Source organism: Euleptes europaea, chromosome 2 (genome assembly GCF_029931775.1).
Source record: "Euleptes europaea isolate rEulEur1 chromosome 2, rEulEur1.hap1, whole genome shotgun sequence".
NCBI lineage: Eukaryota > Metazoa > Chordata > Lepidosauria > Squamata > Sphaerodactylidae > Euleptes > Euleptes europaea.
In genome coordinates this window covers 96,000,973-96,073,061 of record NC_079313.1, presented here as the reverse complement: position 1 = coordinate 96,073,061, position 72,089 = coordinate 96,000,973, and the positions used below count along the sequence as shown (strand labels likewise).

General features: G+C 45.0%; 1 protein-coding gene across 2 annotated transcripts; it reads left to right on the top strand.

The window, feature by feature from the left end:
- The first annotated feature begins 19,210 nt into the window (after positions 1-19,210).
- Positions 19,211-56,999, top strand: INKA2 (inka box actin regulator 2). 2 transcript variants are annotated; one of them, XM_056844455.1, is made up of 2 exons: positions 19,211-19,313; positions 55,889-56,999. In XM_056844455.1, exons 1-2 carry the CDS (start codon positions 19,245-19,247, stop codon positions 56,927-56,929), a joined length of 1,110 nt encoding a protein of 369 aa, XP_056700433.1. In that variant the 5' UTR covers positions 19,211-19,244; the 3' UTR covers positions 56,930-56,999. The 2 variants fall into 2 exon arrangements, with proteins under 2 accessions (XP_056700433.1, XP_056700434.1); XM_056844456.1 differs by lacking the exon at positions 19,211-19,313 and adding an exon at positions 53,955-54,021.
- Positions 57,000-72,089: the final 15,090 nt, after the last annotated feature.

The following is a 72,089-nucleotide window of genomic DNA, read 5'->3' as shown; positions in this document are numbered from 1 at the left end:
GGGGAAAAGGGGAATTTAATCTGGAGCAGAAAAAAGGGAGAAGACAACCATTGAGAAAATAGTTTTACACATCAAACACAGCTATGTCTGTGTATGGATTTGTGTGTGCAGTGGAAATAGTGAGCCACTGATAAAAACTGGCAAGCAGAGCGAGCATTGGGAAAAGATAATCATCCCACACTGACATGTGATATTATAGTTAATTTAGTAGCTGTGATATTCGGTTGGAGGTGTCACTGATGTCAGCCTGGCACCCTTGCAAACTTCCTGGAAGGGGTTGTTCACATAATTGCTTCATCTTTAAACAGGGTACACCAAACCCCCAGCCCCTCAAAATCAGTTGGAATCATTTGCATAATATACGGACCAAGTGTCCTAATCATGTAAATTATCTGTACAAAATTAATCTGTCTAATCTGCATAATTTACTCGATATCCTTCCTTTCATTTCCTTCATACACTGCAAGCCAAAAGGAAAGCAGTGGTGGAAGTCGTTTGGGCCTGAATGGGTTTTTTTTCACTTGCCAGTGAAAAATATGCTCATAGGAGTCTTGACTATTGTAGGGCATTCCTTGCAAACAGGAGTCCACCAGCTGCAGCTGCAGCAATGCCAGGAACAGACCAGTTTTTGTTTGATGAGAAACCATGGCTCGGTGGTAGAGGAAGTCCTTTGCCTTGCAGAGAGGCCCTGGTTCAAATCCCAGAATTCTCAGTTAAAGGATCTCAGGTAGTAGGTATTAAGAAAGCCTTTTCTGAGATGCTGGAGGTAGGGTTGCCAACTGCCAGGTAGTAGCAGGAGATCTCCTGCTAATACAACTGATCTCCAGCCGATATACATCAGATCACCTGGAGAAAAATGGCCGCTTTGGCAATTGAACTCTATGGCATTGAAGTCCTTCCCCTCCCCAAACCCCGCCCTCCTCAGGCTCCGCCCCAAAAATCTCCCGCTGGTGGCGAAGAGGGACCTGGCAACCCTAGCTGGAGGGCTACTGCCCATCAGCGTAGACAATACTGAAGACAATATTGGTATAAAGCAGTTCCCACTTTGAGTTTATTTTAAATAGAAATATCCTAACTAAATAAAATCTATATATTTGTCTGGGCTTGTGCTCAGTCATTGTCAATATCATGGCTTTTCCATGTGCCGCTGACTTCATTGGCTAGAGCATGGTCACCAGAAAGAGAACGTTTCAGCCAGCATAGTGTAGTGATTAAGAGCATGGTTATCCATGGCCCCTCCCCATAAATTCCACCCCACCCTATGAAGAGCCAGCATGGTGTAGTGGTTAGGTGTGGGACTAGGACCTGGGAAACCCAGGTTCAAGAGCCAGCATGGTGTAATGGTTAAGAGCGGCGGACTCCAATCTGGAGAACCGGGTTTGTTTCACTACTCCTCCGCATGCAGTTTGCTGGCTGACCTTGGGCCAGTCACAGTTCTCTCAGAACTCTCTCAGCCTCAAACTACCTCACAGGGTGCCTGTTGTGAGGAGGGAAGGTGATTGTAAGCTGCTTTGAGACCCCTTATGGTAGAGAAAAGTGGGTTATAAAAACCAACTTTTCTTCTTCGATGACAGTTACAGAATTCCCTTCCATTAAAATTTTAACCCGCAACATCTGTGTTTATCCACTTTATTTATTTCAAACATTTAAATAAGGCCTCTTAGGTGCCAGATGGCATCTGTCCTGTTCTCCCAATGTTTTAAAACCAAAACTTGGCAAGACATTTCATCCTTGTTTTAGAACATCTTTCACTGCTAATTCTGCTTTATTTGTATATTGTTTTCAACTGATCTGGTGTATTGATTGTGTCGTATTTGTACCCTGCCCTGCATAACAGCAGGGTTAAATGAAGAAAAAGAAGAGTTGGTTTTTATATGCTGACTTTCTCTACCTTTTCAGGAGGATCAAACCGGCTTAGAATCACCTTCCCTTCCTCTCCCCACAACAGATACCATGCAAACATAAGAACACAGCACTGCTGGTTATTCTTCACATTAGGGGTGCTAACACGTGGCTATCACTAAACTCTTTATCAAGTAACATGAGTATAAAGAACATTAAAAGGTTCCATGTTTGAGAACTATGTGTCTCTTGCTTATTTCTTCCTTGGATTTCTCCTTTCCAGCCTCTCCAATGTAACGATCTATGGGCCAAACCAGACAAGTTGTTAGGGAATAACTGAATCTGCTGTCTTGTTAATCTTCTGTAATGAGCAAGTTTAGGTACCAGTTTGGATGGAAATGTGGTGCTGGATAAGGGGTATACCAATATTTGCCCCATTGGGGAAAACATATGCTTCATAATTGTAATTCAAAATATCTAATAAATCAAGATGAAATCCCTGATGCCAGTGTAACTAACTCATTTAAGTTTCTTTGCAAATACCAATTAGAAGTGTTGTAAAAATTCTGTTCCTGTGCTGATATTATAAGAACTTTTTTGAGTCATCACCAGAGGTTAATTTTTGTTTTCAGTTATTTTGGGTTGATCCCAAAGGGAAAGCAAGAGGCCAACTGAGAGATAATTATCTGTGTGTAATGCAAGTATTAACAGAGACAAAAAGATCTCTTAACTTATCTACATTGTAAATAATTTGATTAAATAAAATCCCTTGTAACGATTTTAAATGAACCCAATGTGAACTAAAGGAAAATTGAAGAATGGTGGGAAATGTGGATAATATCTAGAAGAGGTATGGAAAAGAGATGATAAACCATCCCCGTATATAACCACAGCATACAGCTCTACTTTTTAATATTTCCTGTATTGTGTTTTTTTTACATCAAATCTAAAACTGTTACCTAATGAATGGAAATCCTAATGAATGAAACAGGTCTTGCAGCTCCATCCTGCACAAGTAAATCGCAGTAACTTTAGCTGATTAGGATTTTCTCCTAATCAGTATGCCTAGCTTTACAGCCTTGCGGTATCGTCTTATGTTTACTCAGCAATAAGTCCCTTATAGTCTCAGACACTTAGAACTTCTGAAGAGTTGGAGGGGGGGGAGTGGTCCTGATAGGATGGTCTGCCCCAGAATGCCAATGGATCCAGAGGGTTTCTTGGTGTCTCTTGGGAGTTTTCTGGTCAGTGAGGTTGGTGTTCCTCTTACAGCCCTGGTTGACTAGTGGAATGCAGAGATGACCCAGGTAGTGGACATGATTGCTCCCGAGTGCCCTCTTCCTGCCTGTGGAGTCCAAATGCCTTTGGGTTTACTGAAGAGCTTGGGAAGTAGAAATGGCCAGACAGGTGAGAGCGCATTGTCTGTTGTGGCGATGGCAGTGTAGCGAGCTCATTTCTCTATCATTTGCATCTGCACAATGCCATCCAGCCAAGTTGTTCTGTGTTGTGAGGGGGCTCTTATCCTGAGGATTTTTACCCATAAAACATACAGACTTGCTGTGACTCTTGGAGCAGTGGGCTCTGATCTGGAGAACCAGGTTTGATTCCCCACTCCTACACACGAAGCCAGCTGGGCGGCCTTGGGCAAGTTACAGCTCTGTTAGAGCTCTCTCAGCCCCACCTACCTCACAGGGTGTCTGTTGTGGGGAGGGGAAGGGAAGGTGATTGTAAGCCAGTTTGAGTCTCCCTTAAGTGGTAGAGCAAGTTGGCATTTAAAAACCTCAAGATTCTGTCAGGATGCACTCTGTTTCTAGCGTCATGAATGCATTTCAATTTGTGAGTCTGATGAAGTTGACAAGCTGCTTAGAAGTGCGCAGCTCACCTCATCCAGGCTTGACCCCTGTAGCTGATATTATCAAGCTGGGCTGGGTTAGTTGAGTGGGTCCAGGAGGTAATAAACACATCTCTGAGGGAATGTTTACTTCCACCTACTTTGAAAAAAGTAGTCATGAAGCCCCAGAAGGCATCCCTCAACCCAAAATGATCTAAATAGCTATCACCCAATTGCAATATCTGTTGGTATCTAAATATGGCCCTTTGGCATTAAGTGCCTCAGAGTCCCCCTTGCTCATGGAAACTTTAATTGAATCAGTGCAGAAATAAAACCTATACTATATGTTTATAAACACATAGAGGCTAAGACAAGGCCAGAGATTCATAAGGAAATGAAGATGTGAGGCAATGGCAGCCACTAGACATGGAAAGAAGAGACAACAATGGCCAAGCCAACAGTTTGCTAGATGGAATCAATAGCTGCTGCTGTGAGGCAAAGAATGTATGGGGAATTCATCCTTACCCATGGGCAGCACCAGTCAACACCATGCAAATGAACAGTTGTTAGGTGACTGATAGCCCCGCTGATGCCAACGGCCTGTGACAGCACTGGGGAAGGTAGCCACTCAGCAAACACACATTTGCAAGGTGCTTACTGAAGTCTCCCTCACTGCCATCCATTGCTCTGCATTGCCCTCCATTGCTCTGCAGCAGAAGCTGGAGGTTCCACATAGCAAACCACTGCTTGGGCTACTGCTGGGAGGGGAAGGAAAGCAAGCACGGGGAGTCTCCAGAATCATGGGCCAGCTTATGAAGATCACAGCCTTAGCCTCTTGTACTGAAATTCCACCTCCCCCAGTATTCGCTGCTGGCCACCAAGATACCCAGACTGCCAAAGTTATCCACTGCTGCCATCTTTTTTTTTATTAAAAAATTAATATCTTACCTAGGGTAGCCAGGTCCCTCTTCACAACCAGCGGGAGGTTTTTGGGCGGAGCTTAAGGAATGCGGGGTTTAGGGAGGGGAGGGACTTCAATGCCATAGAGTCCAATTGCCAAAGCAGCCATTTTCTCCAGGGGAACGGATCCCTATTGGCCGAAGATCAGTTGTAATAGCAGGACATCTCCAGCTACTACCTGGAGGTTGGCAACCCTAACCTTACCTCCTGGAGCAATGTGAGTTTGTCTTTCCCCCAGCCTGGGATTCACAAAGTAATTCCCACTTGTGTTTGTAGAACCATAATCCTTAAGAGCAGGTGTGTCGAACTCCATTGTTACAAGGGCCAGGAATGTCACGTCATTTGGTCGGGAGATGGGCCGTGCCTCGCCAGCCCAGATCAAGTGTTGGGGGTGGTTGGCTCCCAAGCCAAATAAGAGCTCTGAAGGGGCTGGATCTGGCCCACGGGCCTTATGTTTGGCACCCCTGCTTTAGAGGAACCCTTTGCTTTCAAATACATTAAAATAATATTTAAAATAGATACTCAAAACAGTTAAAGAGAAGGGCAAACCCCTGGCTCTTCACTGCTGTTCCTCACTCATTTACTCATCTAGTATTAGCTGAGAATACATAACTTCAAAGATACACCCTTTTTGTATCTGAGTTGACAGGCTATGACTTCAGTTTACTGGATAACAATATACATTTTAAAGTGTGAGAGTCTGGTCTTCCTCTTCCCGCTCCCCTGAATGTTAGTGTGAAGCTACTGAATCTACTTCTGCACATAAGATTCATTCGCAGGGCAGCAGTATTTACATGAGTTTTTATGTCACCATGGTAACTATTTTCACTCTCTGGAACCTACACACCAGAATGAATAGAGGCCATTGACTCCAGCACAAACACTAGCTCCATATTCATCATCAAAATGAGTCTCCCAGAGAATCTCTTGCATCCATTTTCCTTATGAGAAAGACACTGTAATTTGCCCATCACTGACAAGGTTTTAGGGCAGCACTTAACATCCCAGTTGCTCCGATAATTGGCAAAGCATCTCATTTTTCCCAGCAGGACTGAAATAAGGATCTGCTAGAAGATGGAATAAATAGGGTCCAGTGCCCCCATTTACTATGTGCGTCTTCCACCGATATCAACAAATGATACACTTTATTCTGTCATAATGTACGAGCTGTCTTTCCAGATAATGACTCTGCCCAAGACTCTTCATAGGAAAAAACATTTATTATATTTATCTGATCCAGCAAAGGAGTCACATGTGTATAATAAGGCTTCTTCTCCCAGCCAATGTGAAAGTCCATTCTCATCCACATCACAATGCCCATCTGGTCTCACTGGGTTAGTTGCTTACATCGTTTGATGCAGATACTGTGCATGACGGGTTGCATGCAAACAGAGCTGGATCAAAGCCATAGATTCCTGACTGGCCCATATCAACATTTCTCAGTGTGATCAATGCGAAAAATGAATTCATTAGGAGAACTAATATATAACATTTTTTGTAAGACAGATTTCTGCTAAAAACAATTCTGAAAGATGTAACATGTTGATTCTCTCTCTTAATTTTCAAAATATTAAAGGATGCTAGTTTTTTACACAGCCATTATTTCAAAGCTGTTATTTTAACACCTTGATCTATTTGTGACATGGCTGGGAATTTATGGTAGAGACAATTTTACCACTTCGGTTGTTTTGATAATTTATTTTCACCCTTTGCTTTCCAAAATAGAGCAAAAAGTATCACATATAGAAACATACAAACATTGAAAATGAGAGAAATTACACTGGAAGGGAAATCTAGGTACATAGAAGGGGTAACAACAAGCAAAAATGCATATTGGCCAGATCACCCCTCTGCAAACAGGGATAAGCTCATAAAAACCTATACGAAAATGCATATATGAATTGCAATGAATTACTCAGTTAAGTGAATCACTAGTTAGATTGTGAGAGCTAAGCCAGACAATGAGGCCCACTAATACACTACAGGAATTATGATGAGTGATGTTTTGTCATCTTTGACTACTCTTCTCAGCTGAATTATCATAAGGCAACTCCACCCTTTATGTGGCAAATACCATTGCTGCGTGCTATGCTGGTAATTTCTACGTTAAACATATGAAAAGCCTATCCTTTTCTTTAACTTACAAAGTGTTGGGGGATCCCAGGTGTACATGGAGGTTCAAGGAAGCCAGTACAGCATTCACACAGTATGTGATTGCTGCAGAAAACACAGCAATTATAGTGCCCGTTTGTCTTTCTATGAAGCCGAATACTATTTAAGTTATTCATCACAGCCCCAAATGTCTCATCTGTAGTTGCTTTTAGTTTTTACATATACTTTGTAAAGTGTTGTCAGTTGCCTTAGATGTCAATGTTAGTAGAGAAGTGGGACATAAATGCTTGAAATTAATAATAATAATAATAATAATAATAATAATAATAATAATAATAATAATAATAATCCCTGCTCCAGAAAGCATACTGAATGGTTTGGTCAGGAGATGCGGACCTTGTTTCTCCCCACCCCTCGCCCGCCTTCACATTCACGCATCACCACACACATATACACAAGCATCCATCCACTAAGGGTAGTTTAACAACGAACTAACAAATGAGAGCCTTAAGAAACCTGGGCAATGAACCGAAAGACAAGTAGTATAGAGAAGAGACTTTTAGCAGCAGAGGGATGCATCTATTCCGATGGAGAGGAGTCAGTCTAAGTGAAAGGAACACTTTGGAAATAATGCAACGGTATCCCGAGAGCAGTCATTCTCACAAGCTTTCAAATGAAGATGGATACACTGAGAGAAGTATTATATAATCAGTGCTGAACTGACAAATATGTCAAGCATAGGGTTGCCAGGTCCCTCTTCGCCACCAGTGGAAGGTTTTGGGGGCGGACCCTGAGGGAGGGAGGGGTTTGGGGAGGGACTTCAATGCCATAGAGTCCAATTGCCATTTTCTCCAGGTGAACTGATCTCTATCGGCTGGAGATCAGTTGTCATAGCAGGAGATCTAACTATTACCTGGAGGTTGGCAACCGTAGTCAAGCATCTACTGGGGGGCAAAAAATACCAGCAACTCCTTCAAAAGTATGGAAGCACAAATGAGGCTATGAGAGAGGATATCAGATGGCCTAAAAGGGTGCTAGAAAGAACTGAAATAATTTAGGAGTGGGAAAAGACAGCTATATGAACTTTACAGGGGTATACTTTCCTCTGGGCATTTCCAGAGGCACAATCAATGGGTCCATCTGGGTTGAATTGTAGAGGAGCACCAATCGGCCTCTCTGTCTCTGTGGCCCAAATTAACAGCAGTAAATGGAATGAAAGCAAAGGACAAAAAAGTGTTCCCTGTTCGCAGATCACACAGCTCACTGGTTCTGCAAATTATGTATGAGAGCTACAGAACGATGCTCTTGCCAGCTACCATGTAAAGATGAAGCCATTCCCTGTGGGTATTTGTATATGCTGGACAATTTAATATTTGTTTAACCCAGTTTTTAATGTGCGGAAGTACCACATGTACCTTTTTAACATCTGAATTTTTTAAAACACTGAAGCAAGAGTGCTTTAAAAGCAAATTTGTCTTCATATGAGAAGTTCTAGTTTAGAAAGAAACTTATTCTACACTGTCAGGCATTTTGAAATTTTCGGACCCTATCCCTGGGTGGAAGAAACACAGAATAGGTTGTTGCCATCTTGAGTTATGATGTAGTGATGTCAAGTGAGGGCAGAAAAATTGAGGGGCATCTGTGTTTTATAAAGATGAAAAATGGGGCAAGGGAACAGTTTATGAATTATTTTCTTGTTCATTTAACAAAAAATTGTCATACTTTAAACACTAAAAACTTAATTGTCACCTACATTTTTGTTGGACACAATCTACTTTATCAGACGCATGAGGGGAAATCTTAATTTGCACACACACACACAATTCTCAACATGTCCAGATCTGTGGATACTTAAATCTGTAGACTGCAACCATGAACAGATGAGACAGATCTTTCTACAAACCTGAAAAAACCTCCATGTGCAGATAAATCTCAAATCACAACAATTTTGCCAGCTTTCCAGCCCTGGTTTCCATCAGTAAAAGGTGGGTGGGAGGGGTAGAGCCCTTTCCGGGGCTGTTTGGGCCTTTGAAAGAGACTCATTGAGGCAGCAACCACCAGGTGTCTTACTACCACCCATATTGCATGACTCACCCAGGACTGGCTGCATGTTTAACAGCAACCTCCCAAGAAAAGTCAATGTGGTGTAGTGGTTAGCATTTCAGACTAGGAACAGGGAGACACAGATTTGAATCCCCATCCGTCATATAAGCTCACTGGGTATCCTTGGGCCAGTCACACACATTCAGCATAATCCACTTCACAGAAACATTGTGAGGATAAAGTGGAGGCTAGGGGAATGATGTAAGCTGCTTTCTGTCCTCATTGTGGGAAAAGGCAGAGTATAAATGAAATAATAAATATAGTTTAGGATGGGGGAAGATAAAAGGTAGGTTGGTGCCTGGGTGGGAAGAAAAGCAGGGAAAGGTGACAATATTGGGGCTGCCAGAAGGAGAAAAAGAAGTAATAATGTGGGAAAGGGGTACAGGAAAAGGCAAGGTGTTCCCTGCAAGTCCTCGTGAGTTCCTCACTGCGCAATTGGACCTGGCCAAGCAGCTGGCACTGCACAACTGGACCATAGTTTTCCTATGCAAAGGCTGTCAGAATACACATACAATCGATGGGACTCACAATAAGGTTGCCATCCTGCAGGTACTAGCTGGAGATCTCCTGCTATTACAACTGATCTCCAGCCGATAGAGATCAGTTCTCTATCCTGGAGAAAATGGCCGCTTTGGCAATTGGACTCTATGGCACTGAAATCCCTCCTCAAACCCTGTCCTCCTCAGGCTCCGCCCCAAAAACCTCCCACTGGTGGTGAAGAGGGACCAACAAGCAGGGGAGGGATGGAAGGAAAACTGAATATGGGGGGGGGGAGATAAAGTAGGTTGGCTGGTGGGTGGGAAGTAGAGAAGGAAGCTGGGAAAGAGGAGAGGCTATGGAGGCTTGCAGGGAAGGGAAAGAAGAAGTAGTGGGGGAGGGGCAATTGAGATGCCCTGCCAGTCTCTGTGAGACCCCCCCCCCCCTTGTGTGTATTCTGCAGACATTACATTGGTGTTCTGTTCACGGGAGGGGCATCAGCCATGCAATTTGGGAACATGATTGCATGAATTACAGTCCCAACATGTATGGCCAGTAGGCTTTCCCTTTGTATCAATGGTACATCTGCGTAATGTCTGCAGTGGGCTAGAGAGTGAGCAGTTGTGAACAGTGAGATTAAAAGCCATGAAATGCCAGAGGTAGAATCTTCACAGAACTCAAATATATCCCAGGCAAGCACAGTGGTCATTTAGAACAGCTGTGAATGAGCTGAGCACGGTTGTAAATCTGTCATGTGTAGTTTATTCTCAGTCTCCACTCCTCAAATGACTGAAGTTCAATACTATAGCGGGGAGGAAAGTCTCTGCCCCCAGGTGATTCTTACCCTACAAGGGGAAATATATATATGGGGTGTGTGGAAACACAACAGGAAACCTCAGCCTGTTTCAAGTATAAATAAAGTATATCACAGTGTGGGAAATGCACAACAGGAAACCTCTTCCTCCCCCTAACTGGTTTACCACTTTACTTTACAACCTCTGTAGCTGTATTTTGGGAAACAATTGAGAAATTAATCAACATGCAACTGAACATGCAGTTTAATCAGCCCGAGGTACAATTTCAAGTCTGAACTCACTGAAATGAACATATGCCAATAACCCCTTCCCTCCACCTCCCGGAGAGTTTTGATAGCCTGCAGGAACTCTCACCTTCAGGCCTGTGAAACAATTATTACTGAAACAATAGTAAGCACAGCAAGTGCTTACTGCATGGGATCGAAGGTGTTATGTGTCTGTGTGTGTGTATAATACACACCAACACACAAATACATAGCAATACATTAGCAGAATTGGTGTTCAGTCTTCTTAAAGGTCTTTGTTTCAGCGATGGAGCACAAACATGGGAAACGAGGTCATCTCTTGTACCGTTAATAATTGCCAGAAAACAGACTTTTCATCTCATCCACTTAAAATAATGCCATTCTGTGTCTCTCTTCTTAAAGTGAGTAGCTATTCAAAGCTGTCATATGATATTTGATATTCGTGCAAAGCTGGGAAAATATATACCCTAATCTGAATAGTCTATAGGGAGAGTCCATCTGGCTAAGAGAAGCAGACAGATTTCACGATCAAATGTGTAGTGAGAGGCCATGCCTTCTTGGCTTTGATTTTAGACAACAGTTTAAATTGGCAAATCTCCCATTTGCAAGGTGGAAAGAAACCCCCCCCCCCAATGGAAAGCCTTTTAATAAGGCTCTTTCTATGTTATGTGAAACTTGCAACCTAGAGTAATACGAAGTCTTGTGCAATAAAGAGATTTGGTTTCCTGCTTTCTTTTTAATGCATTAGATATTGGAAATCCAGATATGGAAAAAAGACAGTCCTATCACACTTGCAATGCAAGTGTAACTACAATAAATAAGATAAAAGGTGTGTTTGTGAAAAGATTAGTGATGAAATTAAATAGGGAACACTTAAAACAGCATTGCAATTAAAATTAATATCAAAAGTGAATTTTATTGTAAGTAGGTCCCACTTAATTTATTTTGATGTGTCTTCCAGATTATAGCAGGAATCTTATAATATTATATCTTATAGGAAATTTATGAACTGCTGGAATTCCCCCTTCTGCCTGTACTGTTCAATCCTCTGCCCCTGACTGTGCCAATGGTCAAATGAGAGGCACAGGCTGAAATCACATACATTTATCACTCTGGAATCTTTCTCCATTGCAATTCACATGTATTACCACAAATATTTATTATATTTGTGTGTGTAAAGTGCCGTCAAGTCGCAGCCGACTTATGGCGACCCCTTTTGGGGTTTTCATGGCAAGAGACTAACAGAAGTGATTTGCCAGTGCCTTCCTCTGCACAGCAACCCTGGACTTCCTTGGTGGTCTCCCATCCAAATACTAACCAAGGCTGACCCTGCTTAGCTTCTGAGATCTGACAAGTTCAGGCTAGCCTGGGCCATCCAGGTCGGGCTTTATTATATTTACAGAGTTTTATTGTGTTTTCTATTACAAACAAGTAAAATCAACAATAGCATTTCACACTAAAAATCAACAAAGTACCAGCATATAGACATTCTAACAAAATCTATCTAACAAGAAAATGGAGCTCAACTTCCACTGATGAAAACCTGATGGGAAAGGAAAGTCTTCACATTTCCTAAAGGAGGTAAATGAGGAACATGTTCCAGCCTGCAAACAGGATGAGTTCCAAAATGCTGGGGCAAATACTAAAAAGATGCAGCTGCCAAATGTGATGGTACCACTGATAGCTTCCAAGGGTCAAAACAAACACCTTGAATTGGGTCCAGAAACAAATTGTGAGTACCTGAAGTTGCTTCAGAAGGGTGTTAAGTTCTCTTCTGCCTATACCTATTAAAAGACAAATGGCTGCCTTTTTGACCAGGGCAGTTTTCAAGGAAGACCCCAGAAGAAAGCATATTACTGTAGTCAAAACTGTAAGTTACCATGCATGACAGTAGTTCAGTCTCTGTTCCAGTAGTGGGTGAAGCTGATAAATCAGCCAAAACTAATAAAAAGTGTCCCAGTTGCTCTCAGAGGTTCCAGAAGTGGATCCAAGAGCCCCCTCAAGCTTTGAACCGGATCGTTCAAGGACAGCATACATCCAGAACAGGAATTTTCCCAGTTCACAACTGACAAAATATCAGAAAACATTCAAATTATATCCTGGATGCTCAGTGTCTAGGATCTGATGTATTGTTGTGACTGGAAACAACCTGTTTCCAAGTGTAACTTTTATATTGCAAGGGAAGATAATTATCAGGAAGAGAGAATGCATCACCTTCAGAAGGTAGGTCAGAAAACAAAGAATAAGATTTCCTGATATAGTTTTTTTTTTAACAAGACAATAACAAAAGTCAATTGGAGCCTGATTTTATTTTTATATAGATAAGTGCTAAAAACATTGTGGGAGATTCTTTCAGCATCAGTATAAATAAGAGAAGGTTTATTGGGAGATTATGGCTAATGTTATTTGAGGAGGCTAATGTTATTTTGTTGTTCTTTCATGTTTGCCCTTCTGCAACAGGTGATCACATGCTGAAATTTCTAAATTTCTACTCGTTTCTGTGCAACATCCAAAAGACTTACCAAAATCAAAAATACTGACAGATAAGACCTCAAAAATGGCCTGCTAATATAGCCCATTTAACAAAGCTGCCTCACTTGAGGTTGGCATGTGCTCTGTTAGAAAAGCATGGAATGCTGTGTCTAATGGCTTTTAGTTCATATTAAAGTTCCGCAGCTGTTCACCATTTCATTGCTAGGTGAGCAATCATCAGACACCAGCTGTATGCTCCCAAACTGATCAATTCCTTTGAATATTATACCTGTGCTTGTACATTCCTTTGAATATTATACCTGTGCTTGTACATTACCCGTTTTCAAAAACAGAAAGACTCAAAGTATTCCTTTGAAAGCATGCATAGGCTAACACACTCGGCTGTCCATGTATGAATTCCCCCAACATATATTTAAATATATATTATATAGAGATCTTGAAAACACTATTAGATAAACTATCTTTAGAATATTTCTTTCAGCACTAGGGCTGTGTATATCAATAAACCCAGAATTAGCCATTTCAGCAATATTAGGGTTTTATTTTGGCCGAATACCAAAACCTGGGGATCTACTCGAAGCCGTAGAGGCGATTCCCGAAAAGCCAAATAGATATTCAGCTTTTTCGGGTTTTGGCTATTCGCCTTTGCTCAGAAAGGCTCTGTGCTTGCTCCCATTTTTCTATCTTTGACTACTTTTGTTAGGACCTCATGGTTGGGGCCCTTTTGAGGTAGGGGTTGTGTAATCGGAGCCAACTTGGTCAGAACAAAATATCTGTCACCCTTCAGTGGATTAATCTGGATGACAGAAGGGTCATTTTAAAAGACAGGGCTCACCCAGTCCCGTCCAGAGGGATATACCCTCCAACTAAAAAGCAACAATTTCAACAGCTGCTGATCCAGCTTCTGAAGAAGCCCCCTCACCCACAAGGGTGAGCAACCGCCTTCACAAGTGCCGCCTTGATCATGACTTCGGCTGGCTCTGATATCACTCCCCCCCCCCTGAAAACCTGCTCTCAAACTGAAGGTCGCCCTAAGTAGTGGTTTCATTTCCTCACACTGTGACCATCTCTTGAAATCAGATTTTTGACGACTATATTAAAGGACAGTTCATAGGAAGCCTTGTTTTTCTTGCATTTAAGACTTTTCCCTCAGTTTGGAAGCTAATTTGCACGGACATCATGCAAAGCGACCCAGATACAAACGGGGCCCCCAGACTCTTAGGTGCCAGCCTGCCAGTCAGCTCTTTCCACCAGTCCTCGGCAACACTGGCCTTCTGAACCTGAAAACCAATTGACAGCTTGGCTTGCAAATGCCTGGAGGATGGGGTGACCCCTTTGTGGGCCCATAAACCTGGCCCCCCTACCCCAAACTTTGGTGTCCATCTAAGGAGAGTCCCTTGCTGCTATGCTGCAAATTTGGTGACTCTACCTCCAAAAATGCCCCCACAGGAGCTTCGGGGGGAAATCCCCATAGACTATAACGGACCCATTTTTTTTCGGTAAACACGGAAATAAAGCCGAAAGACCCATTTACTGGTACGGGTATTTGGCTTATTTCAGGTTTACTGGGGGGGGGGGGGGAATCGCGCCCAATAACCCCAAACCTAAAATTTCCGGGTTTTTGTTTTTTTGCACATCCCTATTCAGCACAAGTTGGCTACTTGGGTAAACAAACTGTTATAGCAGTCATATAAAAGCTCACTATACCCCCCAAAAAGGGAAAGTCTCTTTGTGTTTCAGTGTTTGATCATATCCTTCTGTAAACTACTGGGAGCTTCAAACAGCAGAAGCATTCTGTGATATTAACAGATATTTTGTGGAACGAAGACAGTGAATTCAAAGAGCTTCTGCAAACCAAACCAGGTTTGAGAATTCTCAGAGGCCAGTGTTCAGTCTTGTTCACCCTCTACACGAGGTGTCAAACTCATTTGTTACAAGGGCTGGATATGACATAAATGTCATAGATCGGGACTGGGAGGCTGGCTGCCTCAGCTGGCTCGTGGGCCGTATAAGAGCTCTCAAGGGGCCGCATCTGGCCCCTGGGCCATATGTTTGACACCCCTGCTCTACAGCCTAGGCTAAACAACCCTGTCAAGCCTAGGCAGTTGCCTGGAGTGGCATGCATAAAGACCAATCAATTAATGCCCAATTCCAGGCTCTTACCCCGCCTATCTCATACTTAGCACCCTCCTCGAAATCCTCCAGCAGTAACATTGGCTTCAATGGGTGAACCCTCCTTTAACACAGCACACGGGGATTCTTAACTCTGACACATCACGGAGAGCAAAGGTCCACAAGATGACCCATCTTCTCACACGCACATCTATGCTCTGTTCCTGCCCCAAACTAGATTATTTCAAAGGCTGCCTGTGCCATCGAAAGAGAATGGTGGGCCAGCAGATGGGAGGTTGGGAGGCACAGTTGCATAAGCAGGGGGAAGGCCCAGGATGAAGGCAAGACTCCAGCCAACAATGCAGCAAGGACCTTCGGAGTGAGGGGAAGCCCTAGGCAAGGGGCTTGAACAGAGGAAGGGTCCAATGGGTGACCCGGGAGGGAGCCAGCAGAGAGCACACTGTACTTGCTTAGGAGGAGGACAGCACACAGGAGGGCCCTGGGTAAAGGAGTAAAGGAGTCGACAGTGGCATAAGAACCTGTAAGGGAAATAGAGGCGAACGTGTGAAGAAATCTCCACCAGGGACAAGGAGGAACTGGGGAAACCTGCCCTAAGCTGAGGGGCCTGGGGCCCAGTCTGAAGTGAAATCACATTCTCCCCACTGCCACCACCAGTCACTCTCCCCTCACTGGTTATGCCTCCCTTTCCCACTTTTCCTGCCCCAACCTTGCAGCTGCTTCCAAACCACTGGCTCCAACTCCCACTTCCCCTCAATGCCCTTTCCAATTCCAGCTCCCCTCCATCTCTACCTTTGTCAGCCCTTGCTTACATCTCCCCTCCCCATCCTTTTGGCTCTGCTTCCTTCCTTCCCATCTTCCCCTTCCTGTCCTGTTGCTGGTTGCTAGTTCCCCCCCACACCTGAACTTATTCCCCCTCAAGACCTTTCCTCCCCTTTCCCTGCTCACACATTCCCTGCCCCCAGTCACCTCACTACAGCAACCAAAAATGCTACCCAAAGATAGGTGGCTTTTTTTGGTTGATGTCCTTGCATGCATAGATGGTGCTGTTTCCATGCCTGTGTGTTCCCTGGGGTTTGAAGAACCTAAACCATAATCATGGGTGGTCCTGGGGAGCAGATACTTTTATCCACATGGAGGGCATATTGGAAAACCATGTTGATTTTCAAAAGTGGCATTTTGATGTTGCTTCCGAACTTTTAAGACTTTAACAAAATTCTTTTAAGACTAACAAAACTGAGATCTGTAGTGATTTACAAAACTGCAGTCTACTCATCTTGTTATGAATGCCTTTTTTCAAGCTTAGAAAAAGGTTTACGGAATACACAAAAACAAATACCTTTCACAGATCCTACAAAAATACTGCTCAGCGGTGTCTACAATTCCTGCAGGTTATGTTGTATTGTAGTATATATGTTGTACTTTAGATTTAAGAGAAAAGACCAGTCAAATAGGCAGGGTTTTTTTTTTTCATTACCAGGGCGGGCAGGCTTTTACTCAGCCTATTCATGTTTGAAAGCTTGCTATTTTTTTAAGGCCTGTTGGGAGTATTGGAGGATCTTACTTTCCTTCTCTGTATCAGATTATAAAAAGATTTCTCAAAGCATGGCTCCTGCCTGAGGGGGGGGAAGTATATCTGGATAAAAGGGAGTTAGCAAATGAAAAGGGCAATTCCCAGAGCAATTTCTTGTAGAATTAAGCAACCAAGGACAATGTCTTGGTCAGATAATAATCTGGGTTGTTGTGTGACCGGTCATCATAGACCAAACAATAGAAACGATAGAACTGCCATATCAGCTCATGTCACCTCAAAAAGGATAAAAAAAGAGCCAGTCAAAGGCAACAGATAAATCCAGCAGGAGCAAGAGGGGAGGCCTTAATTTTGTCTATATTTAGAGGGAGATCGACAGCTAAAACCCAGCAGAGCCGTCTCCATCCCATAGCCTGGTCTGAAACCAGACTGAAAGGAGTCTGGAGCAGATGCGTTATCCAAGAAGACCTAGACCTGGTCTGCTACTGCTCTCTCAATCACTTTGCCTAGGCAGGGCAGATTAGAGACAGGGCGGTAACTGGTGATATCATTTTTCTGTACGGGTGGTTTTTTCAGTAGCGGACGGATAACAAAATTAGGCGGGGGGGGGAGAATGAAATAAAAATAGTATAATACAACAAAAAATAATATAATACAACACAGAGAAAAAAGCCACCTGCTTAAGTCTTGCAGTAGTTAAAACTACAATCCTATTCCATTTATAAAAAGAGTCTTCTACCACACAAATGCTCTGGGTGGGATGCTAAAAAAACATACATCTGCACAGAGGCTATCTTAACATTTCCTTAACATTTTCTCCTGCCATGTTGCCAGAAGCCAAACATCTGAGCTAGTTGTTATGCTAGCGCACAACACACAAGGATCCCCAATCCAAGCTAATGTTGGTCATGACTAAATCCCACTGAAAGCAACGGTATGAATTAATCGTGCCTATTTTAAGTCTCCGTGCTGTCAACATCACTTTGCGATGATCTCCTTTGGTCAGGACCACAGACTCCCCTCCCCCAAAAGGCACAGGCGCTGAAAAGCGAACACCGATCCTCATTCACACGTGCATGCTTGGCAACGAAGCACGCCACCCGCCTCCACGGGCGTACAGGCAACGCAACAATGCAGCGCAAAAGAAGAGTTGGTTTTTAGATGCTGACTTTCTTTACCACTTAAGAGAGACTCAAACCGGCTTACAGTCACCTTCCCCTCCCCTCCCCTCCCCTCCCAACCCCACCCCACAACAGACACCCTGTGAAGTAGGTGGAGCTGAGAGAGCTGTGACTAGCCCAAGGTCACCCAACTGGCTTCATGAGGAGGAGTGAGGAACCTTACGTGGTTCACCAGATTAGCCTCCACCTAGGGTTGCCAGGTCCCTCTTCGCCCCCGGCAGGAGGTTTTTGGGGCAGAGCCTGAGGAGGGCAGGGTTTAGGGAGGGACTTCAATGCCATAGAGTCCAATTGCCAAAGCAGCCATTTTCTCCAGGTGAACCGATCTCTATCGGCTGGAGATCCGTTGTAATAGCAGGAGATCTCCAGCCACCACCTGGAGGTTGGAACAAACCAAAACAGCACTCAGTAACAAATATAGGAAAAGTGTAAATTTTATAAAAATGAATATGGTCAAAAAAAGTGGTAAATATACAAAATAATACAAAATTATATACAAAAATGGAGTACAACAAGATACAAAAAAATGGAGTACAACAAGATACAAAAAAGTGGTAAATATACAAAATAATACAAAATTATATACAAAAATGGAGTACAACAAGAAATAAATATCAACATTTACAATATATGAGAATGACCAAGAGAAGGATATCATCAATCCTAAATCAACAGGTAAGTCAAATAAATAGTTGTTCATTGAGGTCTTTCTTCTATGGTGTGAGTATATTTGTAGTTCAAAATGCCATCATTCCAAGCGACTGGAGGCAAGACAACAAACGCGAAGCCGCGAGGAGGCCATCCCACCCCCGCCGCTCATGTGCAGGAGTGGGGACACCAACCCGGTTCACCAGCTTAGCCTCCACCGCTCAGGTGGAGGCGTGGGGGGATCCAATCGGCTTCTCCAGATCAGATCCCACCGCTCGTAACCACCGCGCCACGCGGGCTCGCAGGAAACCCAAACAAGCGCAGCCAACTCGCACTCGCCGCGGAGGCCGCCAGCCACGAGGCGCCGGCGCCCCCCAAGACCCGCCCCCGGAGGGGCCGGCATCCCCCTGCCGGCGTGCAGGAGCTGGCAGCGGCGTCCGCCCGAGGCCCTTCCTCTGCCACCACGTGCCGAGGCAGCTGCGACCTGCCGCCTCCCCAGTTTGCTGCTGCTGCTGCTGCTGCTGCTGCTTGCACAGGAGCGGGATTCTCCTGGGAGTTTGCATTGCATTGCAAGCCACAGCCGGCCGGCCGGAGAGGAACACGCGTCCCCGGCCGGCTGCACCTCTCGACGGCGTCTTCTCGACACGGAATAGACTTTTTTTTTCCCCCCAAAAGAACTTTTTTCCTCGCTTTTTCCCAGCGAAGATCAGGCTTGTGGCGGTGCCTCCGTTTCTGCGGAACGAGACGAACTTTTGTTTTTAAGGAAAGGGAGGCTGGCGTGCAAATAGGCATTTCAAGGGGATGAGCAGGAAGAGCTAGAAATACCGCCTGGGTGCCAAGGGGGGAAGTGTCGTTGCCGCGGAATTCTTTTGGCGCGGCCCGATGGACTTGGGCGTGAGGATGGAGAAGAAGAACATGGACCATTACCTGCGCCGCCTGAAGCAGGAGCTGGTAAGAGACGGACGGGGGACGGGGGTGAAGTGCCGTCGAGTCGCTTCCGACTCATGGCGACCCGATGAATCAGGGTCCTCCCAAGTGTCCTGTCTTTGACAGCCTTGCTCAGATCTTGCAAACTGAGGTCCGGGGCTTCCTTCATGGAGTCCATCCACCTCTTGTTGGGTCTTCCTCTTTTCCTGCTGCCCTCCACTTTCCCGAGCGAGACTGTCTTTCCCAGTGACTCGTGTCTGTTCTGTTAGGGGTCTCCAGTAGAAATGCAAACGGCCGGCACCCTCCTCTCCGTGGGCTTGCAACAGGCCATTGATGCGTGGGGGGTTTCGCCTTGGAATTGTTGCTTTCTAGATGGACATTTTCCCCATCCAAGTTCCCAAAACTCTGCATGGCGGGGGGGGGGGGGTTATTGTTGAGTTTGGAGAATTTGGACGGGGAAAATGTGCTTCTAGAGTGCGGCAGATCCAAGGCAAAACCTCCCATGCATCAATGGCCTTAGCCTCCCGGAATGTTATTTCCCCTGCTTATTTCCCGGGCTTTGTTAGCAATGTTTCCCGCGTCCTCTTCGCCTTCCTTTGCAGCTGTGCAGCCGCTGAGTTTCCCCGCTAGGGAGTCCGCCCCGAGCCCCTGGGATGCTAAAACGAGACGCGGGAGCCAGACGGCCGCCTCCGATATCTGGAAATGCTTTTGGGGGAGACTTCTGCTTGCACGTCCTTAGGTTTCCTTCTGAGCACATGATCACATGAATCTACTGAATCAGACCCTTGGTCCATCAAAATCAGTATTGTCTACTCTGACCGGCAGCAGCTCTCCAGGGTCTCAGGCAGGGGTCTTTCACATTACCTACTTCCCTAGCCCCTTGAACTGGAGATGCCAGGGATTGAACTTGGGACCTTCTGCATGCCAAGTAGATGCTCTACCACTGAGCCACAGCCCTTCCCACTCTGTTTTTCTCTGGCGGCAATAGTGTGAGCCTTCGGAGCCCCCCTCTCCCCCCCCCCTTGCCCGTCCTGGAAAGGAATGGCTTCTGCTTAAGTGTGACAGGCGCTGCTGAACTTTGTAATCCGTTCAGATGCAGAGTGGATCACGATGTGCCCGTGTGGGATTATGCTGTGGCTCCCCAGGACAACCTGTTACTGCCTTGCCTTTCTACAGCCGTGTTCAGTTAAAGCGAAGGGCTTGCTGTGTCAAAAATCCTGCAGGGCACTCCTTCGAATCATAGAATCATACAGTTGGAAGGGACCACCAGGGTCATCTAGTTCAACCGCCTGCACAATGCAGGAATTTCACAACTGCCTCCCCCACACACACCCAGTGACCCCTACTCTATGCCCAGAAGATGGCCACGATGCCCTCCCTCTCATGAACTGCCTCTCATGGACTGCCTAAAGTCATAGAATCAGTATTGCTGACAGATGGCCATCTAGTCTCTGCTTAAAAACCTCCAGGGAAGGAGAGCTCACCACCTCCTGAGGAAGTCTGTTCCACTGAGGAACCGCTCTAACTGTTAGAAAATTCTTCCTAATGTCTAGATGGAAACTCAAACTTATCTTTCCCCTGTTGGCTTTCCCTTTCCTGACATGGACTTGGGTGGGAGGTCTGCAAGTTCTCCCATCCCCTCAGTCATTTTCTCTTTCAGCTGCCCTCATCTGACTCTTTTTCCCCCCAGAGCACAGATGTGCCAGCATAATCTCTCTAGGCTCTTCACTTAATAATATGGGTGCCGACAAACCTTTAGTACTTTGGAGGTATTGCATTCCACAAAAGGATTATTTCCTGTTAGCTTTCTCTGGTCAGCTTCTTTCTGGTATACAGCGTTGCTAACAGTCCTGCTTCAAGCAGTGTCGCTCTTATGCAAAACGGTTTCTTAGGGCCCAATTTGCTAAGAAGAAGTATATTGTAAGGAAGTTCCATATAGAATTTGCATTTATAAGTTTTGTGACATGTGGGGCTGAAATGTTTAAATCTCATTCACCTTTACACCTGTGGCAGCCGGTAGGAGTTCCATTGTATCTGTACAGATCTACACAGCATAGCCAAGAGCACTTGAACCCAGATCTCCCAGGCAATGCATTGGACTGCATTGCCGCCATTTCCCAGACACATTATTCTGGAGTATTGGCACTGACTTGTACTGAATTACTTCAGTTATGCATTGGTGTAAATCAGAGAGCTTTGCTAGGTTACTATGGCCAGAGTTTATTAACTCAGATAGATGGCTTGGAAACATTGCAGCAGTGGTGGTGGGGTGGAATCTTGCTAAAATTCCACGAAAGGGTGATGCCTAAGTGAGGAAAGAGATTTACTACCCATACCACCTAGTCCAGGGAGATCAATCATTATACCTTGGAGAGCATTCTGACCCTTTCCCCACCCCAGATCAATTCCAATCCTCTATCTGTCTTGTCAACACCATCCCCATCCATGAACATGTACTCAGATTTATGGCGCTGGAGGACGGCCAGTCAGCTAGAATGTCCCCACACCAATTTTCCCATAAGGGAAAGCATGATTTAAGAACATAAGAAAAGCCCTGCTGGATCAGACCAAGGCCCATCAAGTCCAGCAGTCTGTTCACACAGTGGCCAACCAGGTGCCTCTAGGAAGCCCCCAAACAAGATGACTGCAGCAGCACCATCCTGCCTGTGTTCCACCGCACCCAAAACAATAGGCATGCTCCTCTGATACTAGAGAGAATAGGTATGCCTCATGACTAGTATCCATTTTAACTAGTAGCCATGAATACCCCTTTCCTCCATGAACATGTCCACTCCCCTCTTAAAGGCTTCCAAGTTGGCAGCCATCACCACATTTTGGGGCAAGGAGTTCCACAATTTAATTATGCGTTGTGTGAAAAAATACTTCCTTTTATCTGTTTTGAATCTCTCACTCTCCAGCTTCAGCAGATGACCTCGCTTTCTAGTATTATGGGAGAGGGAGAAAAACTTCTCCCTGTCCACTCTCTCCAAACCATGCATAATTTTATAGACCTCTATCATGTCTCCCCTGAACTGCCTTCTTTCCAAGCTAAACAGCCCTAAACTTTTTAACTGCTCCTCATAGGGCAGTTGCTCTAGTCCCCTGATCATTTTGGTTGCTCTTTTCTGCACCTTCGCAAGCTCTGTAATATCCTTTTTTAGGTGTGGTGACCAGAACTGTACACAGTATTCCAAGTGTGGTCTCACCATAGATTTGTACAAATTTCATTTATGTACAGTCGCAACATGATTTCTCTAACATGCAAATTAGTTTACAAAACTTATTTTTAGTCTTCTTTACAACGACCTGTGAGGTAGATCATTCTTCTGTGAGGTGACGTGGAGCAACCGCAAGCCACCCAGTGAGGCAATGGGGAGGGGTGAGCTGAGGGTTAAATTCATAATTCTCAGTTACTAGATCGCAGTGCCTCAGAAGTAGACAGATATCCTAGCCGCTGCTCTCACTGTCCTGGAGACAAATGGTGATTTGGGCGAAAGCAGGCTAGTGGGATATTTAGCACCCCACGCTAGTGCTCTGCCCTTCCTTCACACCACTCTTCCGACACAAATGTTGCTTGCCATGCCGCATGCTTGAGCTTGTCCTCCACTAGCAGATGATTCTGATGCCCTCGTTTTTATTCTAATGGATTAGTTATGAAGAACCAGGATGTCTTGAATTAAAACACTTGAATTGCTCAGGCAGGAGCCCAAAGGGCTGAGGAAAAAAAATCGTATATGAATAAATAAAAGCAATTGCAGTTTGTTCTTCAGGGGAAAAAAGGGTCATGTAGGAGTCAAAATTGTAGGAAGAGCTTTGGAATACAAAAAGATTTCTTTACTGGAGAAGGATGACTACAGTCTCAGAACAAACTTCAGGTAGAACCAGACTAAATTCATTCATTCGTTCAGACTAAGTTCATTGTTGCCCTCACCTGGATGGCCCAGGCTAGCCTGATCTCGTCAGATCTCAGAAGCTAAGCAGGGTCAGCCCTGGTTAGTATTTGGATGGGAGACCACCAAGGAAGACCAGGGTTGCTGTGCAGAGGAAGGCACTGGCAAACCACCTCTGTTAGTCTCTTGCCATGAAAACCCCAAAAGGGGTCGCCATAAGTCAGCTGCGACGTGAAGGCACTTTACACACACACACGAGTTCATTGTGTGCTCAAGTGTCTAAGATCATAAGCCTCCAGGATTTAAACACCATCTGAGCCTTAAAAAGGAGTCCTCATTAAAATCAGCAGTGTTACTTGAATACCACACTTGCATTCAAGGCCTTATTACACAGTGATCCCAAATTCGGGACCCCTGAGTACCATGGCATCCCCCAATGGGTTTCCTGGCGCCCGTTTGTTTAATTGGCAAAGCAGCTCCTCCCAAAGCAAAGAGCCGCCCCTAGCTTTGCTCTACCTCGCTAAAGAAGGAGGTGCTTCAGAAGTGCCCAGGGGGAATAATAGGAGGACACTTTGCTTAGAACCGCCTCACATTTTGTGATTGGCCACAGCCCTCCTGGGGCAGTCACTGTGGGGTGGCCCCCACTGCCCATCCCCCTCAAAATTCCCAAAATGCCCACAGGCTCAACAACATTGAGGATCCCGGCCTCGTAGGACTGGTGCAGACAATACAGATCCAGATGTGCCAAATGGATGAAATCCTATTTACAGCTGAACCCCGTGTATGTTTATTCAAAGGTAAATCCCGCTGAGTCAAGTGGTATTTACTGCCAAGCAAACATGTATAGAATTGCAGCCCTTGACACTGAAATAAGGACCAGATTTCCCCAAATTTATGAGCAGTCTCAGAACAATTTATATTCTATCCCATTAGATTTCTGAATCTCTCTAGCTATTTGGCCCATAGCGACCACAAATAACCCAGCTTCCCCCAGTCCGACATCTTCCTAAGTCACACATCCGCTGTAAAGATTTGCTGACCATAAACCAATTCTATACCTATTTCTAATCACTGTGGTTTAAGTGTCACAAATCTTTCAGTATAAAATAATATTATTATTCATAGGCTGGAGGCTTCTAGATGTTTTGCTGGTCTTACTCCACTGGAGTAATCCTGCAGAGATAAAACTAGAGCAATTCCATTTATTTTAATAAAAGTACCCTGGAGTTAATGACTTGTGGTTTGCTGCTGTACTACTTAACACTAGGGGCAGTCCTTTAAATAGATGCCCAACGGACTCTTCTGATCTAAAGGGGAGAGCTACAACGCCTTTGTGCTTCTCATAATATATACAGGACAAACTTTCTGCATGGTTTGGAGGTCCCCAGTTTCGTGTCCATGGGTGTCATGGTGCCCACCAGTATCTTTTCTGGTGCCTGCCAAGGATTTTTAGGTAGTGGATGGGGCTACGTAGGGCTCTTCCCCAGCAAGGCTTCTGATTAACTATTGAAGATTTGATTGGCTGTGCACGTTTTTTAAAATGTGGTTTTGCCAGCAGCTGCCACCTCAGCATAAGGATCTACACTGTGTTACTGAAGTTAAGCTGCGGCAATCATTCTGGCTGGCTCCACCTGCGGCCACCATTTTATGACAGCCATTTTGTTGCTGCGCCCACCATGCCGAGTCAGAATTCCAAAAGTGCCCGCAGGCTCAAAAAGGTTGGGGACCCCTGTTCCAAGGTCATGAAACAATTGGAGAGAGGGGAGAGTCTTGGCTATGCCCAGTGGGACTCCCAGTTATTTTATACTTGTGTGTGTGTAAAGTGCCGTCAGCACAATATTAAATATAAGTAGCAAACTTATTTACTAGACACATGCTGTAGTGGGGTTGCCAACTCCCAAGTAAGGCCTGAAGATCTCCCAGAATTACAACTGATCCCCAGACTACAGAGATCAGTTCCTCCTGAGTGAATGGCTAGACTCTACCCCCAAATATTCAGTAATTTTCCAACCCGGAGTTGGCAAACCTATAGTGTAGTAACTTTTGTAAAATTTCCTTGGTCATGATGATGGGTAGACGTTGGCTTTTCTAAACAGAAAGCGGGAGAGCTAGTGTGATGTACTGGTTAAGAGTGTTGGACTCTAACCTGAAGAACTGTGTTTGATTCCCCACTCCTCCATATGAGTGGCAGACTCTAATCTGGTGAACCGGGTTGGTTTCCCTACTCCTACACATGAAGCCAGATGGGTGATCTTGGGTTAGTCACGGTTCTCTTTCAGCTTTCTCAGCCTCACCTACTTCACAAGGTGTCTGTTCTAGGGAGAGGAAGGGAAGGAGATTGGGAGCCAGTTTGATTCTCCTTAAAAGTTAGAGAAAATCAGCATATAAAAACCAACTCTTCTTCTTCTAATGGTTTTGCCAGAGTTGTCTCCTAGAGCTATACAACAAGAAGTATTGCAGAAGCTATGTCATAGACATTCTTGTTCTAAAATATAATCACCATACTATTTGGATAGCTAGTGCCCAGGTTGAGCTGTGGCACGCATGTTTATTCAGAATAAGCTTTCACTGTGTTTAATGGGACTGAGGTCCAAGTAAGTGTGCAGGTTCACAATTGAAAGCCAGAAAGTTGAAGAAGACCAATGTCTTCTTCCTAAGTCAGGACTTGATAACCGATGTCTTTTCCCGAAGTCAGGACTTGATAACCGATAACTCAAATAACACGAGGTTGCCATAGCAGGTTCATCCCTTGTTATTGCTCTGTACTCTGCAGCAAACAGTAAGGAGGAGAAGATGAAGACATTTTAACCAATATTTTTACATATGAATGTGCATTGGTATTCTGACAGATTATATATTTTGGCTTCTTAATAAAAGTCACCAGACTTCTCAAACACTAGAGGATGGAAGACAAAGAATGGTGGATGTGTTCGTAGTTTAGTCATTTAGATAATATCTGTTAAAGATGGAACATGTAGCCAAACCTTGTGTTTGCCGAGATAATGCAAGTGTGTTTCTGGAGTGCCATTAGGTCTGGTTCACACATGCCGGCGAATGAGGACGCAGTCAGTGGCAGAGACCTGAAGTGGGAGAATACATATCACCACTTCAGGTGGAGGATCACAGTTGGGAACGTCCCCTTGGTTAAAAACTCTTTGCAAATAGAAAACCAGCACAGCAAGCATAGAGTTTGGGTAGAACAAAGAAACATTCAAGGATGGGATCCACCGCCTGCAGTCAAAAGCCCGTTCTACTTCCTCAGTGCTCTGCTACCTCATTCTCCTGCATGTGGGAACCAGGCCTTACAGGGAGGATTGGAGGGAGGTTTGCTTACCCGTTTTATGCCTGTTAGTTCTTCTTCCAAAACACGCAGTTACTTACCTGCAGTTTTGGTGCCTAGCTTGGTTTTTTAAAAAAACCAATATAGGGGCACCTGGAGTTGAAGAGGGGGGGGGTCTCCCTCATTCGGTTTTCCCTAAGACATTGCAGTGATATTTGCATGACTGTGTAAGTAATTATGGATCACATCACGTGGTGTGTGGAAGGAAGCAAAGAGGAGATTCTTGGGAATATCTTTGCCAGCTAATAAGATCTGGGTTGAGCTTCTGTTTCCCTTCCTGTTTGCAGGTATTGAAGCCAGGGCATGGCTAGAGGCAGGAGCCTTTTGGCACAGGAGAGACTCTTGGTCTGTGGCTGGCAGCTGATGCCTGAATGAGTGGGTTTTGTGGATCCAGGAATAGCCCAGGGTGTAGTGTTTTTTCATTGATTGCAGTTTTTATTATCGCTATTGCACTTTTATTGCAATGTATTGTACTGCAGCCAAGAAATCAGAAGGAGGTTGAGACTGGGAGGGGCAGCCATAAAGGAGCTAGAAAAGATTCTGAAGTGTGAGGATGTGTCACACGCCACCAAGACTAGATTAATTCATGCCATCATATTCCCTGTTACTAAGTATGGGTGTGAAAGCTGGACATTGAAGAAAGCTGATAGGAAGAAAGTAGATTCCTTTGAAATGGGGTTGGAGGAGAGTGTTATGGATACCATGGACTGCCAAAAAAACAAATCAGTGGGTTCTAGATCAAATCAAGCCTGAACTGACCCTAGAAGCTAAAATGACTAAACTGAGGCTATCGTATTTTGGTCACATTATGAGAAGACAAGAGACACTGGAAAAGACCATCATGCTAGGAAAAGTTGAGGGCAGCAGGAAGACCCAACAAGAGATGGATTGACTCAATAAAGGAAGCCACAGCCCTCAGTTTGCAAGACCTGAGCAAGGCTGTTAAGGATAGGACACTTTGGAGGACACTGATTCATAGGGTCGCCATGAGTCGGAAGCAACTTGACGGCACTTAACACACACATACACACATTGTACTTTTTCTGTTTTAAAATTCACATAAATTTTTGGCAAGCCACTTTGGATCCCCACCGGAGAGAAAAGCTGGGCAAGAAATGCCTAAACAAATACATGTTTTAGGGTATGTTCATTCGTTGCCCTACCAAAAATAGTTGCTGAGTTTATCATTAAATAGCTTCAGATTTATCTGGAAGTTATTTATTTATTCACTAACTTCATTTATCCTCCACTTTCTCATTGAGGCTGAAGGCAGATTTCAAAATTATAAAACAATGCAGTAAAATCATTTTGCCCCTGCTTTTCTCCATAGTGACCCAGAATGGCTGACAAAAATTAAATAAAAACAGACAAAAATCCACATAAGAAATAGTTAGCAAAGCCTTTAACCACCTGTACTTAAGGCCTCTTAAGAAATTCAGCCTTACGCAACTTCTGAAACAGTACCAAAGATGAAGGTTTTTCCACATGTTCTGGAAGCCTATTCCACAGGGAAGGGGCAACCACAAGGAAGACTGGTGAATGGGAAGAGGCTAATCTAATCTAGCCCTGACCTGGATGGCCCAGGCTAGCCTGATCTAATCAGATCTCAAAAGCTAAGCAGGGTCAGCCCTGGGTTGCTGTGCAGAGGAAGGCACTGGCAAACCACCTCTGTTAGTCTCTTGCCATGAAAACCCCAAAAGGGGTCGCCATAAGTCGGCTGCAACTTGAAGGCACTTTGCACACACACAATCTAATATGCCTACATGAAGGGACCGGCACATTGAATTGAACCTAGAAACATAATGGCAGCCAGTCTAACATTATCAGCATAGGCATAAAATGTGTATTGTGGCTAACACCAACTGGCAAGTGAGTTTACCAGTTGCAGTTTCAAGACTGTTTTCAAGGGTAGCCCTATGTAGAACATGTTACAGTAGTCCAGCACTGAGGTTATGATAGCAGGGCTCAGCATGGTCAGGTCAGCTGTGTCCAAAAAGGGAACCAGTTTTCATGCAAGATGAAGCTGGTAGAAAACACTCTTAGCAACTTACCCCCTTTTTCCTACTAGGACAGCAGAATATAACAACCCCCCCCTTCTAACTTTTCAGAGGCTTAAGAAAAACTAGTTCGATCAATGGCCCTCTAAACTCATTCTGGCATGGTTTTACCTGCCAAGATAGACAGGAGTAAAGTCTACATGTGGTAGTCCTCACAGCACCCAGGACTCTGTCAACATTGATCAGGGACACCAGGATGACGCTACCGGTATCAGGACCAGATGGTGTTTTGGACACCTCTAACTACATGATCTGTTCCCAGACTGGAGTCCAAGTTGGAGTAGATCTGAGAGACACTATCGGCAAAGAATCACACAGAAGAATCACAGCTAGGCTTCTGTGTGTTCGTATATGTTGTATATGAAAAGTATGTTAAGATATAATGGCAGATGAATGGCAGTGTAACTTGGGGCCAGATGGCTGCTGCTCCGGAGTAAAAGAGTAATATAAACACAATCCCTTGGGATGCAACCTGGATGCATTTCAATCACTGTTGTGCCATGTGCCATAAATTGGCTGTGGGTTGTGAGCTTATGTGTCCAAGGCCTGCTTTCAAAGTTACTTGAGGACTTCAGAATTTGTCTCGTTGAAAATAAGCAGTGTTTTTGAAAGCGGAACTGTAACTGCTATCCACAGCTTAATCTCATAGATTTCAACGGGACTTAAACAAGATTCTAAAGTGGCAAATAAGCCCTAGCTCAGGTTTTGTCTATGCTTGTTTTAATTTTCTCTGGCTTGCCTGGGTTGGTAGTGGAAAAATGTATGCCTGTTTTAAAAGTTAAATATGCTACATTTCAAGTGTCTGCCAGTGCCACACCCAGCCCTATAGACCTGTTCGCATAATGTACACGTTGCTATGAGAGTCTGATAACGTTCAATGTTCAGGTCCACATCGTTGTTCGTATGTTTCAACACAGACCTGCAACAGTTCTCAAATTCAGATAAAATTGTAGTCTAGGACTGCTAAATCTCCTTCAAACCTTGCTGAACTGGCAACAGACATTCTCCCAGCACTGAGATGTGGTGATAGAAAATGCTGGGGGTTTTTTACCTGTTGTGCAAGTGTTAAGTGTACTAGGTACCTTGCCCCCCAAAAAAAGCTGGCAACTTTACATGAAAACTCAATCCAGAATCGTTATATTCATGGGGGCTTTGCCACTGGTTTTAATGGAAACTGGATGATACCTTGCCAGCCCAATCATAAGCACATTTTGACATTATTGATTCCTCTAGATCAGTGGTTCCCAACCTTTTTTTGACCAGGGACCACTAAGACTTTTTTGTTCGGTGCAAGGACCCCAAGGTTCAAAATATAAATTCTGAGAATTTGAAAATAAACTTTAATCATAACTGTTAGTTAAACATTAAACTTAGAATAATATTTGAATATATATATTTTATAATAGAGAACTTTTAATTGAAAATATTAATTTATTATGGGTTTTTAACTTTGTTTCGCGGACCTTAATTTAGTTCTCGCGGACCCCTGGGGGTCCATGGACCCCTGGTTGGGAACCAGTGCTCTAGATCATTATTGATTCCTCTAGATTCGCTTCCGTAGAAAACTCCAAGGTTCCAAGATTCTTTTCAAGATACCACCACCCGGCAGCAGAGGGCGTCGACGCTCTCCTCAGTCAGTGGCCCCCAGGATTGCTCCACGCCTTCCCGCCCTTGCCTATATTGCCAAAAGTACTAAGAAAGATTCGGAAAGAGCGGGCCAACGTCATTCTAGTGGCACCATTCTGGCCCCGCCGACCCTGGTTTACAACCCTGCAACAGATGTCGTGCCAGGAACCCTGGAGAATTCTATCACAGTGGGGAACTCTCCGCCAAGGTCACCTAGTCCACGCAGACCCCCAATGGTTCTGCTTGACTGCCTGGCGCTTAAGGGAAGATCCCTAATAGATAGAGGATACTCAGAGGCAGTTGTTGCTACTATCCTAGAAGCACGACGTCCTGCCGACGCATATATAATGCCTCATGCAGGGCCTTTGTCCACTGGGCTAGAAGAAAAAAGGTCGTCCCCATACAACCGGGGGTTCACAAAGTCCTCGAGTTTCTCCAGGAGGGTCTGCAGCTCAAACTCTCCGCTTCCCCATTGCGGAGACAGGTTGCTGCACTTTCCACTGTTATCCCACAATTAGAGGGGGCCCCTATGTCCAGGCATCAACACATCATTGCCTTTCTAAAAGGGGTGACTCAGACTCAGCCCCCAATCACCCATCGTTTTCCCTCTTGAAGCCTTAATCTGGTGCTCAACGCACTCACCAAACCGCCGTTTCAGCCCCTCCGAGAGGTTTCCCTAAAATACCTTCTCATGAAGGTATACCCATCACTTCAGCAAGATGTGTTTCTGAAATCAGGGCCCTGTCCATACGTAAAGGTCTCTGCGTCTTTCACAAGGACAAGGTGGTTCTGTTTCCTGACCCTACCTTCACCCCAAAGGTCAATTCTAGATTCCATAGATCACAAGAGATTAACTTACCATCCTTTTGCCCAAGACCGTCCTGTCCCAAGGAAAGATCCTGGCATACGCTTGACCTGTGTAGGGCAATCTGTATTTTTATTGACAGAACTTCTGACCTTAGGCTGTCTGATTTTATGTTCATTGGGATAAACAATCCTAACAAGGGAAAGAGGATGTCAACTGCGGCAATTAGTTGCACCCTTAGGCTCTGCATCCAAGAGGCTTATAGGGCCTCCGAGGTTCCCGCTCTTGAGGGCATCACTGCTCACTCCTTACACAGTGCAGCCACTACAGCGGCATTTGACAGACAGGCTCCGCTAGAGGAAATTTGCCGGGCTGCCACATGGGCGTCTGTCTCAACAGTTATCAAACATTACAGAGTAAATACGTGGGCCTCTGCCCAAGCTGCCTTCGGATGAAGGGTATTACAGCAGGTGGCAGAGGAGGACTCGTAACCCACCCACATGGGAGCTCTTATAGGTCCCACAGCTCAAGACGCCTTCGCCTCAAGAGAGAAGGAGCCTTCACGGTAAGTAATCAAGGCTCCATTTCTTTATCATTTCATACCCCACTTAGCAGCAAAGTAAATTTGCAAAAACAGGAGATACGTGCTAATGGAAACCATCCCATATTAAATCCCCAACGTAAAATATTTCAAATCAATACTCTCCCCTTATAGCCCGGTATTAAAATAGATAAAGGTTCATTTCTAAACACGCTAGCAATTCAACAGACAGCTGGGACTGTCTGGGCTTAATAGGGGTGGGAATTGAATCTCTTGACCCTGGTTTTTTTCCTCCACTTTCTTCATTACCAGCCAGGTCATGGCTTGAGCTGCTAATGCACCAGAACCAAAAGCAGACTTCCTATCCCCAGATAAAGACAATAAATGGCCTGTGCTAAGTTTAAGTAGGAGTTCAATTTTATGCTCCCAGCTTCAGCTGCATAAAATGCTGATTTGCATTATACATGCTCAACAAGCAATTCTTTGCTATGTCCATGGGGCAGAGTAAATGTCACATTGCAGAAAGGTCTTGTAGGGCAGCCCACTTAGAGAAGCAAATCTTATTAATGGTTGGCAATACAGGGAAAGGAATAACTAAAGGCAGCCAGAGCTTCAGGAATTTAATTGGTTTGTATGTTTTGTTTTGTTCTTCCATGTTTAGAATGTTGCAGACAGGGATGATGATAGCAAATTATTATTATTATTATTATTATTATTATTATTATTATTATTATTATTGATTTCCAGACTACATAGATCAGTTCCCGTGGAGAACATGAATGCTTTGGGAAATGGAGTCTCTGGCATTATACCCTGCTGAGGTCATCTCCTCCCCAAACCCTGTCCTCCCCAAACACCACCTCTAAATTTGAGGGTTGGCTATGGGAGTGCTTTGATTGTGGGATCCTGCATTGCGGGGGGAGGGTTGGGGTCACTGGGGATGTGGGGGGGGGAGGTAGTTGTTAATTTCCTGCATTGTGCAGGGGTTTGGACTAGATGACCCTGGTGGTCCCTTCCAACTCTATGATTCTATGAAATCTCCAGGAATTTCCCAATCCAGAGCAAGCAACCCTAATAACCCTAGACCAGGGGTGTCAAACTGGCAGCCCGCGGGTCAGATCTGGCCCCTGGAGGGCTGCTAAGTAGCGCGCAAGCCAAGCCCCCCCCCGCCACCCCCCGCACTCTCCCGGGCGCAGCCAGGCTGCTGCTTGCATGGCGGCAGACCTGGCCTCCCGACGAGAACTCCCCTCCCACCCTCACGGAGGCCAGGTCTACCCATTGGCTTGCATGGCTGTAGACCTGGCCTCCCGACTGAGACTCCCATGGAAGCCAGGTCTACCTAGTGGTTTCTATGGTGGCCCATAGAAACCAATGGGTAGACCTGGCCTCCATGGGGGGAGGGGAGCCTCCCGACGGGGACTCCCCCCCCCCACGGAGGCCACACATCTTTGGCCCGACTAAGAGACATTGATGTTATATCCGGCCCTCTTCCCAAATGCGTTCGAAACCCCTGCCCTAGACATTGGGTCATATTTTAGTCTTCACTGGCAGATAGGGTTGCCAGGTCTCTCTTCGCCACTGGTGGGAGGTTTTTGGGGCAGAGCCTGAAAAGGGCAGGGTTTGGGGAGGGGAGGGACTTCAATGCCTTAGAGTCCAATTGCCAAAGCGGCCATTTTCTCCAGGTGAACAGATCTCTATCGGCTGGAGATCAGTTGTAATAGCAGGAGATCCCCAGCTAGTACCTGGAGGTTGGCAACCCTACTGGCAGAACATATGAAACATGATTCCTCATTTTTTAAAATCTGCTTTTGATCTTGAGCTTGCTGTTGGTTTCTGTTTTCAAAGACTGCCTTCCCCCCCAGGCAACCCCCCTCCCCAAAGTATAGAATGATTATTCAGAATTTCTGACGTGTGAAAACCACCAGTTCATGTGAATGGATAGTCACTGCAGAGCTCCCGGTTTTGTTAAAAGCTGCTGGATTGGAGCACAGTGTCCCTTTAAAAATCTTTTTTATTTGGTCACTTTGTGCGGGGGGAAGCAGAGCCTGTAATCCAAATGCTGGATTGTTATCTTAGAAAATTTAAACATTCTGCAGTTGGAATGCTGGTTCACACATTCATCTCATGCTGTTCTTCTCCATTTAGCTGCTCTCAAGGATCCTCATGAGTGTGGAAGCATAGCACATGATCTGATAGTGTGCCAGTGAACTCAGTAAGCAATTTCCATGGATGTGGTGGTTCCAGAAAACTCATGATGATTGTGGAAATTGCTGCTGAATGCATTTGTGTATTGCTGGATCCTGCTTTACATTTCCTTGTGTTATCACATACCTATGGACATTCAGGAAGCAATCCTGTGGAGGCACAGCTAGCAAAATGCATGCATAAATGGGCCTGAGCTTAAACACTGGCAGTTTCTGCTTCTGAGCAATGTAATTGCTTGAACAAAGGCTGATAGAATACAAGCAGAGTTACAGTGTCTTGGGGCTTTCCTGTCAGCATCTTTTATCCATTCAGACAAACAGCCCAGGAGCTGTATACGGTCCTGCCTCCAAGTGGTAAACTCTATGTTAAATGCTACTTGCTTAAACACACCCTGAATAAAAATATGCTGAAACTGGTCTCTCAGACAAAGCCTGTCCAAATGCCCGCATGATCACAATTCCCAAAATAAATGTGATCTGAATGAACGGAATACCTTTTTTCATGTTGGGGTAGGGTGTTTCCCCTTGGAAGCTGATAACCAATGGGGTGCTCATATTTCTTTCCACTTGGCTCCCATTCAGATAACTTGAATTGTCCAAATACAAGTGCATGGAAGTTGTAATCCTCTCAGCTGGTACTTTCATTTATTAGGAAGTGCACAGCTAGCGAAATAGTAAGGCTCAGTGCATGGTAAACTTCAGATTTAGACATCGCACCATGCTCCACAATTTAACTACCGTATGTGTTGTGTGAAGAAATACTTTGAGATGCTCTGACAGAAGAAACAGGAGGGAGCGATTTCACCCCCTTCTCGTGGCTCACTGCAGCCCACTGACCTGTGTGGCTATTATTGCAGATGGGTTGTCCAACCTTAGGAATCAGCTTTCCCAGGGCTGAAAGAGGCTTCTGGGTGAGGGGAAAGTGGGGAAGATCCGCACCTACAAATGCTGAATCTAACTCATAATCTCCTGTGCATAGCCTGAGTCATTAGGAAGTAGCCTGGTTGCTCTTAAAGGCGTTTGTTTTCTCCAGATATTCCCAACGCTAGAGAGAAAGGGAGCTTCATACTGCTGCGCTCGGTGCAACTTTAGTGCACATATCTTAGTTTTTACCATCTGAGAGGTACGGAAAAAATAAATGTTGAAGAAAAGAAAACACAAATAGAAAATGTGTTAAAGCATCCATACAGTACCCAGTTCAATATCCTGACACTACCATCCTAAGAGTTACATCAGAGTTATATGTTGACTGTTTACGATGGAACAGAAAATTTCCTCTTAAATATTTCCATGTAGCAGTTTTGTGGGAAGGTGGGATGGAGAGATCCCCTTCAACAGGTGTTACTAGAACAACCCGATGGTCTGACGCATGGTAGGGCAGTCCAATAATATCTGCATATAAACCCTGTGCTATTTGCATCCCATTTTCATGGGTGCTGCTTCCTGCACAAATAGTTTTACACTAAAGTGATCCAAACACTGGAATATACCCTACCAAATCAATGTGGTGGGGATTAGAGCCGGCATACGTAAGAATCCCATGTGGCCCTAATTCAGCAACACCCAGTCCAAAAAGCCAGACATCAAATTCTGCTCATCTAATGCCTGGCTCATAAATTCTGCCATGAAATTAAAATCTCTTCGGTGGATAAATTGATCTTTATCCTTACAGAAAAAAACAAATGACAGCAAGGAAGCCAAAGGCAATATCCTTCTAATTTCCTGTCCATAAATTCAACTGAAGTGCCAAGGAGCTACATCATGACGTGCCTGGGTGTAGGATGCTCTTGTAAACCACGAAGCCAAGTGCAGCTCTTGCAGATATAAATTCTTCATGATTTTGATGTGACATGAATGGCATTAGGTGCCAGCATCCTCGCACACTTTTGAAAGTATTTTGAAACCTGAAAGTGCTGACAAAAAGATTCTGTCTCTTCATTGAAAGGGACTTACTGAAGAATTTTTTTCCAAGGGTGAAGGGTGTAGTTTTTTTTTTAACTTCTATAAAACTTTTAAAGCCACATTTCCACCCAACTTAGGACCCCCAAGTTAAAGAACAATAAAAAACATTAAAAGAAGCCTAAAATATGTTTGTGTGTATGTTTTAAGCTTGTTTTAATGACAGGGCCACCTGAAGCAGGGCCTCCAAAGATAACCGTAGTGGTTGGGCAGGTTCGTAGGCTGGTACGTAGTCCTTAAAATATACTGTCTCCAAGCTGTACCGGGCTTTAAAGGTAAATGCCAGCAGCCTGAATTGAGCCCAGAAGCAAAATGGGAGACAGTGTAGAGGGAACAGGGCTGGAATGACATGGTCCCTACAACCCTCTCCAGTCAGAATTCTGTCTGCAGTATTCTGCAACAATTGTAGGGGCCAGTCACTCTTCAAGGACAACTCCATGTAGACCCCATTGCAGTAGTCTAATGTAGGTGTTACTATAGTATGCATCACACAAGATCTTTTTTACCCAGGAAAAGCTACAGCCGGCTCATCAGCCGAAGAGGATGAGAGGCGCTCCTGACCACCACCTACAGGCCGTTTATCCGTGGCTATTTCCTCACTGTCATCCCGCCAACTACTTTGGGGGTTTGCCCTGTTTATGCTTGCATTTTCCGACCATCAGAGGTCGCCTCCCTCTCCGCTTGCGTTTCCACACATTTTGCCCACGTTTTCTGGATTCATGTTTAGCCAGCATCCAGAAAACATGGGGGAAACGCGCAGGGAGAACAAGGCAACCTCAGACAGTCGGAAAATGCATGCATAGTCAAGGCAAAGCCCCGACGTAGTCTCCGGGGTGACCGCGAGGAAACAGCCATGCATAAATGGCCACACCTGCTCTTTCAGCAGGGGAACCAGGTCATGCAACACCCCAAGTTATGAACTTGCTCAGTAAGGGGGAGGCAACCCCCTTCAGAACAGGAGACACCTCAGTTTCCAGGTCAGTCCCTCTACCATTAGCGCCTCCTTTTTGTCAGGATTAAGTTTCCGCTTGTTCGCACTAATCTATCCCAAAACACACAAGGAAAAGATTTCATAGTGCCATATGCAATGTATTGCATGTTCCTTACTTTTGCTAAAGCCACATCTAGTTATTTATTGATTACCGGTAGAACATTTTATGCCATTTCCCCCCAAAGCTTAGTGCAGTTACAACAAATTTAGAGTACAACAAATTTAGAACAGCCAGGTATCTTAAATAAAGCAAATGCCTTTAGTATTAAATGCAGAATGTTTGGCAACTTTTCTGAAAGATTAGGTGTTAAATAGCTTTTCAAATAACCTCTGAAAGATGATTCAAAAGTTTGGAGCCACTTCAAGAATCATGTTTCTGGCTGCATGGTCCTTCCTTAACAGAATGACACAAAGCAGGCAGTCTCTGAATGAGGGAGAAAGTGAGACATTAGAAACTGGCTCAGTAATCTGTTGCTTCTGCAGGGTGTTGAAGGTGGCCTGGAGGCTGGAAGAAGTTTATATCTAGAAGTGACCAATCATCTAACTAGATTGGCAGACACATCTAGATTGGCAGGTTTGGGGATGGAGCCTGGGGAAGGCAGGCCTTGGGGAGGAATCCCAAAAGGGCATAACCCCATTGAGTCCACTGTCCAAAGCATCCATTTTCTTCAGGGGAACTGATATCTGTCATCTGGAGATCAGTTGTAATTCTGAGAGATCTCCATGTCCCACCTGGAGGTTTGCAACCTTATGGGAGTCCCTGGCATTTTTATCATTGGCTCTGCCTCATGTAGCAGTCATTTTGTGGCTGCGCCCACCACCCTGTGTCAGAATTCCAAAGGAATCTGCAAGCCCAAAAACATCGGGGATCCCTTATTAGATGGTTCTGGGTGCAAAATAGGTTTTCAAGCTGCTGAATCAGAGGAGAGAAAAACTGGCATTCTCCTTTTGCAGAAATGAAAAACTGCAGTTATTCACATGGTTCTTCAGCACTTTAAATCAGAGAACAAAAGAAATATATAGTAGTTCATACATTAGCAAATTCGGAGTCTACTGTAAGGTGTTGCACTAGATAAGAAGTTGTGTGTGTAAAGTGCCTTCAAGTCACAGGTGACTTATGGCGACCCCTTTTTGGGGGGGGGGTTTCATGGCAAGAGACTAACAGAGATGGTTTGCCAGTGCCTTCCTCTGCACAGCAACCCTGGTATTCCTTGGTGATCTCCCATCCAAATACTAACCAGGGCTGACCCTGCTTAGCTTCTGAGATCTGATGAGATCAGGCTAGCCTGGGCCATCCAGGTCAGGGCAGATAAGGAGTTAATGGAAACCAAACTGGGTAAAAGAAATGCACTCTTCCTTCATTCAATATTGCTTAAACTTGAGATGTATACTGTCCCTTCTTTATTCTTATACCTTTCTTTCGCTGAATGTAATCCTTCTCAGAAAAGTACTTCACTGCATTTTAGAGGTCTGATCTTTGTAGTGATCACATTCCCCCTGGCATTATTCTATCCGGACATTGTTTTGTCAGCGAATGTGTTCATTTTATTGCAGCTTTAGGGCAGATCGCACAATACATTTTTCATCAAAACAAGCAAATGTTACTTACGAACTGACAGGTCTGTAGCCAGCAACGGTTCTCTGATTGTGACAGCAGTCCCGTCCCCCCCACCGCCAGTCATTGCAATCACAGAACCTGGTGCTGATTGTATCTATGGTAGGATGTTACACATTGTATATTTGCTGAAGAGGCATACCTGGGGAAGATCAGGGCTACTTGTATGGACAAAAGATACTGTGTGTGAATCAGCATTATAATGAATTACTTTCTCTTTGGCAGTTCCAGAAAGTCTTCTGTAATGGAAATATTCTGATGTGGATTTTATGTGAAAGGGACTATTAAGTGAGTGAGCTGAATTGGAACCAAGATATTGCTAATAATCTACAATCTTTGAACACATCTCTTGCTCAGAATGAGATATTCCTCGTAGAAAACTGGCATTTCCTAGGTTTAGGGCTTGATTTCCAGGATATGAGTTCAGATAGGGTTCTATGAGTTCAAGTAGGTTTTTATTTGGGTTTGCAGCCAAATGTGGTAGACTGCCTCCTCCCATATTGTCTAGCCTACCAGTTAAGGTCTGCCTCAAAAGCCCTGCTTGCTGAGGCCCCCACCAAAGGTGAGGCAGGTAGCAACCAGTGACAGGGCTTTTTCAATGTTGGCAGCTCACTTACAAAATGCTCTTCCCCTTGAGACTCACCTTGCTTTCTTATAAGCACCAGGTCTAGGATTTCCAGCTCCGGGTTGAACAATACCTGGAGATGTGGGGGGGGGGGGGAGGGGGGAGCCTGTGAAGGGCAAAGTTTGGGGAGGGGAGGGACCTCAGCAGGGTATAATTCCATAGAGTACACCCTCTAAAGCAGCCATTTTCTCCAGAGGAACTGATTGTGGTCATCTGGAGATCAATTGTAATAGCAGGAGAGAGTTCCAGAGTTTTTGTGGCATAACCAACCCTCTCCCCAGTTGCCACCTGCTTGATCTCAGAAGGCAGGGGAACCCGAAGCAGGGCCTCTGAAAATGACCATAATGACTGGGCAGGTTCATGAAGGATTAGTTGGTCTCAAACCATATAGGGCTTTGAAGGTCAAGACCAGCACCTTGAATTGTGCCTGGAAACAAATTGGAAGCCAATTTGGGCCAAGACTAGAGTGATAGGGTTCCTACAGCCCACACCAGTCAATATCCTGGCTGCAACATTCTCTGCCAGTTGAAATCCTGAGTCAGGCTTTCCACCCACCAGTAGGTCTTCCATCTTGTCAGGATTAAGCTTCAGTTTATTAGCCTGCATGCACTCCAAAACTGCCTCCAGGCACTGGTTCAGGGTTTTTACAGCCTCCCTGGGATCAGTTGGAAGTGTGAGATAGCGCTGAGTGTCATCCGCATATTGGTGACATCCCAGCCCAAATCCCTGAATGACCTCACCCAACGGTTTCATGTAGACATTAAAGAGTATAGAGGACAAGATGGAACCTTGCAGAACCTCATAGACCAAAAGCCAAGGGGCTGAACAGCAGTCCCCCAGCACCACCTTCTGAAACCTACTCTCTGGGTAGGACCAGAACCAGCACAGAACAGTGCCTCCAAATCCCAGTCCAGATAGACAATCCAGAAGGATACCATGATCGATGGCATCAAAAGCCGCTGAGAGGTCCAGGAGAATCAACAGAACCACACCTCCTCTGTCTGTCTCCCAGCGCAAGTCATCCACCAGGGTGACCAAGTCTGTTTTAGTCCTACAACCAGGCCTAAACCCAGACTGGAAGGGGTCTGAACAAGTTGCCTCATCCAGGAAAGCTTGGAGTTGTCCAGCTGCCACCCAATCAATTAGCTTGCTCAAGAATGGACCATTTATGACCGGTGATAATTATTGAGATCTCTTGGGTCAAGGCTAGGCTTTGTGAGAAATGGATGCTGTACAGCCTGTTTCAAGGCTGATGTGACCACTCCCTCTCTTAAGGAAGCACTAACTACCTCTCAAACCCAGTCAGCCAGCCCCCTCTGGGAAGATTTAAGTAACCAGGAGGGGGAGGGGTCATACAAGCAAGCGGTAGGCCTCTAACTTCCAGGGATTCTATCCACATCCTCAGATTGAATAAACTGAAAAGTATCCCAAACAATTAGACTGTAGTTTTTTGACTGTATCCTATCAGATTTGGCCTGAGTCTTCCTCCACTGTCACTTTAGCTGTCTCCCTTGTCTTTTTATCGCCCACAGCCCCTCAATAAACCAACTGGCTACCTGGGCTCTAACACCTGAGAGAGGGCACCTGGGAGTAATTGTGTCAACTGCCCAGGGAATTTCCTCATTCCAGAAGTCAGGGCATCGACAGGAGCACCAGCTATATCAACAGGAAAATCCCTTCGAGCCACCAGAAAGCCATTTGGATCCATCTGGCTGTCTTCTCATCTATACAGCCAGAACTGCAAACTTATCCCTCCCTCTCAACCAACCCTCTTTTCATTGACATCCTTCTTAAACAAACATCACGTCCTACTTTTTCTGCTGTAGTTGTAATTGAGAAGGCAGCACCAGGAGGTGATATCTGAATGAGATTGAGATTAATGAGAAGAAGCCCTAGACTGGTCTGGCAGGATTGCTTAGTAGCAGCAAAGGGACACTTGTGTCAGTGACTGAGAGGAACGGATAGAGTCTTGTGTGTTAGTCAGGTGAGGTCTGGTCCAGGAGGAAAGCTGAGTCAGCTCCCTTGTCTTAGCTCTTCCTCCTCAGGTCAGGAAAATGTTGTTTGTAGCTTATCCATGCGGCGCCAACCTTAAAATACCTTTGACTCATATGTCTAAAAGGTAAAAGCCTTGGCAGATTATTTTGCAGGGAAATGGGATTAGCACCCTTTGGCTAAATTCCCTTTGGCCTGTTTCAAACCGCAGAGAATTACCCAGGGTACGCTTCGTCCCAAGCAGATCTGAATCTCGTTGTCAGCTCTGAATCACTCTGCAGGAACTGTGCTTTTTCCTTGACACGCCACAAATCATGCAACTCTGAGGATATATGTAAATGCTCTACATATCCAGTTTAGTGGAAATTGCATAGCTGCCTAGTTGCATCACATACTTTTTGATTTACTCATAGGACTCTTAGGAGAATTTCCTGGGTTTTTAATCATCTAACTATACTATACTAATCCACCAGCAGTAGTGTGATGTTTCGATGATGCACAGTGAAGAGTCTTGCAGCAGGGTAACAGCGTGTTCACTAATTGTTGCTGAAAAAGGAAACATGCGGTATTCATTATAGTACCAAAGACTGGGATTGTTTATTCTTACTGTAGCAAACAAAATGAGATTAAGTAGGGATGAAACTTTTCGTTGATTATCAATTTACAACTTTTGATTGAATGAAAAGATACCACCAATTAATTGTGCAGCAAATTAGAATTTTTTTTTTAAATAGATAAAAACTGCAGATGGCAGATTAGACAAGGTATGTCCCCTTCTCTATGTGGAAGGGAATGCCTCTTCTATGATCATGGCCCCGGTGACATGTGTGGACATCATTTAAAAACACAGTGTGCTTTCTTCTTCAAAACAAATAATACATTCATAAATTGCATAAACATGCTGGAAATATCCGGCTAGTAACAACAGCCGTTGAACTTTGCACCCGCATGTTACTTCAGGGCTGTTGTTACTAGCCAGATATTTCCAGCATGTTTATGCAATTTATGAATGTGTTTTTTGTATATGTATGTTGAGTATGGGTTGTAGAGTATGTGTGAGAGATCCCCCTCTCTGAGTTTGCTTCTCCAAATCAGTTGCTCAGACGTTGATACAGAAACAATAGATTTATTGAAGCCTTCAGGAGATGAGACAGGCACAGGTAGAAAGTTGCAAGTGAGGGGCTATACGGGTTTACAGAATATATTGACTCCAGGGCACTGGGGCACTGGGGTTCACACTTATTGTTATGGGAAGTTACAAGCTTGGCATAATACAAAACATCAGACGGATCCCAGGAAGTCTGGTGCGGCTATCACACTTCCAAGGCCGCACCGGCCTGAGGGAGTACTGGCAGGAAGAACAGCGGGGGGGAAGATACATGGGCCATCAGGCCTGGCGCCTGAGACCAGAAGGTGTGAACTGCTTTTACGAGTTCACTGATAACACCGCAGGTGATGGAAAGCAGAGACACAAAGACAGAGACCCTCACATTCTGCCCCCCTTAAGGCCCCCCTCCGAGAGGACGAGGCTTATCGGGATAAGCGAGGTGGAATTCTCGGACCAAGCGAGGAGCTGCCATGTGGGGTGCGGCCACCCATTCGTCATGAGCGGAGCCAAGGTTTTTCCAGCGAACAAAGTAAAACAGTTTCCCTTTCTTCCATTTGGAATCTAAAACCTTGGATATTTCCAAATGGGTATCCCCTCCTACTACGGTAGGAATCTCATGAGCGGGAGGGGGGTGGAACTGGGGAGCTGCTACATAAGGTTTGAGGAGGCTTATATGGAAGACTGGATGAACTCCCTTGAGAGTCTTAGGGAGACTCAGTTCCACGGTAACCTCGTTGATTACTCTGGTAATGGGGAAAGGTCCTACATAACGGTCGCTCAGTTTTTTGCAGGGGCGAAGAGAGCGGAGGTTTTTGGTGGACAGATAGACTTGCTCCCCCACCTTGAGTTCCCATCCCGGAGACCGGTGTTTGTCTGCTTGTTCCTTGTACTTGCTTTTTGCCCTTTCCAGATTTTTGAGCAACCATGGCCAGGTGGATTTAACCACCTGAATCCACTCCTGAAGATCAGGGGTAGACTGGAGCTCTGGCGAGACGGGGGCAGAACCGAAAGGGCCAAAATCCGTCCCGTATATAACTTGGAAGAGACTAAAGCCGGCAGAGGAATGAGGCGCATTGTTGTACGCATATTCGGCAAATGGCAGCAGGTCGACCCAGTCGTCCTGGTGGAAATTTACATAGCAACGCAAATAACATTCTACTACCGCATTTACTCGTTCCGTTTGACCATCCGTTTGGGGGTGATAGGCGGAAGAAAGGCCCTGTTCCTCCACTCCCATTAACTTTAGGAAAGCCCGCCAGAATTTGGCAACAAACTGGACCCCCCGGTCGGAGAGGACCTTCCTCGGGATCGAGTGTAGCCTGAGGACGTGCGTGATGAACAGTTTAGCTAAGCCCTGGGCTGAAGGAAGACCTGCACATGGAACGAAATGAACCTGTTTGGAAAAGAGGTCTGTGATAACCCAGAGAACCGTTTTCCCCCGACTTGGAGGTAGGTCGGTGATAAAATCCATGGCGATGACTTCCCAGGGACGGGAGGGGTTCTCAAGCGGTTTGAGAAGCCCCGGGGGTTTTCCCATCCGTTTCTTGGCTGTGGCGCAGGTGGGGCAGCTGCGCACATACAACTCTACATCAGATCTCATACCGGGCCACCAGAATTGCCTTCGAACCAGGTGAAGCGTTTTTATGAAACCAAAATGACCCGCTAGCCTGGCCCCATGTACAAGTCCCAATACTTCTTTGCGAAGGGAAGATGGGACATATAGTTTCCCCCCTTGCACCCACCAAGTGTTGGTTCGTTCCAAGCCAGTGGGGAGGAGATGGTGCTCCTCCTCCTGTAAGGAGGCGTCCCGGAGTCGCTGTTGGAATGCTTCCGGGATACCTTTGAGCGTAGGGGGGGTCTCCGGTTGGCGGGCTTGGGATCGGGTGGTGACGGCCAAGCCAGGGACTTCCCCTCGCTGTTCGGGAGTGAACAGGGAGTCGACGGGGCGATCGAAATCGTTGCGATACTGGGGAAGTCGTGACAAAGCATCAGCTAGGGCATTTTCTTTGCCAGGGACATGTTTGAGGGTGAACCGGAATTTTGCAAAAAATTGGGCCCACCGAATTTGTTTGGCATTGAGTTTTCTAGCTCCCTTGAGAGCCTCAAGATTCTTGTGATCTGTGCACACTTCGAAAGGCAGCTCGGCCCCCTCTAAGAAGTGTCTCCATATGGTAAGGGCATGTTTGACCGCTGCTGCCTCCTTCTCCCAAATGGCCCAGTTGATTTCGGACTGGGAAAACTTCTTGGAGAAGTAGGCGCATGGCCTCAACCGTCCCCCCTCATCCCTCTGCAATAGGGCCCCGCCCATGGCTACATCCGAGGCATCCACCTGCACCACGAAGGGCTTGGTGCAATCCGGGTGAGCCAAAACGGGTTCGGATGAAAAAAGTAGCTTTAAACGTTCAAAAGCTTGCTGGCACTGGGGAGACCATTGCAGACGGGCTGAGGGGAGTGCGGCGCTAGCCCCCCTGTCCTTGGTACGCAACAGGGCAGTGAGGGGAAGCGCAACTTGGGCAAAGTTGGGAATGAAATTCCGGTAAAAGTTGGCAAACCCCAAAAACTGTTGAAGTTGGCGGCGGGTAGTGGGGGTTTCCCAGTCCCGCACCGCCTGGACCTTGGCGGGGTCCATTTCCAACCCTTGGTGGGAAATCACATACCCCAGAAATGTAATAGAAGGTTGGTGGAATTCACACTTGGACACCTTAGCATACAGTTTGTGCTCCCGCAGCCGCTGGAGCACTTCTCGCACTAGGCGCACATGTTCTTCCATGGTCTCAGAGTAAATAAGAATGTCATCGAGAAATACCACCACCCCCCGAAACAGTAAATCATGCAAAACTTCATTAATTAATTGCATAAAGACACTCGGAGCCCCCGAAAGTCCGAACGGCATGACCAGGTACTCAAACATCCCAAAACAACTGGAAAAGGCCGTTTTGGGTTCGTCTCCTTCTTTGATGCGAATGCGGTGGTAGGCTTCTACCAAGTCCAGTTTGGTGAAGATTCGGCCCTCCTTTAATTGTGCTAGAAGGTCAGGAATAAGAGGGAGGGGGTAAGCATTAGACTGGGTGACTGCGTTCAGTCTGCGAAAGTCAATACACAGTCTTAAATCTCCCGTCTTTTTCTTTACAAAGAAAGCTGGGGCTGAATAAGGAGCCTTGGAGGGGCGTATGAAACCCCTCGCCAGATTGACATCCAGATAGTCTCGCAATACAGTCTTTTCACTAGGGCTCATGGGGTAAACCTTTCCCTTAGACAGTTTGCCTTCCCCTACAATCTCGATGGCACAGTCCGTTTCTCTGTGGGGAGGCAGTTCGTCGCACTCTCTAACATCGAAAACATCAGTAAACTGCGAGTACTCAGAGGGTAATTGAGGAGAGACTGGGGCGGGGGACCCTACCAGTGCGGCGGCTGGAGTTCTGAGTACCCGTTCCTTGTCATGCAACCCACAGGGGTTTTCGGGGAAGGAAAGCACCCGTTTAACCCAATCAATGGAGGGATTGTGTCCCCTTAACCAGTTCATCCCTAACACCACAGGGGTTACAATACGGGCGATGGTGAAATACAACCGTTCCCAATGTTCCCCCACGGACATAATCACGGCTGCAGTTCTGTGGGTCACAGGGCCCCGTTTAAAGTCACTCCCGTCCATTTGGGAAAAACGGAGGGGTCCCGGAAGCCGCTTGCGCCGGACACCCAACTTCTTGGCAGTTTCCTCATTTATCATGGTGCGGGCACACCCCGAGTCGACCAACGCGGGGACCTCTAACGGGGGACCCCCTTTGGGTAGGGACAGATGAACACGCACAAATACATTGTCCTCTTGGGCGCTTACCATCGGTGGAGCTCCTTGCACAACGATAGGGACGGTCTGCTGCGGAGCCCCCTCTACAGCAGACCGACGGCGTTTTTTGCCGGCTGTTCCCACTCTTCCTCCTCGCTGGAAGAGGGGGACGGGGTGGTGACTTCCGGGGAGCCGTCCGAATCAAAGACGGTATTTGTAATCCGGGACCCCGATGGGACCGTAGAGTCGGATGCCCCATCCTGGGGGCGCGCGTGGAGAGCGGAGGGTGCGCCGGAGCGCCGGCTCAGTGGTCCACTTCTGCGGCGAGGCTGGCTGTCGGCGGCCGGTTTCGTCGGCTCGGCCTGGGTTTGGCGGGGGGGGGTCGGACGGCCTGAGCGAGAGGGGCATTGCGATGCAAAGTGACCCTTTCCCCCGCAGATCAGGCAGACGCCGGCCTCGAACCGCTTGCGGCGTTCCGCGGCCGAGAGACCCCCGCCACCCCCTTGCCGGAGTTCCCGGCCACGGTCACCTCGGGGTCTGGGGTCTCGCCCAAGCCGTTGCTTGGACAAGTTCAGGAGTTGTTTGCGATTCTCGATGTCAGCAGCATGGCGAACCCAACCTTCCACATCCGGGGGGTTCCCTTGCATGAAGGCCCAATGTTGGAGGTCTGGGTTGAGACCCTCCCTGAAACATTGTACCAAGGTAGCTTCACTCCAGTCCAGAATTCGGCTAGCCAGTGACTGGAACTCACTTGCATACTGCGCCACCGACTTAGTCCCTTGGCGCAGTTGCATCAGGGAGGCTTTAGCCCGCTCACCCAGAGTCGGGTCCTCAAAACGGTTTCGGAGTGCTACCATGAACTCGTCCAGGGTTCGCAGCACCGGCGAGCGGAGTTCATACTGCAACACCATCCAGGCAGCCGCCTCCCCTTGCAGTAAGGAAGCCACGTACTGCACCCGGGACTCCTCAGAAACGAAGGTTCGGCCTTGTTCCCGCATAAAAATGTCTACTTGGACCATAAAAAAGGTCAACTGGTCTCCCGACCCGTCATACGTGACTTTCAGGTCCCGACGGGCCGGGGGGGCAGGGGTTGCGGGCGGAACTACCGGCGCCCCGTCTGGGGGAGCACCGGCTGGAGGTTGCAACTTCAGCGCATCTAGGGTCGTGGCCATCTCACCCATTACGCGTTGCATGATCTCCATCTGCTCCTGCATAGCCCGGCGGTCTTCCTGCCACTGCTTTCGTTCTTCCTCCATGAGGGCCTCTTTGCGGGCCGGGTCCCCTTCGAGTCCCGTGCTGGGGAAGGCCAACCGGCGATCCTTCGCCGCAGTCCGCGAGAGCGACCAGCCCTTGGGAGAGTCCAGCCAATAAGTAAGCCCCCGGGGACGTCCGTCCCGATCTTGGTCGGGGGCGCGACCCTTCGGTTTCTTTGGCTTGGCTCCCTCCTCCTTCGGGTCCGGCTTCTCCGGCTCGTCCGGTTCCTTGGGGGCATCGGGGTTAGGGGTGGTGTCCTCGTCGGCTGACATTCTGTCCAAAGCGGTACAGCTGCAGTCCGAGAGGCAAGGACTTGCAACTTAATGTGAGAGATCCCCCTCTCTGAGTTTGCTTCTCCAAATCAGTTGCTCAGACGTTGATACAGAAACAATAGATTTATTGAAGCCTTCAGGAGATGAGACAGGCACAGGTAGAAAGTTGCAAGTGAGGGGCTATACGGGTTTACAGAATATATTGACTCCAGGGCACTGGGGCACTGGGGTTCACACTTATTGTTATGGGAAGTTACAAGCTTGGCATAATACAAAACATCAGACGGATCCCAGGAAGTCTGGTGCGGCTATCACACTTCCAAGGCCGCACCGGCCTGAGGGAGTACTGGCAGGAAGAACAGCGGGGGGGAAGATACATGGGCCATCAGGCCTGGCGCCTGAGACCAGAAGGTGTGAACTGCTTTTACGAGTTCACTGATAACACCGCAGGTGATGGAAAGCAGAGACACAAAGACAGAGACCCTCACAGTATGTATGTTTGTTTGAATTACTCCACCTTCACTTTTGTGTATGTTATATATAGGATTTGATTGTGTGTTTAATATAAGTGTTTAGATAGAGCCTGTGTGCTGCCTTATTTTTGTTACTACCTCGAGGTTAAGTTAAATAAGAAACCTGTGCTGAATTAGGGAAAGACTAAGATAAAGTGCAGCACGAGGGCTCAGATTGGAAACTGAAAATGAATATGCTTGTATAATGTACAATTGATAGCAATTTAATGATATCCAAATTAAACATATGCAAAGACATAAGTATAAGCAACAGAAAAACCAACCAATCATTGAAATGATGTAGAGACTGATCAGTTCTCAGTATTGCATGTAATAACACAACATAGCCTCATTGCTATTGATTACATGCAATGAAATATAAACTTGAAACAAAAAATTAATGTGCCCAAATATAGCAACAAATGTAACAAAAAATATATCTGTTAATTCACAGTATTAAGCCAACAGCATAAATGTGCTATCAGAGATTCTCAAAAGAGAATGCAAAAAGAAACCACACAGCTATTGCTTCCCCAGTCCCTGTGCAAGGCACGGAGAACGTGCAGCGTGGCGGGCGTATCGCCTCAAGGCAGGGAAAGACCCGGAGTTGAAAGGTGGTTCTTGCGGGGGCAAGAGAACCTTATCTTAGTCACTACCGGGAGGTTGGCAACTGTAATAGGGAGATGTACAAAAGCTCATACTAAAGCAGGTTTAGGAATACTCACAGTGGCGCTGAGGGAAACTAGGAAGGGGCATGACCACCCAGCAGTTGTGCTTAAGCCCCCAGAGGTGCTGCGCTTTGGAAGGGAACATGGATACCCTCTGGTGGAAGAAACCCAGGAAGGGGGGGGGAATTATGCAGAGAGAACCCGTTTTAAGAAACCCTTCCTTTTCATCACAGCTCTGATCCAGTTTAGTGCCCCCCAGATGAACTTGCCCAGAAGTACCCAGAGGAAGGTCCATTGGTTTTTAATTATTTTCTCTGAAAAACTGAATGCCCAGAACAATTTTTTCAATGGATGGCTTGCTCGAATACAAACACCTGGTTTAATTGCTTTATCCCTCCCCCCCCCCCCAAAAAACACCCAATTGTAATGATGTCACTTGGCCTAAAATACTTTTGTGCTGATTATTGCATCCTCTTCCAATAATCCCAATATTGTTCATCGAGGGCTCTGTTTCCTCCCCCTCTCTGCCAGGGCAAGCCCCCTTTTCCTGTTCCCAGGGTTTCACTTAGCAATAACTTCCTCTCGCAACACCTCTTTCACCCAACAGCTGGACATCTGTCTTCCTTCCAATTACGAGAAGCCTCTCCTGGTCTCTCGTTCAGCTGGGCCGGGTTATCGTTTCACTCTCTCCCTCAATCTGCACCAAAATATTAGCCTGCTCCCAGACAGCACAGACGTGGCGACGGGCGAGAAACCAAAACAAATCTGACTTGTGGGGACTGGCTGAGATTGAATTCCTGGGCTGCATCATAAACTCAGGCTGTTACCAAGTTCAATGTGTATAATAGATGCGTTCTCTTTTATATTCGTTTCCAACATCTTAAAATGTTTAGCAAAAGAGAGGGGGAGGGGAGACATGTTAAAGCATTTTAAATCTAGGGCCATTAAAATAGGGAAAAGATGATGAGGATCTTGGTCCCCTGGGGGGCCGATTGAGCTGAGCCTTTTGATTTAATTCTGTATGATATTTAGGGGGTGTATGGGTGATATAAGGGCCCGGTCCAGAAGGAACCAGGGCAAAGCACAGCCCTGTTTTCCTCTGTTACATGCATTCATCCTTAGTCTGTGTTCTCAAACCGAGCAGGGTTTTTTTGAGGAATGTTTTAGATTTGTATAGGTTTGCCCATCCCGAAGGCTCAAGGTTGTACCAGAGTATCAAAAGATAATCTTTACTACTGCTTTGCTTCTTCATTGTAGCCCTTCAGCTCTATTTTTTTCACATTCCTTTCCCCTTTTTTATCAAACTGTACGAAAACATGGTTTATTGTTTTAGATATAACTTGTGTTCTGTCTGAGTATGTCATAAAGCATCCACAGCTTATATGTGTCACATGCCATATGTCCATAAAAGCCACATTTCATCTGAACCAACCTATAACTTGCTTGTACATCCAGAGGGTGAATCAGTGGTTGAAGCAAGCTTTGCAGATAACATTTTATGTAGTATTATTTGTGGCCTTAAGTATCAGGAGGTGTCAGGAGTTCCCTTCTCTCCTCTCTAGGAACAGACTGCTCAGGTATCCAGAGCTATGGACTGTCAGAAAGTTAGCTATCTACAACAATGACCTAACTTGAAAAATTTAATTATAACTCAAACTTTGCAATATTTCAAGGTAGTATATCTTTAACTACCTTATACTGGGTGCAAACAGTGCCAGGTAGGGGGTGGGGGGATATGGCTGTCCAGTGCTGACTATGTCATGGATATCGGAGATAGACTAGGTAGGCATTCGGTTTGGTGCAGGAAAGCATCTCCTGAGTTCTTATGTCTCCTGCAGGCAGTCTGATATCATTGCTCTAACAAATGTGAATTGCAACACAGATTTTAACCAAGACTTTCTATATTCTAGTTAAGTGGCTATGTGTTTGCAAAGCCAAGTAAAAAAAAACAGTTCAGAGGTCATATTCATGCTACTGTTGACTAGAAGGTAACTTTGGACAGGAGCTATTGGGGGATGTATAAAGTTCCCAGTGCAAAAAAGTAAAGATCCTCCTATCTTTCCTATCTTTCTATAAACCTGTGATCCTTGTTACTGTATATAACAGATATTCTGGCACAGATCAGACCAGGAATACAGATAAATTATCGAAGATCTAGGTTTTTACCTGGCAGGTACCTGCCAATCGTATAAGATTCATGGAGAACAGGTCCAGCAGCAGCTACTAGCCATGGTGACTAAAGGAAAACTCCTCTTTCACAGACCGTTAACATCAGAATACCAGTGTCAGGAGCAACTTCAGGGGAAGGCCTCTGCCTGTATTCTCTGTTTTTGGCCCTCCAGAGTAACTGGTTGGCCACTGTGAGGCAGGATGCCGGACTAGATGGACCACTGGTCTGATCCAGCAGGGCTTTTCTTATGTTCTTATCAGCAGTTTGGACATGTCCAGTTATTTGGTTTTCGTGAAGAAAGTTATTTTTTTATTATATTTTTTATTAGAATGTAATTGAATTTTGAGGATACTTATGTACTTTTAAGCTGTGTTCCCGTCTGGAAGCTAACCAATACTCAATGAAAATGGACTGTCTGTGCCCTTACTACAGCTAAAAGACTTGCATTACAACATTGGAGAGATATGTGCCCACCTCACGTAAATCAGTGGATCAAGGTCCTTTCAACTTTATCAATATTTGAATATATGGCATATATGGACATATTTTTTTGATATTTGAAAACTTTTTTGTAGAAGTTTAGGTATAGATCCGCCACTACTATTGTTATATTTTTATTTCCACTCTCTATATTTGGGGCTTTTTCCCTTTTTTCTCTTTCTTTCCTTCTGTTTTTTTTAATTACTCAGTTTCGAGAGGGTTTTTTTTCCTCTTCTTTTTTTTCTTTTGAAAAATGAAAGTGGTCAACACCCACTTGTACTGGACTGTTTACTCCTCTGAGTGGATCTTGTTTTCATCTTTGCCCTTTAAAATAATGTAAAACATCTGTGCTCAGAATGCTTGGCTTTTGGGCCTCCTTTTGTAATAGTCTCTACACACGCACTTGTGCACCCACACACAGACACACACAATTTGTGCCTCTGTAGGTTTCTGTGTAATAATTCATGCATCTGACAAAGTGGGCCGTGGTGCCCAGTGTGTTGATCTTTAAGATGATGCAGAACTTCGTTGCTTTGTCTGCAGCTGACTAACAAGGTTGTCCCTCTGGAGTTTGTTAGAAGTGTAATATTTAGAGCAAGTCATACCTGCAATCAGATCGATGTATGCCAGGGTTAATTTGAGATCCTGGATGTGAGATCTCTGTATTAGTAATGTGGATGTTTTTCCCCCCTCACCTATTCAGAGTGATTCTCACCTCTACATCAGCTACAAAATTATGTCCAAACTGGTCTTCAGAGTTATTAATATCAAGACAACAAAGAACTCTTTTGTAGAAATTTCCCATCTCAGGGGAAGGAGAATTTTAAAGCACATAATTTTTACAACTGAAAGAAAATGATAAATGCTCACATCTGTTGTGCAAATGTTATAACAAACAAAAGTTGTAAAGTTTTTGAATGTTTACAATTTTCAGTCACATAGAGGGTCCCTGTAGAGGTGTCATTTTGTCAGCTGAGTCCAGTTATTCATAAAGTCTGGTAGCTAAAAGTATATAACAATTAATCATTAAGAAACTGTTAATTAGCTGTTATTTTTATTTCTCTTGAAAAGTTTTAGTGGATTTCTCAATTTGGTGTCCCTATTAATGGTACTCACAAGAGCAAGAGCCTTCAGACATCCTGCAGGGTGAGTTATGCAACATCCTTGCATAACTTTTGCTAGAGCACCACTGGCGGCATCGTGCTGATTCTCTCTTTGAGGTTTTATGCTGCACTGCAGGCTCAGTACGAAATTATATCACCATAAATGCAAAATGTAGACAATTTGATTAAGGGTAATGGTGATTTATCTGCCTACTTTTGACAAATCACAATTGCAAGTATTCACCAAAGCACTATATAAAAGCTGGGGTGGGGGTTAAATCTTTGGCCTTTTTGAATTTAACACAATTCTTGTTAAATTTTATTTGTGCTTAAATTTGCCTTGGTGTGGGCGAGTTATTATAAGTAGTAGTATCATAGAATCATAGAGTTAGATGGGACCCCAAGGTCATCTGGTCCAAGCCCCTGCACAATGCAGGAAATTCACAACTGCCCCCCACGCCCCCAGTGACCCCTACTCCATGCCCAGAAGATGGCCATAAAAAAACCCTCCAGGATCCCTGGCCAATCTGGCCTGGAGGAACATTGCTTCCTGACCCCAGAGTAGCAATCGGCACTACCCTGGGTATGCAAGAAAGGGCCATGAGAGCTAAACAGTGGTGCAAACCTTCCTGCTCTCCCTCTCATGTAGTAGCAGTAGTAGTAGTAGTAGTAACAAATATTGTTTATAGGTGGGAAGTGGCTAGGCACTGGGCAAGGATAATGTGATATAGTGGTTATGATATCATGATGCCGTGTTGCCAGTTGGCTGTGGGAGTGGAAACAAAGTAAACGTCCTTTTATTGGAGATACCAGGGATTGAACTAGAGATTTTCTACCACTGAGGCACAGCCTCTTCCCAAAGCTATTATATTTGTATTTACATTTGTATCTTACCTTTCTGCAAAGAAGCGCAGAACAATGGATGTGATCCCTCCTTTCTCCTCACAGTGACCCTGTGAGGTTAAGCTTGTTTGAAATACAGTGACTGGCTCAAGAGCCCCTGTGAGCTTCAGGCCTGAGTAGGGATTTGAACTTAGGTCTCTATAGACCCACCAACACCTAGCTACTTCGTCCCACTGGTTTTCTCATGTAGCTCAGAATCGTCTGGTAGCACCATAGCCTCAAAACAGACGCGTCTCCCGGCCCGGCAGCCTAAGAACGCGCCAAGGGTAAAATCTGGGAGCCGTATACATGCAAAGCATATGTTCTGCCATGCAGATATGGTCCCTTTGGGGGGGAAATATAGGGATGGGCATTTTCCCAGATTGGGAATTCAACCCATGCCACAGTAGGGAGGGCGCAAAATGCTGACCACTGGAGAATTAGAAATTGCATTTGTGATCATTTGCTCCCTTGAGATGAAAGCTGGCAATGAGCACCTTTGAAATATTAATAATTCCTAATAGGCCTTTGTCTCATGAGGAACGCATTATGATGATACCCCCCTCCTTCCCCCAATGTGGGGGAGTTAATTGAATCAATGAAGTGAACAGCGCAGCCGTCCAGCATATGCCAACTTTCCAATCAGCCCCAGTCATTACTGCAAGACCCCTTTGTCACTCATCGTCACTTGATTACACCACTTGGCCCGCCAGGAGATTTGATGGGAAGCGTACAATAAGGGCCCAAGCTGTTTCCAAAGCCAGCTCTGCAAAGCTCCCGATAAAAAGGGGGCTTCCGTTAATACAGCAGGAAAGGTTAGGACGAGAGAGGCGTAACAGCAAATCTGGAAAGAGGTAAGGTGATCGTGTTTGCTGAGGCTTGGAGAACAGATGGGGCCCCAGGAGGCTCTGTGCATGGTAACATAAGAGCTGTTTCATTACAGGAATATGGCTGTTATTTATGCCGAAGTAGACATAGCCTTACTGGGTTTTTTAAATTAAAAACTAGTCAAGAAGGGAGACTTGTACGTGCAATCAGAAGTTAGGTTTAAAACTGTTTAAAACTGACAGCTATTAGTTTGCAGTCTGGCTGACAGATGGTTTCTCAGCTTCTATGTCAACTGTTTTCCCTGTGTCTGATTTTGAGCCTGAGTTATTGAAGAAGTTGTTTCATGTTTGTGGGTGCACTTAACTGTTCTTTACAGCAAGGTTCCTGCAGAACGGTAGCCTTTTCGATCTCGTCTGGTGAGATTTTGCATTCTTTGCTCCCAAGGAAACAGCAAATGGCAGGCAGCTGAGCTAATGTACCGAAATAATGGCAAATAATGCCTGCTGATGTTGCCAGCCGTGCACACAGGTGTTAAAGGGACAGCTGCAGCATAAGAAACCTCCCTGAAAGATTGCAAAGAGCTTTTGGACATTGTACGGTGATAACAGACACAGCGATACAGGCTTTTCTGTGCCTTTGTGAACCCAGCTGCATATATCAGCACATCAAAGAGTTCTGTCTTTTCCTACAACCCTCGAACAGAGGGAGAAAAGAGTGAGTAGTGGCAGCTGTTAGGAAGTATGGCCCATTGGTTTCATGATGATGCATTAGGAATGAGACCTAGTTCTTCCATGTGAGCATGTACAGTGGCAGGAGACTGTGGAGGGGAAGGAAGGAAGGAAGGAAGGAAGGAAGGAAGGAAGGAAGGAAGGAAGGAAGGAAGGAAGGAAGGAAGGAAGAAAGAAAGAAAGAAAGAAAGAAAGAAAGAAAGAAAGAAAGAAAGAAAGAAAGAAAGAAAGAAAGAAAGAAAGAAAGAAAGAAAGAAGCTAACAGTGGTCATGTGTAGAAGTTCCTGAAGTTGCAGCTACTTTTACAGAAATAAGAACTATGTTCATTGACAATATGATTGTATTTGTCTATCGTTTCTTAGCCTGAATTACAGTAGTAAGGCTTGATGCAATGAAACTGCAGATGAAGTTGTGCCTGGATGGTGCACCACGGCAGCCGGAGAGACTTACATGACTGAATACTTCTCAGTGTCAAAACATTCCCTGCACATAAAAGACCTAACAGGTCCTGGAGAAATAGCAGGCTGTCCCTTTTCCTGATGCGCTAATGTAGGGGGTGTTTTATATGGTGGAAGATTTAACCATGTGAACTCCCAGGTACAATTTGAACTGGTACAGTTCAGGCACGGGCTTGCCCCTTTGTCTTCTGTTTGTGAGAACTAGTCTAACGTTCCAGCATGATCGCATTGATTTTCTGTATTTTCAAAGTTTGATGCTTTGATTCTGCAAAGACTTGGGTGTACCTCTGTGAAACATCATCTGCAATAGTCCTTGCTGGATGATTCTTTGGAATTATAAATGTGACCGATCGATGAAGTTTTATGTTTCTAATGCGATCAACTCTTAAGAGACAAAACCAGGGTGAAGGAATCCTGATATATTTTCCAAATCTTATGGTTTTTTATAAGCAGGTTTTAGAAATAAAAATGGTATCTGTTACCAGAAACATGCATGTGACAGTTCGACAGCTGCATGTGCCTCCCCGAAAAGAAGGAAAAAAGGAAGGAAATCCACTCTAATGTATGATACTTAGCTCCACTTACAACTCACAAATGGTACAGAGTACAAACGTTAACAGAGTTCTCCTCTCTTCGTTGTCAGTGAAACTTGTCCTTTATTCCTCTGTTTCTTCTTCAGCACTAATCTGGTCTTCTTCTCCCAACAGGTATCCATGAAGGAGGTTGGGGACGGACTGCATGAACAGATGAACTCCATGATGGGCGCTCTGCAAGAGCTGAAACTCCTCCAGGTCCAGACGGCCCTGGAGCAGCTGGAGATTTCAAGCAACCCGAACCAGGTTCCAGGAATTGGCCAGCATCAGTACTGTCAGGGCAGTAAAGAAGTGCCAAGGTTAAGACGCGAAGCCAGCAGGCAGAGTGAGAAACTGCTGGGGACGAGCTCTTCGGAGAGCTGCAGCTCTTCAGCTTTTCTATGCTCTGCCCAGATGCCACAGCCCACCAGCCCACTTTACCACGTTACTTTGCCACACAGTACCCATGGGCACATGACTTCATCCCTTAGCAGCATTAGCTGTGGCGACTGCTATCGTGCCAGCGGACCGTCATCAACGGTGAGCACAGCAGAGTACCACTCACCAAGGACACTTGAATCATCCAGTGAGCACATGTCCGGAAGCTGGTTTTCTCATGACACAAGCAGCCTTTCTGAAAGTAAATTTGGATGCCAAGAATGCCAGTTCTCTGATGAGACCGACGACTGGACTTCTTCACTAATGTCTCAAAGCAGGAACCGGCAGCCTCTGGTCTTGGGCGACAACATCTTTGCTGATTTAGTTGGGAACTGGTTGGATTTGCCCGAGATAGACAAGAAAGGGGAGAAGAATGAGACTTTGCCAGGCAGCAAATCCCAGGAGTTCTACAGAAAGTTTTCCCTCACAGCCAACATATTCAAGAAGTTCTTAAGGAGCGTCCGGCCGGATCGAGACAGATTGCTTAAGGAGAAGCCTTGCTGGCTGCCAGCAGAAGACAAAAAGGCTGAAATCTTAAAGAGGCCCAAAAAAGTAAACAAACAGAAGGGAACTTTTTACTTCCCTTGTCACGGGAACATATCAAATACTCAGGACAAAGCCGAAAGGTGCCAAAAGAAGGAAACTAGCAAGGCCAAGACCAAACATTGTACCAAGACCCACAACGCAATAGACCACAGTCAGTCAGGGTTTGATTTTAACACAGCTGTATGGGTCTGAATTCCAGCATGTCATCTCCTTTGCCAAACTGGTCTATCCCAAAAACAGACTGGGAAAGGTATGAGCAGTATCTGCCGTGCATGGATTGGGATGAGGGAAAAGCAAAGATGCCCCTAGAAACAGATAGTTGGCACAAATCACATTGACAAATACAGCTTTAAGGAGAACTATGCCTGTTTGAAAAAGAAAGTGCGCTTGTGTGCAGAATCTCTCCAGAGCTGATACTTGTGATGATCTTTCCCCATTTGAGGGCCAGAGGAGTGTCTTACTTAGTCAGTTCCTCTGTCTTACCATCTCCTAGAGGGTTCTAGTTTGCCACCCACACGTATTCAATTCATTTCTAATTCAAGTAGCAACTGAATGTTTGGTAATCATTGTGTGTTTGTGTGTGTGTGTGTTTTTAATTTTTGTTGTGTTAAATTCTGCTTTTCATTGTGTGCACTAAATCCTGGATTATGCACCGGGGAAATGAATAAGCACTCGATGGTTCAATTGAGAATGAGGCTTGAATTTCTGTAACTGCAGGACAAACAATGGCTGAGAGAAACTGGCTGGGGCCAGTCATTGCACTGAGTACTGTTTGCTCTTTTCTAAAGTATTATCTCTGGCTCACCTGTCGTGCTCCATACTGTCCTTGGGTGTGTCTGAGGAGTGCTGTGTAGTAACTAGCCATCCTATTGCTGTCAAGTTACCAGAAATTTTTCACCCCTTCATATTGCCCTCAAAGCCTTAAAAGATTCCTCACTGAAGTCCCAAGTTGCAATAGGCCCTTCCCTAGTTTTGTTATTCCATTTCGCATTTCTTGTGTATAGATTTAGTCTTGTGATAATTAGCTCTCCAGCAATCAGCTCTCCAAGAATGTACTAATAAAGTGATGTTCCTGTCTCCAAATGAGGTTTGGTGGAATTACTTGTATATTATGAGAAACCTGTTGAATAATTCTAATTGAATTTTAAGGCCACAGGCAAAGCAGAAGCCCAAAAATATATAACAAAACAAATAAGGACCATAGTTACAATTTGATTGGGCCAGGTCTGTGATCCATCTATACTCCAAAGTCTCATCTTACTTACTTCTCTGAAAATATTTAGACCCCAGTTGTTAGCACAGTGATCTTGAGCTGGACTCTTGGACAGATGAGAAGCCTGAGTATTCAGATATAAATGAAAAATCTCCACAGTGGAGAGATGTTAGCCAGTCCCTTGCCTTCGGAAGAAAGAATTCCTCCTGAACTATTTTAGTCTTGATTGTTCTGCCATGCCTATTAGATGTCCATTACCCCTTTTAATTTTGGTCTGAACTTTGCCCGGCACCACTTGATAATCACAGGGTTGATCATCACAGATGACTGTGAATTGCCTTCACTGAAGTATTTCCATTGGGTGTGGCAATAGGTGATAGGAAAGTCTGAGACATATACAGTGGCAGACATATGATATTGCACATGTGAATTGCTCCTCACGAATGCCTGCATTCTGTTCAGACCACTTTTAAGAGGTTTGCCAGGGGATGTGGTGCTGTAATCTTGACATTCTGCAGACATAGCAGAGCCCTCACATGTATCAGTTACATATAAGTGGTCCCACAAATTAGCTTTGAGAACAGGAGGTGCACATTAGGAGAAAATACTAACACTAGTAACCACATTTCACTTCCCGCAACTTGTTTTGCATCAGTACTGTGATCCAGAATATCTGCATGTGCGGACATGTGGATCTCTAGGATTGTTTGGCCCTCTGCTCATTCCAGCGGAGGAGGAAGATTTGCACTTGCAAAGTAATGAATGCATGCTTGTGCTACTAATCTCCCCTTCACTTAAATACAGCAAGAAGCGGAGGGACACAGGGATGCGCTAAGAATCAGAGCTCTACTGCCAGAAGAGCTCCATTACCCAAGGTGCAGGCCTGTGACAGAATGAAGCCATATGCCCAGAATGGCAACCCCAAATGTTTTTTTAAGGAATCAATTTGACCCGTGTTGCTTTTTGGGGGCTTGAGAGCAGCCTGAGATTATTCACTGGTGCTTATCCCCCTGCATTTTACATTAGATATTTTATATTAGTAGTTCTGTCTTTTTTCTTACTTTTATAGACCAGGACTGTGCTGCTAATCTACTATTTCCAGCTTTACTAAACCATGGGAAGGGCAGAAAAGTAATAAATATTAATGCAAATGTTGTCTGTTGAAATTATGTTCCTGTTTCAGCTTCTTAAGACAAATTGGCAAGTTGGAAGAGCCATCAGGAGACTATATCTGGGTGGTTTTTTTTTTCTTTCTTTCCACAAACGAGTTAAAAATAGGCACCAGACACGTACTAGTTTTTGCCCATACAAGGTATCAAAAGCTGGTGAAGGAGATCCTGTGGGCACAAAATTACACACGTACTTTTGCCCCCCTAAAGCCAGGAAGTACTTTCTTCCTCTTTCCCTTTCAGTTTCCCCCCACCCTCCAAGCTGGCTTCTTCCAAGGCTATTAATCATATCTTTGTGATGGTAACAGCTGGATGCCTTCTTGCTGAGTGTGAGCACTTCCCACAAAAAAAAGAAAATGCAACAGCAGATTCAGGGCCAGGTGTGGCACTGTCCAGTATCTCCTCAGTCTAAAAACCACATTACACAGATATGTGATGCTTTCCTCTCCATTGTCTTTTAACCCAAAGCTGCCTGGGTAGGCTGCAAGTCTGAATGGAAGACGGGTGGGCAGGAAGAAGCTGGTTAATTCTTTCTGGTCATTTTTCAGTTCAAAATTGCCTTCCTCAAGCTGCTTTTTCATCTAGGGAAAGAAACATACATGGATGCTATAGGGATCCCAGATAACTTCTTGTACCATTGAAAAGCAGCTTTGGTGATTTGTATCTGAAAAGAAGAAGGATTAATCATCTAGATCTTTCTATATACATGCGCTTCTTCCACTTTCATTCTCAGACTCTGTTCTGATTTAAGACGAAGCCATGGTTTAGTTAGGGTTAATTTATAAAGCCAGGATTCAGCACACAGACAATCACTTCTGTCTGGTTTGCCTTAACAAATGCTGGTTTTATCACCTTTGCTCAGGTCAGATCTCTCTGTGGCTGGGGAGTCAGAAAGGGAGGCACCAGGAAGTAAGCCAGGATGTTTGTGTTTATTCATCATCATTTATTTTATTTAAAACATTTTTATCCCGCCTTTTCACCCAATTATGCTCTCAAGGCAGGAAACAGTTAAAAAGACATTACAAATCAACTTTAGAGACTACATTTATTTAAAAAGCAATTAAAGCAGAAACAAGGGAATTAAGGTTGCCAGCCTTCAAGTGGGGATTAGAGATCTCCTGGAATCACAACTGATCTCCAAACAACAGAGGTTAGTTCCCCTGGAGAAAATGGCTGCTTTGGAGGGTGGCCTCTATAGCATTAGACCCCACTGAGGTCCTCCCTGTCCCCAACTCTGCCTTCCCCAGGATCCACACCCAAATCTCCAGGAATTTCCCAGCCCAGCGTTGGCAACCCTACAAGGAACTGAATGAAACAAAAAGTCTTCACCCACTGGCTGGAAGACAATAACCGAGGCAGACTGTATTTGAGACTCTGTGGTTAATACACCGACTTCAGACCATGGTTCCAGATGTTGGTTTGACATACCCAAATTAACCATAGTTGGTGGAGTGACCTGCACTTGGGTAATTACAATAACCATAGTTTAATTAAACGGTGGTTTCACATTGTGTCTGAACCAAGTCACAGCCTCTGCAGGCTGTTTTGGATTAGGGAAAATATCGGGGGGAAGAGTTCTGTCCTGTAATGTGTTACCTGAACTTTAAATAACCTTAAATAACTTTCAAGCAGGGATAGGTCACCTTCTTGATGCAAGTGCCCAAAACAATGTAATTGCATTCATCCTACCATTCAAGGACTTCATGGAGCAGGATTCCTCCTCCTGTTGCAGCCAACTGAGCCCCCAACGTTTGTTCCCAGGGTCAATGGAACCTCAGCAGCAGTAATTGGGGTGGAGTAAAAGTGGGAGGGAGAAAGTGACAGGAAATGTACCCCACATCCTCTTCTACAAACAGAAATGCCATTCCATTGAAGGGCCTGCATGGTTGGATCAGTGTCTACATGTGGAGATGTTGTACGAGCAAACAGAGGGGGAGAGGGAGAAACTACAGGGAGCGAGCTCAGTCCCAGAAGAGCTGCCAATGTCTCAGGGGCTCACTTAGCAGAGGCCCTGCATGCTAAGAAAGGGGGTACAGTATGCTGATGTTCACCACAAACACTGGGGTTGCCTACCCTAGTGGTTTAAAAAGATTACACAAACTCATGAAAGGTAAGTCTACCAGCAGCTACTGTATCACTCTTTATCCTTTCCCATTTGTAGTCCATTTTAAAATTTGGAAGGGGAAAGCAGCAGAGAAGAAAAACAGTCCATTTGCTGAAAGCACTGGGGAATGAAATATCTCCAGGCATATTATGAAAGGCAAGAGGTTAGAAAAAAGATAACCGCATGAAGGGGGCAAATCCCATATTAAGGGCAAAATCCCATCTGGAAACATGATGGCTGAACACAAAAACAGCGAGTGACGTGTGTGAGCACAAATAGCAACCAAGGAGAAATTTCAGGGGATTTCAGTTCAGCCACAGCCTCAAGGTCTATCTATTCACATGACTTCAAAAGATATAATAAAGAAAAATACTATGACAGACCTTTATGGGCAGAGGGTCCCTATGGGGGAAAGGTTGAAAACACCTAAGTAACACATGCAGCAACAAAAAACACAAGGATCACTCTGATACCGCATTTTTTTAAAAGCTCTTTGCCACTACCACTTTTTCTTGTCAACTCCACTGTCCAGCCTGGCTAGTCACACACAGCTGACAACTGAATTCAGGCCTTGAGAGTGACTTCTGGATTTATAAATATGGTAATACGATCTGATTTTGCCATGACACATGGCTCCTCGCAAATGGTTTAAGCCCCCAGAACAACAGCTGTCAGCGGCGCGGTTTCCCTGCTGTCTGACAAGGAAGCCAACTGGAACTTCTCCTGAGAAAGGGACCTTTGGCCCCTCCTGCCTTTCCCTGACAGCTGCGCTAAAAGCATCAGAACACTGTCCCTTTTATATGATATTGGGGAGGGGGGGAATATTGACAAGGTAAAAGATTGCAGCTAGGAAATCCTACCCTGCTCCATGTTACAGTTCAGAGACTCTTAAACCAGCCAATTTGATGACATTTCCCAGTTATGGGGGAAATCATGTTCAGAAATCTCTTGCATATCTTTTCTAACACTGCACACCCCCACTGTTCTCTGAGTACTGTACAAATTAAGCCATCCCCACACCTGTTCACATCACACAGAAGTGTCTGCTGCTATGATGCTTTACTATAATCTATTGCTCAAAGCACAGCATTACTCTCATGCCTAAGCAAGGCTTTGACAGCCGTCCTGAGGTGTGTGTCTGCTTTTCCTTTTGCCTACTAGAAAGCCAGTGTGGTGTATTGGTTAAGAGCGGTGGTTTGGAGCGGTGGACTGTGATCTGGAGAACCGGGTTTGATTCCCCACTCCACATGAGCAGAGGATGCTAATCTGGTGAACTGGATTTTTTTCCCCACTCCTACACGTGAAGCCAGCTGGGTGACGTAGTCACAGATCACTTAGAGCTCTCTCAGCCCCACCTACCTCACAGGATGTCTGTTGTCGGGAGGGTAAGGGAAGGTGATTGTAAGCCAGTTTGATTCTTCCTTAAGTGGTAGAGAAAGTCGGCATATAAAAACCAACTCTTCTTCTCCTCCTCCTCCTCCTCCAATCTCAGCCAAGGGTCAGCCTTAATTCATACACAACTCTTAACTGATCTCTTGTTGCATAGTGCAGAGCTAGTGACACTTAAGAGGTAGAAACTGTGCCAGTTTCAAGAGGTACAGAAGCCATGCAGTTCCTGGTGATGGAAGGGAGGACATACCAAGTAAATTATTTATTTACTTATTTAATATTTATTCCAAAAAAAATTCTATGCCACCTTTCCACCCAAATACAGTCCCCAAGGCAGCGAATATCACAACATTTCAACATTAAAGCATCAAAACATTAAAACAGCATTTAAAATATAAATGTATATAAAATATTTAAACAATTCAATAAAAAATGTAGACACACAAACACACATAACACAACCAGGGAGGGAGGCCAGTAATAGCTAATGGGGGAATGCCAAACAAACAAATTCACCTGCTGGCAGAAGACAGCAATAGAGGAAAATCACTGAATGTCCCTGGGTAGGAAGTTCCTAAGTTTTCATAACACAACCAAGAAGGCCCTTTCTTGGATTACCACCCATCTAGCCAGATGGTGGAGACTCCTGAAGCAAAACCTCTTTAAAAAATGACTGGAATGCACAGGTAGGTTCATATGGGAGTAGGTGGTTTTTGCTGGCCCCAAGCTGTATACGGCTTCAGAGGTCAATACCAACACCTTGAACTGAGCCCAGAAGCAAGTTGTGAGCCAGTGTCAATGGAACAAGACTGGAGCAATGTGGACCCATGACCCTCTCCAGTCAGTACTCTGGCAGCAGTATTCTGTACCAACTGTTGCTTCCAGACAGTTTTCAAGAGTCGTAAGATGTTAAATGAGATGTTACCAAGTTGCACGTGATAAATTTATCTATTGTGCAAACCTGGCTCTGAAAAGTTACACAGCTGATTCACACATTACAGATAGAGCTGCCAACCTCCAGGTACTAGCTGCAGATCTTCTGCTATCACAATTGATCTCCAGCTGATAGAGATCAGTTCACTTGGAGAAAATGGCTGCTTCTCATGCACAGGGTGTCCAATTCTGAACACGACTATATCACATGTGGATGAAGGGTTTCCACTGTTTCCCAAATGGGGAAAATAGCACCCCCAAGCATTTCAGGCTTGGAAAACAGCACAGGGGCGGAGACTGAAGCCTCTTCTCCACATGCCATGCCATCCTGATCTAAGTTGGGCAACCCACACATGAGTACTGAGGAGAAACTACAACAGCTCATGTCCTGACAGACCTTACTTGTGTACTCCATAATGTGTGAATTGTGGTAGCCATAAACCCTGGGGACTAGGCAAATGTGGAATCCCCAGTTGCAAATAGCCAGTGGATCTTACAATGGCAAATACCATACAGATTTAGAACAGTGCTCTGTCATCACCAAGAAACCGTGTGTGAGGAGGATCTTAATTTTCTTTTCCCCTCATCTCATCATGTGCTGCAAATTTGCTGAATTAGAAGACAAAGCAATCAGATGCAGTTAACTGATGGCTAATTCTAACACACTTTAAATTCCCCACATGTTCAAGGCTAATCTTGGGGTCCTGCAGATTAGCCCTGAAACCATTGGGAATGATAACTTTAGATGCAATGTAATAACACAAGCCACAAGAGTGGCTGAAGCGCTACTGCAAAAAAAAAGGAGCTTGGAGTGGTGGAATGGTTTGTGAGCCATAGCTTTCGTTCTGGCAGAGTCCATGTTAGACAATTGGCAGAATTCCCATTGGAGGAGAATCAACACTGTCGTTGTGGTGCAGACTGAGAGGCAAATGATGAGGGGGTACAATGCCAGCCACAGCCCTGGTGGTGAATCCCATCTAATCTTGACTCACAGACCCTCCTGATCAATTTGGACTGGGGCTCCCTATTTAGCATTTTTAAAGCATCATTAATTGCCGTCTCATTGCCTTTGTGACTTTCCTGAAATAGTAATACAGATCTTTTCCCTTGCCTGATGGTATTTCCATCAAACGATTCCCCATTGTTAAGGATGAGGCCTGCCTAATTAGCCTGACAGAGATACTTAATGAGGCACCACCAGATTCCTGCATCTTGGATGGGATTTGTTAGTGCCGAGCACACCACACAATAGCGCCATTACCTCTTGCCCCACCCCATTAATTACAGCTCATTCTCTCCCTGCTTATTTCACACAGCTTAAGCGGGGAATAATACATCAAATCCACATATTTGGATGTATTAGAATACTCAGTTTGGGCACCACAAGACACAACAGCAGAAATCTTAACTTTGGTACTGATGATGCCCTTGATATGGACTCACTGGGCTGTAGGAGATCAAAGGACATCAGATGCTGGAGGACAAAGGCAGGGGTGGGGTGCTGTCTTCACGGCCTGATTATGGGCTTCCCAGGGACATCCCATGGGGCCACTGCAAGAAAGAAACAGGATAATGGACTAGACAGGTCTTTGTTCTAATGCAGCATAGAGCCAGCATGGCGTAGTGGTTAAGAGCAGTGGTTAGGAGAGGTGGACTCTAATCTGGAGAACTAGGTTTGATTCCCCACTCCTCCGCATTAGTGGCGGACTCTAATCTGATGAATCTGGTTGGTTTCCCGACTCCTACACATGAAGCCAGCTGGGTGACCTTGGGCTAGTCACACTTCTCTTCGAGCTCTCTCAGCCTCACCTACCTCACAAGGTGTCTGTTGTGGAGAGAGGAAGGGAAGGAAATTGTAAGCCGATTTGAAATGCCTTAAAAGGTAGAGAAAATTGGCATATAAAAACCAACTCTTTTTCTTCTTCTGGTTTTCATGACACTCCTCCCCAAAGTAGGATTCTCTATACAACCACTTTCCTCAAGTGAACCCAGATAATCCAGACCACAGTGTCCTGCAAGCAGAGAACAAGAGTGAACAAGGCATGCTTCGCAAAGGTGCCAGAGAATCAACTGGGTATTGCAAACACCTTTAGGAATTCAGTGCCAGCTGGGACTGATTCACATGTTCTGGAATGCATAGGTTGTCTTTCTGTCACTCACAGCTTGCAGATTCATAGCTTGCGTGAAGTGCCCGATTCATATTAGGACCACAGTGCATGGAGAGAAGAGGCTTCAGCCTCTCTCTGCACCATTTTCCTGATCTAAAACTGACTTTGGAGGCAGTATTTTGCATCATGGGGAAACACATGTGTAATAGCACCCCCCCTACACACACACACACACACAAAACTGTTTCAAGTTGGGAAAATAATGTGGATGGAGGCTAAAGTGCCCTCTCCCTGTGCGCTATGGTTCTGATCCAAGCTAAGCTTCACATGCATGGTAATTGAGATGGACCTGCAAGTCATGTGTAACCGAAAGACAGGCTGGGAAAACCAGACACAGCCTGTGAACTTGAAAAAGTGTGCATTTGGTTGTATGAACAGGTTCTTATTCTAGTCAGGTGGAGTCATTTTGAGGACTTCTTGCTCCTGACCTATGATACTAGTGTCATTTTATGTTTTATGTCATGATTCAGAAAATTCAGTAGTGGGGGGGAATATCCATGAGCACCGAATCTTCCTTACACGGAGATTTTGATACATCCAACTTTTTACCTGTCTACTGAGGATTGCAATCTAGGGGACACAGCATACTCAAACATCTGTTGATCATTTATACATTGATTTATCCTTTAGGACAATTTCACAGTAGCTGAGGTTCTGGTCTAGCATTTTTAAACTGGCAATATCACCTATTTTCATCAGTAGTTTGCCTTTTCCCTTCTAGACTGTCATTTATTGTCATAATTGACCAGCATTCAAAAAACTCTGAGCCAGTTTCGGTGGCTTTGGTTCTTACTCTATGAACTGAACCTCTCATCCCAAGTTGTAAACACTTGCATTGGGTCCCGTCCCCCACCCCCACTTTAATGATCAAGGAAGAAATGGTCATAAACAACCTGCAAGCCCTTTTTCAGGTAGGAGATGGGGCACAATGTAAGAAGTTGCAATTTTAGACTTTTTTTTTTTGCAGTTTCAGACTTTTTTCTGCATGTAAAGTCCTACATGAATATTGGAGCATGAGCACATATGAGCATCCATATTGAAAGCATTATTCACCCACCCTCCATTGGAGGCCTTTTGCCTGTGGAATCCAGGATCATTCAAATATTTAAAAACCAGCATCTTCAAGATGGCACTGCATTCATTAGCAGCCAACCTGGAGGTCTCATTTCTGTTCTCTCTAATGAAAGAAGTTAGACATGGGGAAAGTTACAGTTTACAATTCTTGACACATTTGTCCTCCCAATGATCCTGTGAAGAAGGTTAACCTGAGACTCAGTGATTTCTCTGCACCCAAGGAGCACTGTGGGTTGCTGGGGATTTGCAGTTGGGCTCTGTAGTGTATTGGTCGTCTCATCTTGCTATACAAAGAAGAGCTGGAATTCAACCTCATAGCCCAAGCAATTTCAGTTTCCAGTTGTTTGGCTCTTGCTCCTGGACACTCCAGTTTAAGCTTTGCTCTTGAAGTACTTTCACGGTTACAATAAAGCTACCTGTTGGTTTTATACCTTCTGTGTGGCATCCTCTTCACAATACTTAACAAGACTTGTACATCCAAACCAAGCATTCCTATAAGAGGAAGTACATGGCAGACCCTAGAAGCTAAAATGACTATACTGAGGCTATCGTATTTTGGTCACGTCATGAGACGACAAGAGTCACTGGAAAAGACCGTCATGATAGGAAAAGTTGAGGGCAGCAGGAAAAGAGGAAGACCCAACAAGAGATGGATTGACTCAATAAAGGAAGCCACAGCCTTCAATTTGCAAGATCTGAGCAAGGCTGTCAAAGATAGGACATTTTGGAGGACTTTCATTCATAGGGTCGCCATGAGTCGGAAGTGACTTGATGGCACTTAACACACACACACACACCACACACATGGCAGAAGCAGACTTATGTGTTAGCTAGAGTGACATAGTATTGGCCATTTCTTGACCTAGGGAGATATGCTAGTGACAGCTTGTAATGTTCTTCTATAGGGAAGTCTCAGTTCTGAAGACTTTGGAAGGCATTTCAAGTATAGTACTAGCTGACTTCACTTACAATTGCTCAGCAGCGCTGTCTGGGCAGCTCCTATTTGCCTTGCTTATAGGAAAAACCTCAAAGATCAGCAGCACTGTAGTGTTTCAGAAACACGAATAGGATTTTGCAATTGTCAATCAGAACATCAACATTCAGGTCAAACTATCTGAAAACATGGGGAGAAATAGAAAAAGATCTGACTCTATGGTCAAAGATGAATATTTCATGGCTAGGAAAGATATCGACGATAAAGATGAATGTTCTTCCTAGATTAAACTTCTTATTTCAATTTTTGCCGATAGACATCCCCGAAAGGACATTAGAGAACTGGCAAAAACAAATCAACCGATTTGTCTGGAACGGGAAAAAACCGAGAGTAAGATTCAAAGTCCTTCAAGATGAAAAGAAAAGAGGAGGGCTGGCAATGCCCAATATTAAACTATGCTACCATGCAGCTTGTCTATCCTGGATAACCGAATGGATAAAACAACCTAATAGTCGGCATGTTACTTTAGAAAGGGCGGATTTGGGACAAGGTTTTCATAAAGTTCTGTGGGACTCCAAATCAAAAATTCAAAAAGATAAAGCTCAAGAAGACTGCGATGTCAAAACAGTGTTACTGAAAGTCTGGAAAAGATACAAAAAGAGGATAAGTCCCTCTCCACCATCTTTAATGTCACCAACTGAAGCCTATCATGATAATGTTAAACTAAAACCTGGTCTTCATTTTACCTACAAGGACATGATAGAGCCTACGGGAGAAATCAAAGATATGAAACAACTTCAAGAAAAATTCCAAAAGTTGAATTGGTTAACCTTTTTACAACTGAGATCCAATTTGAAGAAAGACTGCTTATATTCACAACCACTTCGTGAACTAACCGAATTCGAGCAGTTAATATCTAAAAATGACTCACACATATTAGGAAAAATATACAAACTTCTCTTGAAATACGATACAGAAGAAGAACAAGTGAAAACAAACATGATAAAGTGGATGCAAAATTTCGGAGAAATGATTAATATGGACTCATGGGAAAAACTTTGCTCCTCCGAATTGAAATATACAGTCTCCCAAGAAGTGAAAGAAAATTGGTATAAGACTTTTTACAGATGGTACCTGACTCCCAATATGCTTTCCCAAATGACAAATCCAGGGGAAAAAGGTGCATGTTGGAAATGTCAAGAATCAGACGGTTCTTATTTTCATGTTTGGTGGACGTGTCCAAAATTACAACTATACTGGAAAAGAGTTCATCGTGAACTACAATTGATGTTAGATATGAAGTTTACGTTCGACCCAAAATTTTATTTACTCAGTATAGTACCGCCAAATTTACCTCAAAAATTGCATGATGTTTTTAAATATGCTACAACAGCTGCCAGAATAATCTTAGCAAGAACATGGAAACAACCCCATACACCCGAAATTGATGATTGGAAAGAAAAATTACTGGAATATGCAGCAATGGCTAAAATGACTGACGAATTAAATCCTAAACTTAGTGAATCTACCGAGCAATTTCAGGAAAAGTGGACATCTTTTTATACATATATGAAATCCAACTAATATAAACAATCTATGCTAAAATACCGTAATACTCTATTGTATATTTTTTATCTCAAATAATTGTTAAACAAGAATAAGAATTTTTAAAATATAAAAGATTATTATGAAGTAAGAACAACAAACTAAAAGCATTTTGTAACCATATTTTACTCAGAAAGCATTTTATAATACTGTATTGTTTTTATAATGTTAACATTTGTCCCCTTCCCTTTTTCCTTTCCTGTATCCCTTAAACTTCTAAAAGAAAAAAAAAAAGAAAAAGAAAAAAGACCATCAACATTCATTCCTCTTAGAATTCCTCCTGTAATTAAATAACATTAATGGGGAAGAAGGGATAGAGCAAGCTTAGCAACCTTGCACAAAATGGGACTTCTGTGTAACAATAACAAATAATTAGTGATATCATTCCTGATGGGTAGCCATGTTAACCTGCAGCAGCAATGTTAATCTGGCTCACAAAAGTTTATGCAGGAATAAATTTTGTTTGTCTGTAAAATGCCACTGGATTCCTTGTTTAATCTAAACAACACAGTGCTTAGTAGATTGTCTAATACAGGCAAAGTATGTCTCATGGGTTGGGAAATTCCTGGTGAATCAGGGAGGGAGCCTGGGGACATCTAGCTCCCATTGGTCCTAATGCAAGATCAGAGCAAACCTCTCTCTTACATCAAGCAGGCCACACACTGGATCTGATCTTTACGGTAGGTGTGGATATAGGGCTGGTCTCTATGGATAGGGTGCCATGGTCAGACCACTTTGCTGTGAAGGCCTGTCTGAGCCTTCCAACCCGTCCCTGCATAGGTGCCGAGCGGATTTATGCTTGCCTGTGGAGACTCATGGAGCCAATAGGCTTCCAGAATGCTCTGTGGGAGTCGATTCTCTCTGGCAGTTCTTTAGATTAGCTGACGACCATGCTGGTCCCTCTCACAGCCGGCCTCTGGAGGCAGCTGGATCATGGCAGGTCTGCGCTGCTGGTACTTCTTGACCACTCAGCAGCATCTGACATGGTTGACCATGAGTTGTTAACCAACTGCCACACCAATATTCCAGTATGTGGGACAGCCCTTCAATGGCTGACCTCATTTCTCCAGGGCCAGGGCCAGAGGGTAGCACTTGGGGAGAGACTTTCCACACATCATTCATTGGTGTGTGGAGTCCCACAAGGGGCAAATCTCTCTCCAATGCTCTTTAACATCTATATGCATCCCCTCGCCCAGCTGGTCTGGAGTTTCGGGCTTGGGGGTCATCAGTATGCAGATGACACCCAGCTATATCTGTTGATGGGTGGGTGGCGGCTGGACTCTGCCCTTGAAAATCTGGCCGGGTGTGTGGAGGCTGTGGTGAAATTGCTAAGACAGCTACCTGAAATTGAACCCATTGAAGATGGAGGGCCTGTGGCTGGACTGGGGAGACTTAGATAGGGGTTTCCAACTTTCCACTCTTGACAAAACACAGCTGGAACTGGCTACCTCCATCAAAAGTTTGGGAGTGATCTTGGATGCCTCCTTATCCTTGGAGGCCCAAGTCATGCAGACTGCCAGGATGGTGTTCTTCCACCTTTGCCAGGTCCAGCAGTTGACCCCCTATCTGTCTCGTAACGACCTAGCTACAGTGATGGTTCAGAAGCTGCTCTCGAAATGGCAACTGGTCCAGAATGCAGCAGTGCAGGCAATGACAGGGACCCCATGGACAGCACACATTCAACCAGTGCTCTGCCAGCTGCACAGGCTCCAGATTGAATTCCAGATCAAGTCCAAGGTTTTGGTATTAACCTTCAAAGCACTAAATGGTCAGGAACCACTGTAACTTTGGGACCGCCTCTCCCTATATATCCCCCAAAGAGCCCTACAGTTGGCTGCAAACAACTTGTTAGTGGTCCCTGGCCTAAGATTGTCTGGCTGTCCTCTTCCAGGGCTGTCCTCTTCCAGGGCCAATGTTTTCTTGGCCCTGCCCCCTGCCTGGTAGAACTCTCTGTCTAATGGGACCTGTGCCCTGCGGGACTTGTCCCAGTTCTGCAGGGCCTGTAAGACAGAGATGTTCTGCCAGGCTTATGGTTGAGGACAGCAACGGTATCTACCTTGAAACTGGCTTCCCTTCCCCTCCCTCCTTCTTTTATCTTTCCTCTTTTCCCATTTTTTCTCACCCTCTCCTCTTGACCATTCCTCCCTCTCTCCCACATTGTTCCATTTCCCTGTCCATCTACCCCCCCCAATGAGGCATGACATCAGTTCAAGCTGAATGAAATAACAGCCACCATCAGAACATCTCTCCTTGTAGGTAGGGTTGGCAGGTCCCTCTTCTCAACTGGCGGGAGATTTTGGGGGCGGAGCCTGAAGAGGGTGGGGTTTGGGGAGGGGAGGGACTTCAATGCCATTGAGTTCAATTGCCAAAGCGGCCATTTTTCTCCAGGTGATCTGATCTCTATTGACTGGAGATCCATTGAATTGGCTGGAGATCCTGCTACTACCTGGCAGTTGGCAACCCTACTTGTAGGGGAAAACTCATATGGCGCCTTTTATGATTATGTAATAGTCATTGATAAAGTTATAAATATCAGCATTGTTTAAAATGTTTTAAAAATGTTTACGTATGCATTATATTTATGATGTGAGCCCACTTTGCCGGGGGAGGGTGGGATATAAATAAAATTTGATTCTATTCTATTCCATGGAATACTGGCTGCACCGGATGCAAAGAAGACTTCCTTAATTCTGTTCATGCAGCTAGAGTTTACTAGAACAGTCAGAGCCTGATATTAAGCCAAATATTCTCCAGGATATTTGG

Excerpts from the sequence above, each read along its gene's own strand:
- INKA2 (XM_056844455.1), top strand. The coding sequence starts at position 19,245 with ATGGACTTGGGCGTGAGGATGGAGAAGAAGAACATGGACCATTACCTG. Across the intron at positions 19,314-55,888 it reads GCCGCCTGAAGCAGGAGCTG|GTATCCATGAAGGAGGTTGG; the intron begins GTAAGAGACGGA and ends TTCTCCCAACAG.